The sequence below is a fragment of the Populus trichocarpa genome, chromosome 1, assembly GCF_000002775.5.
Source record: "Populus trichocarpa isolate Nisqually-1 chromosome 1, P.trichocarpa_v4.1, whole genome shotgun sequence".
NCBI classification, from domain to species: Eukaryota; Viridiplantae; Streptophyta; class Magnoliopsida; order Malpighiales; family Salicaceae; genus Populus; species Populus trichocarpa.
The window spans coordinates 14127823-14198335 of NC_037285.2; the positions used below are offsets into that span (position 1 = coordinate 14127823).

The 70513-nt window shown below is 32.1% G+C and overlaps 8 protein-coding genes across 11 annotated transcripts; 3 read left to right on the forward strand and 5 right to left on the reverse strand.

Annotated features, from left to right (window-relative positions):
- Window positions 1–2240: 2240 nt before the first annotated feature.
- LOC18094703 (protein FLUORESCENT IN BLUE LIGHT, chloroplastic) lies at window positions 2241–5379 on the forward strand. Of its 2 annotated transcripts, XM_006369056.3 has the most exons (5): window positions 2241–2425; window positions 2864–3063; window positions 3611–3773; window positions 4102–4422; window positions 4942–5379. In XM_006369056.3, exons 1-5 carry the CDS (start codon window positions 2338–2340, stop codon window positions 5142–5144), a joined length of 975 nt encoding a protein of 324 aa, XP_006369118.2. In that variant the 5' UTR covers window positions 2241–2337; the 3' UTR covers window positions 5145–5379. The 2 variants fall into 2 exon arrangements, with proteins under 2 accessions (XP_006369118.2, XP_024464143.2); XM_024608375.2 differs by lacking the exon at window positions 2241–2425 and having other exon boundaries at window positions 2862–3071.
- Window positions 5380–5582: 203 nt separating this feature from the next.
- On the reverse strand, window positions 5583–11099 carry LOC7475076 (oligouridylate-binding protein 1B). Of its 2 annotated transcripts, none has more exons than XM_052453970.1 (12): window positions 10719–11099; window positions 9228–9291; window positions 8807–8909; window positions 8598–8674; window positions 8434–8495; window positions 8244–8331; window positions 7977–8052; window positions 7869–7899; window positions 7137–7256; window positions 6758–6843; window positions 6393–6566; window positions 5583–6254 (listed from the first exon to the last, which is right to left on the reverse strand). In XM_052453970.1, the coding sequence occupies exons 1-12, from the start codon at window positions 10831–10833 to the stop codon at window positions 5970–5972; spliced, it is 1281 nt and encodes a 426-aa protein (XP_052309930.1). In that variant the 5' UTR covers window positions 10834–11099; the 3' UTR covers window positions 5583–5969. The 2 variants fall into 2 exon arrangements, with proteins under 2 accessions (XP_052309930.1, XP_002298224.3); XM_002298188.4 differs by having other exon boundaries at window positions 9228–9289; window positions 10714–11099.
- A 7480-nt stretch (window positions 11100–18579) lies between these two features.
- On the reverse strand, window positions 18580–20414 carry LOC18094704 (protein TIFY 10A). Its single transcript, XM_006369057.3, has 5 exons — window positions 20120–20414; window positions 19806–20007; window positions 19447–19706; window positions 19268–19325; window positions 18580–19113 (listed from the first exon to the last, which is right to left on the reverse strand). Exons 1-5 carry the CDS (start codon window positions 20268–20270, stop codon window positions 18975–18977), a joined length of 810 nt encoding a protein of 269 aa, XP_006369119.3. The 5' UTR covers window positions 20271–20414; the 3' UTR covers window positions 18580–18974.
- A 15080-nt stretch (window positions 20415–35494) lies between these two features.
- Window positions 35495–38155, forward strand: LOC18094705 (pollen receptor-like kinase 3). Its single transcript, XM_024594796.1, has 2 exons — window positions 35495–36942; window positions 37042–38155. Exons 1-2 carry the CDS (start codon window positions 35586–35588, stop codon window positions 37803–37805), a joined length of 2121 nt encoding a protein of 706 aa, XP_024450564.1. The 5' UTR covers window positions 35495–35585; the 3' UTR covers window positions 37806–38155.
- Window positions 38156–42336: 4181 nt separating this feature from the next.
- LOC18094706 (exocyst complex component EXO70A1) lies at window positions 42337–45798 on the forward strand. The gene is made up of 2 exons (XM_024600462.2): window positions 42337–44993; window positions 45536–45798. Exon 1 carries the CDS (start codon window positions 42850–42852, stop codon window positions 44761–44763), a length of 1914 nt encoding a protein of 637 aa, XP_024456230.1. The 5' UTR covers window positions 42337–42849; the 3' UTR covers window positions 44764–44993; window positions 45536–45798.
- Window positions 45799–47119: 1321 nt separating this feature from the next.
- Window positions 47120–51825, reverse strand: LOC18094707 (uncharacterized). Its single transcript, XM_024600466.2, has 5 exons — window positions 51216–51825; window positions 49649–50567; window positions 49161–49256; window positions 48518–48654; window positions 47120–47772 (listed from the first exon to the last, which is right to left on the reverse strand). Exons 1-5 carry the CDS (start codon window positions 51416–51418, stop codon window positions 47598–47600), a joined length of 1530 nt encoding a protein of 509 aa, XP_024456234.1. The 5' UTR covers window positions 51419–51825; the 3' UTR covers window positions 47120–47597.
- A 3547-nt stretch (window positions 51826–55372) lies between these two features.
- LOC18094708 (sm-like protein LSM1B) lies at window positions 55373–58935 on the reverse strand. 2 transcript variants are annotated; one of them, XM_006369061.3, is made up of 5 exons: window positions 58150–58934; window positions 56909–56977; window positions 56704–56819; window positions 56548–56610; window positions 55373–55727 (listed from the first exon to the last, which is right to left on the reverse strand). In XM_006369061.3, the coding sequence occupies exons 1-5, from the start codon at window positions 58208–58210 to the stop codon at window positions 55650–55652; spliced, it is 387 nt and encodes a 128-aa protein (XP_006369123.1). In that variant the 5' UTR covers window positions 58211–58934; the 3' UTR covers window positions 55373–55649. The 2 variants fall into 2 exon arrangements, with proteins under 2 accessions (XP_006369123.1, XP_024452691.1); XM_024596923.2 differs by lacking the exon at window positions 56909–56977 and having other exon boundaries at window positions 58150–58935.
- Window positions 58936–62245: 3310 nt separating this feature from the next.
- On the reverse strand, window positions 62246–65280 carry LOC18094709 (protein DEEPER ROOTING 1). Its single transcript, XM_006369062.3, has 6 exons — window positions 64955–65280; window positions 64706–64784; window positions 63482–64023; window positions 63047–63215; window positions 62890–62946; window positions 62246–62675 (listed from the first exon to the last, which is right to left on the reverse strand). Exons 1-5 carry the CDS (start codon window positions 64958–64960, stop codon window positions 62927–62929), a joined length of 816 nt encoding a protein of 271 aa, XP_006369124.2. The 5' UTR covers window positions 64961–65280; the 3' UTR covers window positions 62246–62675; window positions 62890–62926.
- Window positions 65281–70513: the final 5233 nt, after the last annotated feature.

Consider the following 70513-nt stretch of genomic DNA (forward strand, 5'->3'; position numbering starts at 1 on the left):
CCACTTTCCAAACTTTCCTGTGTTTGTTTGTCATTAGAAAAGTTGGTCAACGAAAAACACTTTCCGGTCAACATAAAACACTTTCCTGTCAAAGGAAAATTTGGCTTGATTTCCATGAAAGTGTTTTCCTTTTATTTTGGGCGGAAAACACTTTCCAGAAGTTGTGAAAAATTTTGAAATATCATATTATTTTCTGATTATGTCAAATTTGGTCCTTAAACTTTTGATTGCTTTATATTTTGTTTGAATTTTTTTTTCAATTTCATCTCTTAAAATTTGATTTAATTTGATTTTTATATTAACTTTGGTTCTTATTTTTATGATTGTTATTTACCTTTTATCATTTTTTTAATTGAAATTTTTTATCTATCAAATTTGATTCTCATTCTTTTGATTGTTACTTATTTTATTTAAAATAATTTATGAAATTGTAATTATTATTATTTTAATTTCATCATCTTTTAATTTTTTTATCTGTTAGATTTGATCTTTATTATTTTGATTATTATTTATTTTATTTGAGATAATTTATGAAATTAGATTTTTTTTCAATTCCATTCTCATTCAACTTTTTAATTTGTAAAATTTGTTCTTTATTATTTTAATAAACTTGAAAAAAAATAAAATATTAATAAGCTATTTTCCATAACATAACCAAATACTGGAAAATATTTTCCAACTTATTTTTCATGACACTGTCAAACATCGAAAAATAATTTACTTTCCTAGAATTCACTTTTCAAGGAAACCACTTTTCAAAATGAAACTACTTTCCTGTAAACAAACGGGGTCTTAGACATGTCCCATTGATCCATAAAAATATCTACTAGGTCATCCACATTGTGTGTATGGGTCAAATTATCATCTGGTTCTGTCAGATCCTCACCCGAATAATCAGAATATTTAGTTTCCACAAGCCTAATTGTATCAAAAACTCAAATTTAAACCAAGTAAAAAAAAAATATTCCCTAGCCATGAACTCTTTTTCTTGACAAGATAAAATCTTAAAAACACTTCAATGATACTCCTCTAGTTAAAAAGAAATAAAATAACACCAAGATCAATTTTTTATGCCATAATGTAGCCAATCAATAACTCTCTTTCATTCTTTATTTTCTAGCAATTTTTCTCTTATTTCTGAAAACTCAAGATTAAAACATCAAATAAATAAAGTTTAAGGCTTAAATTTAAAATTTTAAAATTGAAGAGATCAAAAAAGAGTAAATGAAAAGTATTTGGAGGAAAGCGAACTTATTTGAGCAAGTCTAAAAAACCCTCATTAATATTTTTTTTTTATTTTGGTCCATTTACTTTGAAGTTTTTTAACATTATATATTTAAATTTTATTTTATGAAATTGGCTCCTAATTCAATTATGAAATTTACTAATACATTGAATTGTCGAGAAAACGCAAGGATAAGAAAACATCAACACATCAAATATAACAAACATCACATAAAAAAAGATAAAATTGAAAAACAAATTAGTAATCAAAATAAAAAATAAAAAATAGCATTATTTATTAAAAAATATATTGTCTATAATAAAATGAGAAACTATGCGCAATAAAATGTTGAAATCTTTCAATTTATCCATAAAATAAGATTATGTGATTGGTATTTTATATTGGATTTAATTAAAAAAATACAAATTGGTTAATAACAATATTAAGAATTTTCAAAAAAAGAGAAAAATATACACACAATTTTTTTATTTACTGAAAAAATTTCAATATTTTTTTATATTTATAAGATAAAATCTAAAAATAAATAAATGAAATATTCCATTGATCGATTAAAAATAATCAACCATGAATTTATCAATGCAAATTCCATTAAAAACTTTGTCATAAAATATACATATAATACATTATAGATGTCATACCACCACTTGTAATTGCAAAGAAAAAAAGAAAATAAATACTTGCCATAAATTTAAATTATTGAAGGCTTTTTTAATTGTTAATTTTAAAATATTAAAGAATTAATTGAAATATGTATAAGATGATTTAAACATTTATAATTATTAAAAAAACAAAAATAAAAACAATTATTTTCAATATTATTATATTATTGAGTTTGAAAATAAGAATTTTTTTTTCTGACCTTGAAAGAAAAATCAACTGAGTCTCAACTGAGGCAGCATTTATTGTTGGTTTAAAAAATGAAAAAAAAAGAAAAAGAAAGAAAACAATGGCGATTCGGCAGAAGCACCAACGACGTTTTATCTCATGCTGCCAACTCCCAAGGGATTGAGTGAGACATAAAAAGCCAACAGAAACATCAGAAGCCAACGTTTTATCCTCTTTGAAACCACCAAAGCGATAATAAAAATAAAATGGCAGTGATAATCCGCTGCAGCTCTTGCTTCTCTTCTCCACCCTCCTCCGATCACATCATCTCCCCCAAACCCCATCTTCCAGCTGGTCAGTGCTCTCTCTCTCTCTTGAGTTTTTTGTTTTGCTTGAGCGTGAATTATGTGAGTAATGCACTAGTTGCGCGCCTTTTATGTTTGGTTTTCGAGAAATAATGAAAATGGAAATGGATTTCAGGTATTATTATGTCATTGTTGCTGGGTTGGATTTATTTTAACTTATTTTTCCGGGGACGTGATTTTTATGCTATATCTAGTTAAGGGCTACTACCAAATTTCAAAATTTTGATGCCTAACTATCAAGCATACAAATATAGCTTCAATGTTTTGCATTTATTCTATGTCCGTGTTCATAAAGCTTTGCAGATTTTTGACTGATCAGAAATACAGAATTGTGGTGGATAGATTTTTATTTCGTTTCTCGAAGAATAGTGGAAATCTTATGTATTTATGTATAAATCTGAAGTAATTTCTTGATCCTTTGAACCAGGAAAATTGGCCTCTCTTCTGTTTAGAGCACGGAAGTTTACACCATCATCTGGAGATGCTTCAAGTATACTATCTGCTTCTCGCCATAAGTTGCCAGGCAGCGAAAGTGTGCACATAAGGCCTGCATCAGAAGGGCATCTGAACACTGTTCAAGTACCGCCTGTTTGTGACAAATTTCTTGAACTATTGTCTGCTCATCAGGTATGATGGTGAGTTTGTCCTGTTATTTTCCCCCAATAAATATTGTTTTCTTTCTTGGCTGGCTTTACTTGATTTAAAAGAATGTAAAACTACCCACCATGTATTGTAGAGAGTCACAGCTTTTCTGATGCATGAATATGGGGGGTTGCCACAGGGGACACCCCTTTGTGGTTTTGTGCATCCATCAAAACATTACTGCGTAATCTTTATTGCTAAGCCAAATGAACCTGCCATGCTGCTTTCTATGTTCAGCAAAAAGTCATGGATTTGATAATGAGTTGGTTTGGTTAGGTTTTGTGTCAATTCTCTGTGTGGACTTGAAAAGCAATTTATAATTAGGAGATGTAGGTTACCACAGTCATCATTTGGTCGATGATGTCATAATGGAACATGATAAAAATCACATCCATTGATTTGTTTAACATTTGAAATTCAAGACAGATTGAGGTGCTCTTTATGTTTTGGTTTCTCTGCAGCAAGGATTAGTTTGGTTTCCTTTTCAGGCTACTCAATTTCCATCTGATTGGTAATACTCTTGTCTTTTCAGGGAAACATGCAATTGAGATCCTCGGCAATGGCTTTTCTTGTTACTAATGCCTTGATGTGGACTACCCCTTTTGAAGCTCTAGCTGAAACATGTGAGGCAGATAGCTCTATCTTCAACATGCCTTTGCTGTTATTTGTGGCCCTTGTAGGGGCCACTGTTGGAGGTATGATTCTATTTCACTTCTTCTCTAATTTCTTTGTTCCCCGGTTTTATGCTCAACAGTGAAAGCTTTGCATATATATTAGATAATGTTTTAAGTTCGTTTGAAGCGAGAGCAAGTAAATGCTTGAAATTCAAGGCTCAAGGATCTTGGAATTTGGACCAGGACCACCAAGTTGAAGATTGGTGCAAGAATCCTCTTATGTTCTTCCGCGCTTGTTTGATAGCTTTTCCTTGCTCTTGAAAAAATTCCACTGCATTCTTGAAGTGTTCACTTAAATCAATATGATGCATGCTATTCTTCCTCTAGTAATTCAGTGCTTATGTGACAGGGTTGCTTGCACGGCAGAGGAAAGGGGAATTGCAGCGGCTGAATGAGCAATTACGCCAGATCAATGCAGCTCTAAGAAGGCAAGCCAAGATCGAGTCCTATGCCCCCACCTTGAGCTATGCTCCTGTTGGTAGTAGAATACTAGAGAGTGAAGTGATTGTTGATCCAAGGAAGGAGGAGTTGATTTCTCGATTGAAAGTTGGAAAGAATTTTTTGCGGAATCAAGATCCAGAGAAGGCATTTGTGGAGTTTAAGTCAGCTCTTGAGCTTGCTCAGAACCTGAAGGATCCAACAGAGGAGAAGAAGGCTGTAAGAGGTTTAGGTTTGTTTCACTTTCATTCCTTTGCCCATTTCTCTTTTCAATAAATGTACATTTTACCTGCAATTCTTCTCCTATACCTACATGATCAATGATTTAAAACCAAGCAATAAAGCAAAAGGCTGGTTGTTCTGCTAGGCCGTGCACGTCTTGCCCTAGTGACTGGATGATGGATCTATTGAATCTTTGTCTCCCTCACTATTGCACTTCTTTCGATGGCCTCATGTCAAGATGGATACAAGTTCCTGTCCTTTTATACAATAAATAGACTTCAATTCATGTGTTCAATCGATGAATGCTCTTAATGATGACTACATTCAACTTCTAATGAGTTTCTCATCTTTGTTTCTCTAAGCTTTAGAAATCAAATCCTCTTTTATTAGCTATGGTGTTATCATTATCCACTATTTTAGTTCTTTTCTTCATTTATGATGATAGATGAACTTGACATTGCTTGTCCCGCTTTTCTTCACAAATGCATGTTTGATTGAAGTTCATTTGAAACAAACCTGCTTGATTCAGGAGCCTCACTGCAAAGGCAGGGTAAACTTCAAGAAGCTATTAAATATCACTCAATGGTTCTTGCAATCTCCAAGAGAGAAGGAGAGGAATCCGGAAACACGGAGGCATATGGAGCAATAGCGGATTGCTACACTGAACTTGGTGATCTCGAGCAAGCTGCCAAATTTTATGACAAATATATTGCAAGGTTGGAAACAGACTGATCGGTTTCATCTTAATAACATTAGACACCATCATAGGTTGTGGATTAGTTCATTAATTTTTGCTACTGGCGTAGTCTCCATATCTTTTGCTTTGTATCGTTCTGTTGTCTTTCAGCTAGCTATGATTTGTGATTGTTGAATTTTTTTTTTCCTCATCACATTACAACTCCTCCCAAGGGGAACACCGAATTGCGTTTTTGAAGTTTCTCTTTAATAAGCAGGTGTTGCAAGGCTATCTTTAAAACGTCTCAGAGCATCATGGATTCGCAGGAGATTTCTAGTTAAAAGGAGTGAAACCACCATCATTCAAAAGCCGAAACCCTTCATTGCTATATTGTTAAAAAGTATATCGTCTCGCAAACAGCATCTTGCAAAAACACTATATTCTCACAGAGGCAAAGCATTTGTGGCGAAAGTTCAAACAAAGACCTTCAAAAATTTTAAAAAATTAAAAATAAAAATAAATTCCAGGCCTGAAAATCCACATGCCTCGAAAATAATTAAATTCTCATACAACAGACAATGGTCAAGATGCTCAAAGGGTTTTAAGGCATACTGCTGTCATATTGAATTGCCCATTCCCTCTGTCAACCAATTCGCTCATGCTCATCCCTACATGATAGATAGCTCATCCCTACATGGTCGAAAACAGAAAAACATACATGTATAATACATCAACACAAATGGCAAGCATATGATATAAATATGCGGTTAGGTAACCACCTCACGGCTGGATAAAGAGAAAACAGATGGCTTCCTAATTGCTTGGAACTTAAATAACACCCACAAAGGCAGGAAATAAAGGTGTGGCGTCAACTCTTATTGTTACTGATAGTACATCAGTTGCTGGGCAGCAGCAACATTCTGGAAACCACCATCATATATTGCCTGGCTTGCTCCGGCAGCACCCATTCCCATTGTTGCTTGTTTTAGAGGATGCTGCCCCTGAGGATGCATCAAGGCATGGATACCACCCATCTTGCTTATCGCTAGCTGCCTCTCATATGCCAAGATATCAGTAGCTGTGAGACCAGGCAAAGGGGCAGCAGCAGGTGGGGGGAGTGGGTTTGAGCTTGTCCCCGGCGGAGTAGGCTTGCTACCCCATGAGCACTACAAGAATGGTGAAAAAATTTAGAAGTCAATTTCCAAGTTGAAAAAAAATGTTGTTATTGTTCCATCCTTATAACATGACCTCTAACACAAAGGTTTTACGTAGATAGTAAATGAGGTCAACATAATCCAACATACCTTCATCTGTTTTCCAAAAAGTGATTGGGTGTTTCCCATCTGAATAGCTAAAGCTGCCTCTGCATGAGTACTGAACCTCACAAAACCAAAACCTTTGTCTCTCTGGACACGAACCTCCTCAATAACTCCAGCACCAAGAGCATGGAAGTGGCGATGGAGATCAGGCTGTGCTACCTGGAGATTGATTGAAGATAAGTAGTTCTTGTAAATAAGACAAATCAGATATTTCTAAGACATTCCAAATTCTACCATTCTTCTAGACATTAGATACAGCAAGCATTTTGGAAAAGAATCACATATGGAGATGTATGCACAAATAATGTACAAATAGCAAGAACAGGCAGATGGGAAGAAAAGTTTCTTGCCTCTGGAGCAAGATTGCCAACATAAACAGTAGTATATTGAGGATTGTTTTCAGGAGCCTCATTATTTGTTGCCTCCTTGCAATCCTCTGCACAAGATAATTATAAATATAAGTTTTTCCATCTTAGTTGTTTCCCACAGACACAGAAGAATAACAAAACACATTGCAACCCGTGGACAAACATGAAAACAGGATAACAAATCAAAATGGGTTATTTTTGTTACAAGGGCATGAGATGTTGCGACGATCCACAAGCTAATTGCCAATTCACCACATTCTATTAGAAAATAATGGTGATCCAAACCCATCTTTGAAAATAAAGCATTGCATTATTCACATCTAATCCTGATTCTCATCATTTCAAAACATGTACAACTGACCTGACGTGCCATTTGTTAGTTCCACCACACTTTTTGAATCAGAGCTTTGCTTGTCGTCATTGGAACTGGCACCTTTAGCTGCCCAGTTGCACCGAATCTGTCTACTACCAAGCCACTTTCCTGAAAGGCATGTGAATTTACATTATTGTAACATGAATAAGACGTGAGCAAGCAAATCTAACAAAATTGTAATGATCCAGGTCGACGAACTCCACCACTTTACAAAATCAATCTTGCATCACTAGATTGTACACCCTAATGATGAATACTAATCAACTTTTGCTTATGCTTATGGCTATGCTAAAAAGCCCAAGAATCACAAGTGTATCAATCCATGTCTTAAGTGCACAATTTCATGCTAATGCCATAGGACTATTACCAAATTCTCCTTCCTAATCCTAGGACCTCAAATTTAGTGGGACAATATCAGCAAAGGACATTTCTAAGAAGGGATGGCAACTAGTGCAAAAACCAGCATTGTGATCTCAAAATGCTAAACTTTCCCAGCAGCCCCCAAACTCATAAGTATACACAGACGTGAAAAAAAAAAAAAGAAGGTGTATATAACACAGCTTCTTTCCATTTGTCAGTCATTCACTATTTGATTAAGTAGAAATGCACGTTAAGAATAGAGGGAGTGTAAATAACACATTGCTTTTTCCAATGAACCTTAATTAAGAAACAATCACCCCAAAACCATTAAACAATCCTTGTGAATCCCATCATCCATACCTGTTAGGTCATTTATTGCACTCTGGGCATCCTGAGAGGAAAACAATGTCAGAATCATGATGAATAAAAAGATTACAGAAAAAGAAAGGCACTAAATGAATTCAATACCTGTTGATTTCGAAAGGAAACAAATCCAAACCCTCTTGAACGCCCAGTCTTCTGATCCCACATAACCCTTGCATCTCTGAAACCAGAACATGCTTAGATACAGTGCTCAGCTTAATAACACCAACCTAATAAGATAATAAACCACCAAGATAGCATTTCCAACTTTTTAACTCTATGTTTTCCACAACTTCAGACATTGAAAACACACTGAATTCAACCAAGGTGGACACATGCAGAGAGAGAGAGGGTGAGGGAGGAGAAACTTACGAACAACTGGGATAAACAGAAAAGCAGGCATACAATGTTGCATCAGTAACCTCAGGACTAAGATCTCCAACAAAAATGTTGAAGTGACCTGCGCATTAAAATGGTGTCCATGCTTATACATGCCAGTACATCTGAGTTAGGGATAAAATTTAAAACATAAAAAAAACAGAGAGAGAGAGAGAGAACCAACCTGATGTATCTTCTCTCTGACCACTAGCATATGCCCAGTTAACTTTAATAGGCTGCCCAAATCTGCCAAGAGTGCAGTAATAAGGTGCTGACACAAATTTAAGGTAGAGCTTGGAGGATCAGTACAAGAGTAAAACAATTCACAATCAAAAGCAAGCTACTCACAGATGCCTTCCATTAAGAGATAATATTGCAAGAGCAGCTGCTCGACGATCAAAGTAGTGAATAAATCCATAGGACGACTGCAGAAGTGGAGACAACAGAGATGTCAAAAATAGCTTACAAGCTAACAAACTGACTAAGTGAACTGGTAAAAAGTAGCAACATACAACAATTAGATCCTTTCCATATAGCATACGATCTCTCAGATTTACCTTTTCTTTTCTGATAAGCTTGCATCCTTCAACAGGACCAGTACTCGCAAAAACCTCTTGGAGAAGGGGTTCAGTTACCTGAGTGTGGATGTTTCCCACATACCTGCATTTTTCACAAAAAATAAAGAAAGAAGTTTTAAAAAAAGAAGAAAATAGAGGGAAATAAATAAACCTGTAAGTAACCTTCCTCAATTAGCAAAAATAAAATATAGCAGACAATTGGTCATCAAATTATTGGTGCATTTTAAGTGAAAATTGAAGGAAAGCATGAATAAGTAGTACTATTATCAATTAAGAAGAAATTCAGTCAGGAAAATAGAAGCGGGGGGCAGTTGCATGAGCATGCATGTGAAACAGAAAACAAGTAAGAAAAACAAAAGAAATAGAATTAAAAAGGAAAAATGTCTAGACAAACACTCACACACTGCGGCAAGTACTTGGATCAAAACCAGGAGGCAGATTTCCACTTGGAATTGGCTCAATCTGCAAAATAAAAAAGTGAAAACGAAAAGAAAAGGGAAGAAAACAAAATTTAATATAAAAAAAGGCCTCTTCTCAATCTACCCGAATCTAAAATATTTCAATCCAGAACAGCACAGCTTGCAAAAGGTCTGTACAGAACAAGCCTATAAAACAGGAAGATAAAATAGTTCTTAAAGTAGACCTAAAGGATTGGCTGGATGACTAATGCAGATACAAACAAGACACCAAAAAACAAAAATATACTATAGTTAAAGCTTTCACATTCTAATTATTATTATTTCTTTTTATCTTCTTAAATGTACTGGTCATGTTAAGAGAACAAAACTATATAAAGATATCGCCCATGTCTTGATTCTTAATCTCAATATTTGTTGAATCCTCAGTACAAAGTTAATTCCCAGATGGAAGCTTCGGTTCAAAACCCATCACTCCTTCCTGTGCCAATCTTTTCTAGCTTCCTATAACAGAGAGTATAAAAATGGAAATTTTGTCCTATTTTTCCTTTAATTAAAGCAAGAACCATCAGTTGAGGGGGTTTTGTGATGACAATGGTAAAGAAATAATCACACCAAGTGAAACAACTGCTATCTAGATTATAACGTGGTAAAGAAAATGGACCCAAACTCTGCTGCATTTCACTGAAAATGACATGAAACCCTGCGCTATTCAAGAACACTGAAATTGCATTTTACAAAAGTTTGGAGCATTCCCAGGCTAACAAATAAACAGGGCATAAAAACCCACTGTGAAACTTAACATGGACATTTGTAATTCACTCCCGCACGAGTTGAACACATATGCATAAACACGGATAAACACAGAGAGGAAGACCGTGATTTAGAAATGACCAGACACACAAAAATAAGTTGTCAAGTTGGCGAAGACGCATCAACTAAAACCGTGTGAAGAAGACCCATAATCAAGGTGATGTTCTTTTGATAAGATAGATAAGGCACGACTAAGTGAAGCTTCCTAACACAGAAAACAACTGCCCAAATTTTTCCTCGGATTTCTAACTTTAACATTACAAACAGTAGCAGAATAAAAGAAACCAAAACAAAAAAGAAATTTATCAAATTCACTAAATGCCCTCAAATAATCTAGAGAACAACACATTTCAAAAAATTAATTGATTTTTCATTCATTTCTAACAAAACCCCAAAAACCAAAAAAAAAAGAGAGAGAGAGGCAAAGCTCGTAACAATAATAGGAAATAGAAAACCCTAAAATTTCAATAACAAGGCCAACACACTAACACTAAACCATAATTTTTTGTCAAAAAAGGAAAAGAAAACCTAAAACCTCCTCCCGAGCTCCTAGAACCTTAGCCTAGATAGCTCTAGAAATCCAATAACGAAAATTGCAATCGGCAGAATAAGAACCAATAAAAAAAAAAGGGAAAAGCTTCCAAAAATTGGAAGTACCTGAGGAGGAGCGAGGAGGCCAGGATGGTAAAGAGACTGTTGTTGAAGAAGAGACTGTTGTTGAAGAAGAGCCTGTTGCATCAGTGCTTGTTGTTGCTGTTTAAGCCTCTGTTGTTGCATTTTTTCTTTCGTTTTCCTTTAAGAAAGAGAAAAAATCAGGCCTTATTGTTAGTTTGTCGAGAAAATAAAAATTCGGTCTTGCTTGCTTCTTTCAAAAGTATTTTCTCTCAGATTTTGGTGTGGTTTAGGGTTCGAAGAGAAGAAAGGAAAGGGGAGGTCTCGATCGATCGATCGATCGATCAATCAGTCGGAGAAAAGAGAAAAAAAAAATAAAAAGAAAAAAAAAAGAAAGAAAGAGAAAATGAAACTATGAAAGAGAGAGGGAGTGATAACAAAAAGTGGTTCAAGATAGAGAGAGTATTTATACTTGAATTTTAATTTTAATTTTAATTTTTTTGGTGGGGACTTAGAGGTGATTGGTAAAGTTACGACGCTTGTGATTTAATATGTTAGGACTGGCAGTAGAGAAATGACAGGTGCTATAATGGCGATGGATGATTGGGTTGTGATGGGGGTGGTTGAAAGCTAAGTTTGTGGGATTTTTCTTTCAGGAGTGTGATAGGATATCCATCCAGCACACGGTCTGTTGCTCTATTCTTACAGGTTTGTTTGGAGTCTGGGAGTGTGTTTTGTTCTATATTTCATTTTTTATGCACCAAATTTTATGTAAATTAGACTGATTACAAAATATTTTAAATTAATTAATTTTCATGTAAAACATTTTATTCAAAACAATTATTGAAAACATTTGTGTATAAAATAACTTGCCTATAACATTCCTGTTAACCTATCTGTGTTTGATATATATATATATATATATATATATATATATATATATATATATATAATATTTGGTATTATATTGATATCATGGAAGTTGTTTTTTATTTTTTAAAGTTTTTTCTGTATATAAATATATTAAAATAATTTTTTTTATTTTTAAAATTTTATTTTTAATATTAGCAAATTAAATCGATCCAAAAATATTAAAAATATATTTTGAAAAAAAAATTAAAATTTTTTTTGAACAAATATGCATAAACACTATCTTACTACTGCATTTTAAGAATTTGTTGTCTTCAATTCTCATTCGTGTAGCTCAACTGGTTAGATTCTAGGTTTGTTTCTTAAAAGTAACCAATTCGAGTCTCACAAATCTCAAGACCACTGAAAACTTACATGGTCGTTAATTTCATGGCATGCGAGATTAGTCGAGGTACATGCAAGCTAACCCAAACAACCATATTAATAATAATAAAAAAAAAAATGTGCTGCCATCTAGCAAGATATATATCAAACCCTATAATTATTTCCAACAACCCGTATTTATCACATGTTCTTAGAGCATGTTCTTAAGATATTACATATGGTCTAAGAGATTAAAATTATAAACCATTTACTTCCGTTAATTTTGTTAAGTTATATGTCACATTGTAATAAAATAATTTACTAAAGAATAAACAGATAATTAAAAGTATAATATATATATGATTAAATAAATAAAAATATGTCATTATTAAAAAAAATCTAAAAACACAAACACACATATATGTGGAGATAGCAAGAATGTGTTTAGTAATAGAAAGTATTTTGTCCCTTTTTCTTTTTTATTTTCTTTTCATTTTTCTCTAATAAAAATATTAAAAAACATGTTAAAAACAAAGTATAGAGTCACTTTCTTTGCTCCTAGGAATCGAAGTAGAGAACTCTTTCCCCGGTCTATAGAAAAGAGTCAAGTTCATGAAAAATGGGTCATTTACAACCACTAATAAAGGGTTTACTGAAAAGTCCAAATTAATAATTCATTGAATGAATGAATTTTTTTTAAAAAAAAGAAATAAATCAAGATTACAATTATTTTTTATTAAAATAAAAATCATAATTTATAATATTTATCTAAATATTTTGTATTTGTGATAATCTAACGGTAGAATATTAATTTTATTTCATTCAAATTAAAATTTATCATGAGAATAACTAAAAAAATATTTATATTAAATTTATATTCATGTTTTTTTTTTAATTTGAAAAACAGTGAAAAAATTATATTGAAAAACTATGAGGATGTTTTTCAAAGTCAATATAAATTAAAAAATTCATCATTTCCAATTGAACAAATCATATTTCTTTCATTTGTGATGACCATTTATTCTAGAGATTATGATATATTAAAAAAAAATATACGAAAAGAAGCCTAAATAAGCTATTTGGAATGGAAACTATAATCTATTGGATATAACTTTCATTCCCTTTCCTTTGCATGAGAGTCGTAATGGGTTTTCTCTACTTTTGAATATTGATTAAATTAATTTTTTCAAAAAAAAATAATGAAAAAAAAAACAGCTTCATGCTTTGGTTATTAAAAATTGAGCGTGGGCTTGAAAGAGCCCAATGGGCCCCATTCTCACATAATGACGTGATCCATTTTGTATGAAGTTTTAGTTTCTGTGTTTTTCTTGTTCTTAAATTTATAAACATTACCTTATGCTTGTATCTTTTATTCCATGATATAGATGTTTTATAATTAGTTTACAAGTTAATTAAGACTAAATCTTCCTTAAAATAGTTTAAGGGATACACCCCTTATATCACTTTGATATATTAAAATTTTTAATAATTTCTTCCCCGTATTAACCCTATAATTCAAACTAGAAAATTAAAAAAAGTAAGTAAACTTTTTTGAATATTAAACTAACTCTTTGAAATTTTTTATATACTTATCTAAAGTTATAAACCATGAGTCTATCGTATCGTATTGAGTGTTTCATGCTTAGGTATTTTTATGCTTACATATATTTTATTAAGATAAAAAAAATTGATTTTTCACTGATGATGATAAAGTTTCTCTAAAAAAAAGAAGGGTTGAACATGAATCTTATGAGATTTGTTTTTCATTAGTTATCTTTTTATCTACAAAAATACATTGATTTTTTTGTTTATCCTTCTATTTTGTATCAGGTGGTAATATTGAGTTAACCTTCATAAAAATTAAACAATTCAAGAAAGTTATATTTTCATAGCTTATTTAGTCTACTAATTTCATTTACTATTGCATACTATAACCAACTCGATTTGTTTTCGATAAAGCTAGAAAAACTTCACTGGATCTAGGTTTTTTTCATGGACATTAATGGGCTGAATGGTGGGTGTGACATGCAAAATAACACTCTGATGTATAGGCTAGTTTAGAGTTTTTCAAATGAATATTACGTAAGAAAAATATACATATATTTTATTTTTTTTGCTGAGATGGAAAAAATTCTCCTTTCTCTCCTTTCAAGCTGTGAATATATAGCTTACATTGGAAAAAATCTGGAGCTACATATCATGAAAGGCGGTAGTTCTATTGCATAACTTAGGTGACTATTATAGCTAAAGTTTGCAATCGAAGTTATAGCTTGTACAATTCGACATGGTAGCTTAGATTAAATAGAAAAGCCGACACGAGCGAGAAAAAGAACTAAAGAAAAGAGAGGAGAGAGGGAGGAGAGAGAAAAAGTGGTGAGCTCGTTGTTATAGGCTAGGAAAACTAACCTATGGACCGAGCCTTGTGAGGCAACCTTAAATGCCTTGGTTCAGCCCAACCAAACTTGGGGAGGCTCGGTTAAGCTTATGCCTAACTAAGCCAACTTTTTTTTAATATACTATTATTTGCCCCCAAATAATTTTTTAACAACACCATTGTTAAGAAATTACTTTATCAAAAATCCAAATACGGAGAGGAATGACAACAAACAATGTATGACATATTTAAATATATCCATGCAATCTAGTTTGAGAATTGTGAACTTACTGTTAGCATGTGAATGTTGATGTTGGTGACATGTATAGTACTAGGCATGATTGATATCATAGAACTGAGACCTAACAATTATAAGAGTAAAAGCTTGTAGCTATATCAAGAATCTTAGCACACCCTTGCACATGGTTGTGCACTTGGTTGTGATAGAGAATCTTGATCCATTACGATAATAACAATTGTGTTTGGAATATTGGTCTAGCATTGCACTACTCCACATGGTTGTGCTAGAATCATTCTATTATGATAATGATTGTCGGCATGATCACTACTATAAATAGCTAATGATTCTTTTCTTTTTTAACATCACATATTTATTTTTTTAAAATTATCTATGGGTGAACCTTTAGTATGCAAAGACAGGTGAAGAACTTTACTCTTCTTTTCCACTTGGTTTTAAATGTCTGGCTAGATTAAAAAAAAACTTTTGGCAGAGAAGACTCTAGAGCTGATACTTCTGCCAATGAAAGTGGTGGAGCTAAACCTTCTCATGTTGCTGGTTGGAGTAGAGGAGCTGGATCTTCTTATCGAGGTGATGAAGGGCATATGTCATATAAACACCAAAGTAGCCAACCTCAACCCCAAAACCCATATAGAAGCATTATAACCATTGATGCTATTACTCAACTAACCATAAACATTAAAGTAAGGTATAAGCCTAGGATTCTAATTCCCATGAAAGAATAAGCAGGACACCTAAGACAACAACTAGAGATTTTGAGATCACAACCTCTATGTGTAAGTTTAAGTTTGGATATTTCCTACCCTTGTTTAATTTTGTTAGAGATGTATAATTAAAACTCGTGTGTGAGCCAGTTGCACCCTAATAGGTGGATGACTCTGATGACTTTTGATAAGTATATAAGTCTTAAAGTTCAAGTCCTAATTGTTGATTTGTTTAAGTATTGTTATAGTTTATCTAGTTTTCATGAGGGTAAAAAGTGGTGACATGGTTTTATACTTTTTCTCAAAGAATGATATGAAATCTCTTTAATGATATTTTTTAAGGTAAATCATTGTCAGTAAAAAATTAGAGAAATGATTGGTTAACAATAGGTTATAGTGGTTCAATAACCTCTGCTAAAAAGATATGAGGTTGTTTTTTGGTTTGGAGGATGTCCATCACAAATAATGCTACTCCTCTTTTAAGCCTAAATGAAGAAAGTGTAATAAAAAAAAACTTACTGATAACTGTCAATACTACCTTTTTTGGTTGGCTAAAGGGTATTCTCTAGATAACAATGTTTATGGTACAAGATATATTTACTATTTTCCTTGCTTTTTGGCATTATAACCATTATACTAATATTTATATATATTGTTTATAGGTGGCTCCCACTCTAAGACTATTAAAAAAGAAAACCAAATTCCTCCTCGTCATCATAATAAGAAAATACATAAAAGGAGAAAGAGAAGTCTCAGAAGGAGAAAAAGATTTGAACAAATGATCTTGAAGTAGAGGTAATAGAAGAATCTTAGCAAATGAGTGGTGAGATAAAGACCAATATTGACATGATAACTATTAGGAGTAGTTATGCTTTAAGCTAGAGGAGTGAGAAGAGATATAGTCCATAGCTTGTCATTCCTAGTTATCCTATGAAGATGACACCCATTCCAAGTCTTATATCAAGCCCTGCACATGTAGTTACCCTAAGTCTTATTGCACCAAGTCCTATACATGCTATAACAAGTCCTATTAACATTCTTGATGATGTAAATTTGAATGGTAACACTATTTTTAATATTTCTTCTTCTTATTCTCTTTGGTTTCACTTCTCATAACCTTAACTTTTATAAGCTAATAACTTCTAGTGGTTATGGTGCCCAACCCGAGAAACCTTCTTTGGTGGAATTTCGACCTCTTATAGAGGTCATTTATACTAATAGAGATAGAGAATTTATGACTTTCATATTGAGATATAATCCTTTATCTATAGATAATCATGACTAAAATATAGATATTTTTGCCATAATGTCTAAATTTTCATGGGATATATAATAATAAAGAGGAGGTAGTCTGTCTCATTAGTTGACCAATATGTCAATAACTTTTCATGTGAGTATGGAGCTCTTGATCTTATTATTATTATTATTTACCATTACTAATGTAATTTTTTTTAAGAATTTTCAAAATATGTACTAACTCTTAGAAGATGGGAAGGAGAACAAGAGCACATAACAAATCATTGATGCTAACTCATCAAAAAATCGTAACCTGTAAGAAAAAAACAAGCTCATATAGAGGAGAGTCTTTGTGAACTATAGTCTACCTATCACTCCTTACATACAGAAAGAGATACTTTCTAGACAAAGCTCACATCTCTTCATGCTGCCATTGTAGAGTCCAAACGAGAAGTGGCTAGTTGTAAGAAAAGACATGAGGAGCTTGAAAAAAAAATACTTTTTGATGCTTATAGTGCACTAGCTAGTCTGCAGTATGAACCAACTGAGGAATAGGGTGAGCTAGCTCAGTTACAGGTAAAATGTTCATGTTTACAAGGCCCAATAGAGAATCCATCTGACTTTAGGGCCTGTTTGAGAGTGTGATTGACGTTACTTTTCAAAGTGCTTTTCGTGCTGAAATGCATCAAAATGATGTTTTTTTTTGTTTTTTTAAATTATTTTTGAGATCAGCGCATCAAAACGATCCAAAACATAAAAAAAAATTTTAATTTTTAGCAAAACAGAAATTCAATTTTTTGAAAACGCGGGTTAGCCCGCATTTCTAAATGGGCTCTAATACTTCTTATAACAACAGTTTTGCACTAAAAACAATAGTGGAGGAGAAATTGGTTGATATGATGGGAGAGCTTCATTTCTACAATAGCCTCAAAACATTGATGTATACTTCTCCAATTTATTTCATGGAAATGTGCCTTGTTTTAATGAGAGATCGTGTGACCTCTAAAGGTCAATACTTGTCTGATGAGCTAAACCAAAAATACAAGACTACAAGTAGTATCTGTATTTTATTTGATGTATTTAGAGTTGTATTTCTATTATGTAATGTTGTTGTATTTATTGTGTAGTATTGTGGGGTGATTGTTTCAGTGATCAATAAAAGGAAGTGGAATTTATTATTTGACTATCTATTTTTATAGTATAAACTAAATGTAAATTGGAGACTAGTAATTTCAAGAGAAAACAACTATAGGATCCAAATTGATGAAAAAAAGGTCTAACTTGAAGAAAATTTAAAGTTGGGGTTAAAATGGCCAAGATTAGGTATAACTTGATTTGTACCAAACTACAAATGTAGCTCAGTCTGACCGAACTGAGCAATAAATGTAGTATGATTTGACCGAGCTATTGTTTATCTTGGTCTGACCTAGGCTACTTAGAGGAATTTTTTAACTTGTAGAAAAATTAATCTTGTGGAAAAATAATCGATTTTCCAACATTGCTCTTTTGGTTTTAAAGCTTTGTTTACTCTGTAAATTTCCTCCTAATCTAGAGTTTAGGATCATTCCTTGTAGAAGAATAATTAAGTACAATTTCCTTGATTCATTAGACCTTGTTTAGAAGTGCCCTTAAACAAGATAGTTTTGTTGGAATCCTATGAGACTTGTTGAAGAAAGCCATGTTCCACTAAGTGAGAAGCAATAAAACTTTAAGAGTAAATAATTGATTATTAACAACAACATAACTTAATTAATTTCAAAGTGCTCTAACAAGTAAATTAATTTATTTGATTTTGTTTTAATTTATATAAAGATATATTATATGATTAGCATGTATATCATAACCTTGTTTTGATATCAATTGGAAGTTTGATATATGCTTAATGTGCATTGTTAGAATCTTTATATATAATTTTTTTTTGTTACTATTCCAAATTGTTATATTCTAATTATATTATATTTTTATAAACTAAATATATTTTCCTCACTTGTATAATTTTATTTGTGAATATTGGACAACATTTCCCTCCAAACCTAATAGGATGCACCGGATCCCAAGCAAAAATCAATAGAGTACGTTAAAAAGAAAGAAAGAAAGAACAGAAATGTTCCAATTAGCTTGAAAGCCTTCAGCATTATTCACATTATGAATATATATAATTATAAATTATAAATATATACAAGAGATTAATTTCAAAATTTTGTGCGTGAATGGGCACAAGGCACAAATTAAACAGACCTAGCTACAACAACATGTAAGCAAATATATATAATTATAAATGTTCCAATTAGCTTGAAAGCCTTTAGCATTATTCACATTATGAATATATACAAGAGATTAATTTCAAAATTTTGTGCGTGAATGGGCACAAGGCACAAATTAAACAGACCTAGCTACAACAACATGTAAGCAAATATAATATAACGATTTTAATTAAACTGAACTAATCATGAAAAGCTACACCGAATGGTGAGCTAATTTCTCACCAGCTAGCTAGAAGTTACAACTTAAGCTCTAGCTGCTTTGATGATTGGCCTTCGTTTAGGGCAAGCAACGAGTTACTGTCTTCTTTGGGTCTTGACGAACTAGGAAGATCATGAGTTGGGTTGTGTGTTTGATACGGTGCTCTTGCTGTAACCCTGAAAAATAACCAAATAAGATTTAGATTCGATAACTAGCATTTAATCATTTATAAAGTAATTGATGTTGTAGTAACGATTGTTTTTCAAAATGTTTTTACTTGAAAATATATTAAAATAATTTTTTTTATTTTTAATTTTAACATTTTAGTACCTTTCTTTCCTCTTGGAGAAGAACCGATGAAGTGATGCTCTTGTAGCATGTGGCACATCTGTAAGAAAAAAATGAAAAGGAGGGTTATTGCAAGGATATAAATTCACTAATTAAAGCTTAAAAACTATTAACAACTTAATCTATTAGAACGATATTTACATTAGAAAACAATTGTTTACCTGAACCGTTAGGCGCTTCAGATTGTAAATGCAGTCTTTGTTGGGCATTATTGGAATCAAGAGCAGCAACAGAATTGGCGGAGTTAACTTTTATTATTGAAGGATCAGAGGGAAACCCATTAGGACTGATAGAGCTTCCCTTGGTGGCCAAAGCCATGATCTCCTCGGCCTTACCAGCCGGAATGTCATTAAACACAGTCAGTTTTCCAGCGTAAAATATAGTCATTTGGGTAGGTCCAGGATCCATTGTAGATGATTTCCTAATGTCATAAAAACAGCATAAAAATCTAGCACATGAAAAGAATAATAAAATCGGGAACCAGAGTTTTCTATACATATGAATGCATGCATGTTGATACCTCAAGTGATTATCAGCCTTGTTGATGGCGTCTTCTGTGTAATTTGAAGGACTGAAACCCACAAACTGAGGAAAGAAATCCATGGATTTCATCATGTTTGAAGATGCCACAGGCTTTTGTCTGAAAGTGATATGTTCAGATGAATTTTCCATGTTGGTGAGTAGATTCAATGTTGTTGCTGGCAAATCAGATGTCTCAGGACCTAAAAACAACATCAAACAGAAAAAAGATAAGAAACATACACACACACACACGTCTCTGTATAAATCTGCGTTTGAAAGAAAAAGAAAAAAAAGAAAGAATTTTAAGGGTACCTTTAACTTCAGGAGCCTTTCCATTGATTCCAAGGCTGATGTCTCCAAAGCTCCCTTTCTCCTTCAAGTACTGGCTCAAAAGATTGCATTTTTTAGCAAAGCTCGATATCTGGTCAGGTGACTTGCAGGAATTCTGTGCTAAATTCGCCATGGATGATGAGAATATCCAACAGATGGGATGTTGTTAAGGGAAACAATTCCTGTATCTGGTGGAGGGGGTCGAGCAGGAGGAATATAAGGAGGGCGTTAGGTTCACGAGCATGTTCTTTGAACCTGATTAGCCATGAGTTGTCATTGTTCTACTATCTTTGAATTTTAAACGGGTCCATTGTTCTTTTGTTTTTCAAGCACGTTTTTCAGCACGAGAAAAAGAAGGTTGAGGATAAGAACGGGTCAAGAAAACGAAAGCAGACGCCAGGAGTACTTCCCCGAGTTACTCGTGGTTTTACAGAATTTACGATAATGGCCTCCCATGTTATTAGATGTACGTGTCCAGTTACCCCGTGCTGCATCAAAAGTTTTTTAATTACATGATTGAGAAGGGAGGTTGTATTTTAAAATATTTTTCATGTTAAAATATATTAAAATAATATTTTTTTTATTTTTTAAAATTAATTTTAAAATTAGAGCATCAAAACAATTCAAAACATATAAAAAAAGTAATTTTTAACAAAAAAAATTTTGAAACTTTTTAAAAATACGGATTGACCCGTATTTCCAAACGTTTTTTAACTTAAAAATAGAAGATGCAGATGTTATCAATATTTTTTTTTTTCATCTGTAAAAATTTTAATTATAAATTAAAAAGTTAACATGTATATTTAATAAAATAAATTATGAATCATATCATCAATAAAATTTTAAACACACTAAAAAATAAGTCATAAAACTAAAAGACAAATGCATATTAAAATATATAATCTGGAGCTTTTCAAATTTTTTTATTTAATAATATGGTTATATAATAAAATCTTGTTTGGTAAGAAAAATAATTCAAATTCCATACACACAAAATAATTTTATATTTTCTTAACAAAAAAAAATATAGTTTTTTGAGCTTTGTTGTTTATTCAATAAAAATAAAAGCAGTTAGAATAAATATAAAAAATAAATAAATAATTTTAAATAAAGATTAAAAGGTATCTCATTAATTAAAACTCATTTATCATATTAATGCAACCTTTTTCTATGTATTTTTATTGGGATAATTGATTTTTAAATAATACCTCATCAAAGCCATAATTTAAAACAATTATGTTTTGATATTTTTGATGCAAGTACATTAAAAAAAAAGAATAATAAATTGTCTCCGTTGCCATAGAAAATGTTTTGGAATATTTTTTTAACTGATTATGCAATAATAAAACAAACTCACAAAAACAAAAAAAACTTATGAAGGAAAATATATTTTTTTTGAAAAAAAACCATATTTTTCGGTTCATGTAATTTTTTATTTTGTAAAAAAAAGTTGTTTTTTATAAGCTACATGGTTCATTGAATTAAATATAAAAAAATCTTAAAAAATTATTTATAAAAACTATAATGATTTGAACTTTATTTTCTAAGAAAATTCAAGACCACGAACTTAAAAAAAGTCTGCATGGTAGTTTCACATATAATAATTAATGAAATGATTGCTAACATTATAAAATAATACAACAATATTATTTGAAAATAAATCCTACGCTAAGTGATATTTAATTAAATAATGTCTTGAGTATAATTTTAATTATTTTATTATAACAAATTTCAACTGTATCATTTTATTTCAAACAAATTAATTTGCTGGTGTAATTATTATTTTTATTAATCTATTTTTTAAATATATATATATACACACACACACACACACACATACATAGTTTTTTAGTACTAGGTGTTTTATTTGATAAAAACCAAAAGAAATGAACATAAATATAAAAGAAAATTGGATGCTTTGAAATAAGAAAAAAAAAAGCATATGTTTAATTAAAACCCTTTTCATCTTATTAAAGTGCTTGAGTTTTTTTTTTTGGAATCTTTGTCACTAGAATATATATTTTTATAAACAAAGCTTATCAAAATTATAAAATCAAGTTTTAATGAAATAAAGTTTTGATAATTTTAACGTAAATGTATTTTAAAATATAAGAATACGAAATTGCTTGCGTGATGTCTACTTTTTTAATTTAATCTAATACATGATAAGAAAAATACATATGGAGAAAAGCCAACAAAAACAATTAAGAGAAAAACAAAAAACAAATCTTGAAGGAATGTACAAAAACAACATTAGCTAATATTATAAAAAAAATGCAACAATTTAATTTAGAAACCAAATAAGAATAGAAAGATATTTAATAAAATATTTTTAATTTTTTTAATTTAATAAATTTTATTAAAATAAGAGAAATTAAACAATAAAAACTTAACACAAAAATACAAGTGTTCGGATGGGTGACTTAGCACACACAACACATAACAAAAGAGGTCAGATACATGTGGGCTTGCAAAGTTAGGTCTACGTATTTGATCATTTTTTTTAAGTGGACAGGCTATGCATCATCCATTTAAAAAAAAAAAAAAAACAGATAACACATTATATGCATTGACAAATGATTCGTCGTCTGTTAATGTAGATTTTGCCCACCATATAGGTGATTAGAAAGTCAGGTCCCATGTTTCTAGAATCCAAAATCTAATTTTCAACACATTTTTATTTAAAACCACTTAATAAATACTTTAAGAATCTCAATATATCAATTTCTGACCTCAAGAAATAATAAGAAAAAAAAATTATAACAAAAAATAATTTTTTAACTTTGATCTTTTTTTAGTGATATGAAAATTTAAAAACATCGCAATGATATTATTCTCGTAAAGAGAAACTTATTAACACTAAATTTGACTTTCTTACTCCTAAAATTTGACTAATTAACATCTTTTTCTCCCATCCACTATTTTTTATCAACTCTCTCTCTCCTAACAACATAGAAGAACTGAACAAAAAAAAAAAGTGTAGGATCTAAAAGTCAAAACCTCAACAAATAGAGATAAAAAAAAAGAAAAAAAAATTTAAAGACCAAAATTTTAAATTTTTTGACTCATAAATAGTAAAAAGGGCTATGTTTTTGTTTTAGTATCAAATTTGATCCCCATGATTTTTATATTTTTAATAAATAAAATTGAATTCTATTTTACTAAATTGAGTATTAAGTTAATGTCAAATCATTTTATTGACACCATGAAAACCTTATAACAAGCTAATCAAAGAAATTACTATGCAAACGGAAGCATAACAAGGATAGCAACAAGTATAGAAAGATAGGTAACTAGCTGAAATATGGTTAAAATACAAAAAAAACCCTAAATTTTATTATATTTTTGAAATAATAATTTAATAAGTTGTGCCTTTTTAAGAGGTTTATCAGTTTTTATAAAGGTCTAAAACCAACTTTAAATAGATGGGAAAATCAGAATATTAAAACAAAAAGATAAGATAGCTAAAAAACTAAAAACGAACTTTAAATAGGTTTATAAGTTTTTATTTATTTATCTATAATGAATATGAAATCATATTAAAATTAAAGTTGGTATAACTTTTATAAACTGATTTAAGTTATTTTTAATTTTTTTTATTAAAAAAACATAAGTATGTTGGATAGAAATAACTTTTGACTTAAATAAGAATTTTGTTATGAAATTGAGTAAAAATTCCGATTCAATGAAAGTTAGAAATTTGAACTTTTAACTTATGAATTATAATTATAATTCATGCTATATTTTTTAAATAAAAAATTGCTTCCAGTAATTTTAATTTAAAGTTATTTTATAGTAATTTAGTCATGAGTTATTTATAAGATGTAAATTTTGGATTTTAACTTAAAAGAATATATAATTTAAAAATCATGTCAAAACGTACTCTAAATTCTAACAATTTATGTAGTGCAAATAACACTACTCCAAAACATTATTTCAAGAACTAAACCACAGGGCAGAGACGGTATTTTTTAAGTAATTTCGGAAACTCGGTTGTCCTTTTGAGTAACTTCATCACAGACGCAGGTACCTGTCTTCAATGTTAGGTTGGGTAGGGACGGTATTTTCTTCTGTACCGGCACGCGTGTAGGACCCACGTTGCCTTAAAAATTAATTAAAAGCGAAACCGCTGCTTATTATTCACGTTTCTTTTTTTTTTATATATATATATAATAATAATACTAATACTAATACTAATAATAATAATAATAATAATAATCGGTTGACCTCGTTTATTGTTTTTCTGGTTTTCATAATCATGAGCACGTGATAAACATTTAGGCTAAGTCCTTCCAGTTTCCGGGTCAATTTGGTCATTTTATCAATGTAGGATCCACTTGTACATGACATGTGTCAACATCTTATAAGGGCTCTTTAGCTGTTTAACGTACTTCGATGGCGGAAGATGCTAACGTGCGCTGGTGAATACAGTTCACGTTCCCGCCCTTTTCACGTGGCAACTGTCAATTTCTAGAGTTCGAAAATATAGGTTTAAAAACAATTATAATTTATAATTTTTTTATAATTTATTATTATTAACTAGTGTGCAGCAACGTGAAACTCAATTATTAAATTAAGTTCATAGTTTTTATTTTTACAATAATAATAATAATAATAATTGTAATAATAATTATGATAACATTAATAATAATTATGATGCTAATAAAAATAATAATAATTTTAATGTTAGTTATAATAAAACAAATGGTGGCGATAATAATAATAATAATAGTTGTTGTGGTGGTAACAATATTGCTACTGCTACCACTACTACAAATAACAACAATAACAACAACAACAATAATAATAATATAAAAAAGAAAAAGAAGAAGGAGAAGAGAAAGAAGAAGAAGAACGATGATGGTGATAAAAATAATAATAATAGTTGTTGTGATGATAGTGATAATCACAATATAAATAGCAATAAAACAATAATAATGATGATGATTGGAGTAATGGTTGTTAAAATAATAATAATATTATTAATAAAAATATTACTATTATTACCAATAATGATAATATTAGTAGTTATTATGTTGGTGGTGGTGATAATAATAATAATAATAATAATAATAATAATAATTGTGGCATAATGATAATAGTAATAGTGATGGTATTGCTTATTAATAATAGTAGTGATAATGATTTTGATTTTTATTTTCTGAATTGTTATTTTTTAAAATCATTTTGTATGATTAGAATTTTTTTCAATTTTATCCTTTAATATTTAATTTTTTGAAATTTTTTTCTAGATTGGTGTTTTAAGTTTAATAACTCGGGTTACAAATTCAAAAAGTTAACACAAATTTTTTTAAAAATTTATAATTCTTTTTATTTTTACTCTGGTCATTCCAGTCGCATAATTTGAATCACAGGTTTGATAAAATATCTCATGTTATCTTAGCCTTAATTAATGTTTTTACATAGTCATAAACAATTTTTTATATCCTTCTTTATCCATTTTTAATACTAATTTTGTTTTTTTCAATAGTTCAGTTCCTCGACAAAGCACGAGCACAAAGACTAATTGTTTATCTATATCGCATTCAATTAATGTCATAATCGGATGATAGTTAACTATCAGTACTGATTTAAACTATTTTACAAGCTTTGAATATCATTTTAAATACTAATTTTGAATAATTGAGACAAAAAGTAAAATGATAAATTAAGCCTTAATTTTCTACAAGTGAAATACGAAACCTTTAAATTTCTTGAGTTTAGAAACAAATTGTTATAAAAAATTAAATTAAAACAAAATTCCTATTATTTAAAGATATGGGGAAAAAATGTCATTTGATAGACAAATTATTGTTCTTGTGTCATCCGTTTTTCGTTTTCGTTTTATATATTTTTGCTAATATTGTTTAGGACAAATTAAAGAGGAAAAAGTGTTAATAATTATTTTAAGATTTTAATTTAAAAATAACATTTAAAGATACCTAACTTATGCAAAGAATTCTAAGATATTAACATATTAAAAAAATTTGAATACTCGATTTTTCTAACTGTATATGGTGAAGTGCTAATATATTAGAAAAGATGAATACCTGATTTTGATAATTAGATATATTTTGTAATAACCAATTTATATTATAGAAGGATTATTTTGATATTAAAAGCTTTATCTATCAATAATACCTGTGCAACTAATATAATTTTTAGTCAAATTGTACTATTAATTTGTTTAATTTTGATATTCTCAATCCAAATAAAAAATAAATTAAAAATCAAATATCCTACATAACATTACCATAATCAAGAAAAATGCTTAAAAACTCTAAAAAAGGAAAAATATCTAAAGCTTATAAAAAAAAAAAACTTGAGATTATACACACACACACAAACAAACATATCATATTTCGATTAAAAAAATCCATATATATTGATTGAAAATTAGAATAAAACAACTTTAATTGCATGTATAGAATTCTATATCACTAGCACGTATATTTTTCTTATTGACCCATAAAAATCGATGGTTTGGTTCAACATTCCAACTATAATTAGTGATTTTATAATTATATAGATGGCTGGAATTGTCAGAAACTTTACAAATATAATCATCTGAGAGGCTCTGCTTGAATACATTTTGGTAGTGTTTGGGAACACAGTTAAAACCATGTTTTCTAAAAATTTAAGTTTTTTTTGCTTAAAATTAACGAATATATATATATCATTTTGATATGCTGATGTCAAAAATAATTTTTTAAAAATAAAAAAACATTATTTTGATGCATTTTTGAGTAAAAAATACTTTGAAAAGCAACCGCTACCACACTTTCAAACACCATCTTTATTTTCATGACTTTTAAAAGCCATAAAAGCACTTCTTTTAACTGCTAAAAAGTTTCAATTTCTTTTTAATTAGTCTTGCCAAATAAAAAAAACGTGGTCTAGCCTTGAATTTTTTTAACACAATAAAAAAGGTAAAATAACATAATCCATAAAATATTTAAAGAAATAATACAATTTAATGAGTCGTAAGTCTTATCTCCAACTCACATATCGTATAAGAGACATCTGATTCCAAACGAATTATAACCTCATCTAATTTCTTCTCATCTCTCTCTCTCTCTCTCTCTCTCTCTTTACGGTCACCACCTATCCCCATGAACTCGTTATTGCCCAAAGTCACACCTCTCTCTCCTCACCGTAAAACACCTAATAAGGCATCACGAACCCAACCCCCCACTATCCACTACAACATGCCTCTCTCTACTTAAAGGTCTCACACTAAGTTTCAATAACCACCCATCACTATCACCATTCTCTTTCAACACTTAGAGGTTTATTACACACTTTTCCTCTATCAATTTAGTATAATTTGTTCTAATTTATGTTATTTGTTGATTTTGAAAATGTTAAGGTGTAGAAATAAGAATTTTTAGAAAACATTTGCATGCTTCCTGACCACATATTGATTACAACTTTGGTTGAGCGATGAAAGCGTAAAACTCATACGTTCCACCTATATGTTGGTGAGATGACACCTACCCACAAGATGTCGCCATGTTAATTGGCCTCCCGATAGACAGTTTTCCAGTGATAGGACGTGGAAGGTTGATTGACGAAGATGATACATGTGGTTGTCTATTAGGACGAGTGTCTGTGACCAGTGCTTATAGCGGCTACAATATCAAACTGATATGGCTAGAAACTAATTTCAAGACCTCCCAATGGACGTGTCATAAGATCAATTGGCTATGTATGTTGGAGCATATATAATGCATGTATTTGGAGGCTTTATTTTACAAGTATTGTAGGTAATGCATTTCCAGTTTTTTTTCTTACATAGCTTAAGAACTTTTGGTCCGTTTCTAACTACAACTGGGGGGCATACTTGCACATCTATACTAGTAGCTATATAAAGCATGCTTCAAGAAGAGAAGACAAATAGTCGAGTGTCTACTATTTCTCCAGGTATAATTATTTTAAATATTTCCCATCAAATAATTTACTTTATTTATGAATTAATTTCATTTTAAATACTAACTTAGAACTTTAAATGTAAATTAATCTAGCTTTGGTCGTGGGAGTATCTCTATATCGAATATCCAGAGAATTGGGGTAATAATATGTTCAACCCTGACACCTAGAGGCAATTATCTATAAGATTTAGGTAATAATAAAATTTAATAAATTTTAAAACAACACATTATTTATATAAATTAAATGTAAAAAATATACTAATTTTATGACTTGTCATATCAGATGGTGTGAGGCTAGACATTTCATTTTGAATCTAACTCACGTTCATAGGTTTTAGTTGGACGAGTTGGACACATAACAACCTCACTGATATGGTTTTTAATAATGTATTTTTTTTATTTAGGCATCAATTTTTTAGTTTTGACTTGTTTTATAATATATGTCTTTTATGTCTTAATATGCTATTATTAGTATTACCTATATATCACGAGGGGGATGATTTATGGTTGGCACTGGTCCTGCTACATTGCTTTGATATAATTACGATACATTGCTCTAATAGGGTAATGTGATATTTTGGCCTATCTTAGTGCATCTTAGATTATGTTGATACATGTGATGAATTGAATAATATCATTCATCAGGGTAAGTGAGAAGGGAATTAATTGGCGATTCGATTATCATACCCAAGTCTTTGGAATGCCGCTACATTGCTTTGACATAGTTACGATACATTGCCTTGATCGGGTAATGCAATAGTTTATCCTATCTCAGTATATCCTAGATTATGTTGAAACAAGTGATGAATTGAATACTATCATTCATAAGGGTAAGTGGGAAGGGAATTGGTTGGTGATTCATGCATCGTACCTATATCTTTAGGATACTAGAAGATATTGACTATTTATGGAGCAGAAGACGATAATTGATTTAAATACCTATATGAGATGTTGATTGTCCATAATGTGCTAGTTTATTGCATCTATATGGTTGCATTTCTCGAGGCATCCATGAAATTCAATGCATTACGAGCTCAAATATCCGAGACATAATCAATTGGCATGCAATATTTTTATATAAAACATTTAGTAAATGATGATTATATTTTTATAAATGATGAGTGCTAATTAGTTTTCTTATTAATTAGATTCATTTCTTATTACGGGACACTCAGAGAGCAACATTCGTTATCCGTGAAGGCGTTAATGAGATGGAACATGCCCTAAATAACAATCCACTAAATTCATGTCGTGTTGGACTTAAGGAGGTTAAGGAGATTGATTGTCTTGAAGGAGCCTTGGCAGAATATTGATTGCTTATCGTGAACGAGGACATACTGTTAGGGAGATAGTTCTGTCCACGAGCGATCCAGGCTCACCTATGAGTTAGAGTGATTTTGGTGTTGACCCCTACACTGGCGCTACAAGCTCATCCTCGAGTTGGACAAGTTAGGGTGGTCTAGGCCCGTCAACGAGCCTTCTAGGCCTATCGATGAGATGGGTAATTTTTAGATGTAATTAGATTACGTGCTTTAATGTTTTTAAAATTATGAATTTAGTTTAAATTTGATAAAATTTTATGTTGATTTTTATTGAGTTTGATTATGAATTGTGAATTGTTATATTTGATGATATGTAATGTGTGTTATTTTTTTAATTGTTGTCACACTCGGACATCGCGGACCAATTAAAAAATATCTCGATATAGAAAAAGAACAGATATTTGACATCTTGTTCTTTTAGGGGAAAAGGTCTTGTTCAAGGAGTCGCCACCTAGTATTATGGTCACTGGGAACCCTAACTGGTCAACAGAGATTCTATGGTACGGGACTGGTTACGCAAAAGAAAAGATGCTATCACCCCTTAAGCGTCCTACCTAAGGCAGGTTGCATTGCTGGTTTTGTCTAAAATTGCTAAGAATTTGTTCTCCTTTTTTCCTTTTTTTATTCTTCCTTTTATGTTCCTGACTCTGGCGTCAGTGAACAATTCCTACGAATATTTCCAACTCTGGCGTTGGTAAATATCACACAAATCCAAAAAATACGATACTCCTGACTCTGGCGTCAATGAATATTTTTGTAAAAAATGAATTTGAAGAAGAAATTTTCTATGTTATTTTTTCTTGTTTATCCTTTATTATTATTTGCCCTTTTTAGATGGAAGTAAAAAAAAAAACATTACACGACATATTTGCATTTAACAGTAATAGTCTACAGATTGAGCACATCTACAAAAAATACAAACACAAAGAAAAAAAATAAAACAAAGTGCGAGGGGCTCACAAATAAATCAACGAAAGCCCCAAATATTTTTGGAATTTTCTATTATCGAAAAGGGGTTCGTTTGGTCAAATATCAAATTAGAATTGACATAAAAATTATGGCCAAGGCATAAGGGTGTGTTTTGCCAAGCACACCTTTAGCAAACACAATTTGGGTCGGTTAGGCCTAAAACCCAGACCCGGCCCACTCTCTTTCTTTTTCTTTTTTCTTTTTGGGCTGGATCCAGCCCAGCCATGCGTGAAAGGTTCACGCATGCATGTAACAGTAACCACTTAATTATTTTAGCAAGGAAGGAAGGAAACTTACCTAGGTGTGCGGCTGCTGGAGGCGAAGTCGAGGGAGACTGGGCTAAAAAAAAATGGTTGAGGGGGGCGGCGGCTAGTATAGGGTTCACCGCCCCCTTCCTTTTTTATGTTTCTCTCTTTTAGGGTTTCTGGTAATGGCCTCCTCTTGGGGTCTCTTCTTTTAAGGTTTCTCTCTCATATCCTTTTTTTCATACCTTGAGATCTGTATTTATAGTGCTAGAGTCCATTCGCGTGTGAGAAACCAAGTTTCAATCAAACTCATTCTCTTTTTTAAAGTTTGAATTTGATTAAGAATCAAATTTGAAAGCGGATAACTATCATTATCTTGAAGACAATGATTATCTTGAAGATAGAGATTATCTTGAATATAAAGATAGAATGACAAAAGCACATTGTAGTCCTTAATACGCAAGTTCACAAATCACACTTTTCATCGAAATAAATCTCTGATATTTTAATTTTACATTTTAAACCCTGTAAAAATTAAATTAAAAGCCAATGGGCCAAAATTGGGTTACAACAATTGTGTTGGGGAGATGAATTGAGGTTTGTGTTGATCCATATGTTATGTTATGTTGGTTTTTTTTTTTTTAATGATAAAGAGTAGAGAGTCTTGGGAAAAATACCCTTACCATTTATTTTAGAGAGTCATATAACTCGCACATGACACGCGAGTTGTAGATAAGACTTACAACACGTGAGTCATAAATGAGGTTTGCAACTTACAAAATTATTTTATTTCCTTAAATATTTTCTAGAATATGATATTTTGCCAAGAAAAAATTAATTGTGCTAATGTAAAAAAAAAAAAAAAAAACTCCTAACCTTGAATACCTTTTCTTTCCTTCTTTCCAAATGGAGAAAAACTTGTAATTTGACGAAGACGACAGGAAATAAAAAAATTTTACGCATGCTCTTGGCCATTAAATGGAAGGGTCAAGAGTCATGACTACACACACATATTATTGACAACTCTAAAAGAATTGAGGTTAAGGTATTGCTCATATAAATACTACACTAATTTTTTTAATTAATTTAATGAGTTATTTTTTTCTACTACAACACTATAAGGAACTGGGGTTGAGGTACTACACATACAAGCACTACCTTAATTTTTTTATTTTTTTAGTTCTTTAGCTTTTTTTTTTCAATTGCATCATTTTGTTGTTAATTTAATAAGTTATGGACAGTAATAGAAAAATTAAATTCATGGAGAGATGACCAAAATATAAAACACGGGAAAATCATATGGCCAATTTAAAATTCACATGAAAAGTTCTTTTCACCCAAAAGTTTATTTCGATTATTTTTTAGTTATTGAGATTTTTCAGCTACATCCCTTTTGGTTAATTTAATAAGTTATGGTTTAAATTTGTGATGGAAAAATTAAATTCAAAGAGAGATGACCAAAATATAAAACACGAGGGAATCACATGGCCAATGTAAAATTCACATGAAAAGTTCTTTTGGTTCAAAAGTTTATTTTATTCATTTTTAATTCTTGTATTTGAGAGATGAGAGATAAACTTGCTAAAAATAGCAAATGAAAGATAGTTTTTGGTTAGCTATATTCTGACCACAAAAAAAAGTGATTTTTGTGTTAATATGTTCCTCTTCTCAAGAGAAATTTGATGGGGATGATGCTTTCCCTATAAATATTTTGGGAATTGTAAATCAAAATCAGTTTGGTTTTTTCTTCAGTTGATTTTTATTTTTAAAAGTGATTATTTTTATGTTTTGAGATAAGTAACTGCTTATTTGAGGTTTATATTGTGTGTTTGAAAGTGTTTCAAGTAAAAAAAAAGATAAAAATTGAGTTCTAAGGTTCAAAAAAATAGACCTTGATATTTCAGTCATTGGAGTTAACTGAAAAATAGCTCAACTTGTTTTTTTTTTTAAAAAACTACTCGTCATCCGCTCTTGAAGGGGAAAAAAACATGGTATAAGCATATGCTTTTTAATTAAATCCAAACACGCGGGCTTGACCCAGTAGAGCATGACCTCATTTTTATTTTGATTAATAAAATAAACTAATTAATACCCTTCCTGTTTTTTTACTTTATATTATTTTTTATTTAAATCTAAATTAATGCCCTCTCTCTGTTTTTTTAATTTTAGTTCATTTTTTAAAATATTATTTCATTTTTATTTTTTTATATATATTTTTATAATATTTAAAATAGATTATTATAATATATCTTTTATTTATTTTTTTGTATTTGATATAAATAAATTATATTTTCTTGATGTATTTATAAAAATAAAAATAATTTTTTCTTGATAAAAAAAATAAACTCTAAAATAAATAAATAGGTAAATTAAAACACATAAATTAAAAAGAAAAATCAAGGTTAAATATTTGCATACTTAGTTGTCTTTTGTTTTTAGAAGAAAGATTAACTTTCCATTTAAATATTTAATTAGCATAAAAAATTCTTTCGCAACTTATCGATTCATATATTTTTATAATTTATTTCATTAAGTATATATAGTATTTTTTTAGTTTCTCAATTAAAACAATTATGATACAATAAAATATATCTATAATATTAATATATTTTTCTACTATGTTAAAAATTAACTTGGAGTTCTAACTACATCATAGCGTGTATTTTAAAGCTAGTATATATATGATTGAGGTAACTATAATTTAGTTTTTAAAGTTTATCAAAATTAATTAATTTATCATATTAGCAATAATTAAATAGTTTCTTAATTGATGTTCAACGTCCTCAATTTAGGAGGTGTTCGAGAGTGTGGTAGTGATTGCTTTTCAAAATACTTTTTGCTCAGAAATGCTTCAAAATAATATATTTTTTAAAAAGTTATTTTTGACATCAGCACATCAAAACAATAAAAAAAAACATGAAAAATATTTATTTTAAACAAAAAAAATTAATTTTTTAAGAATCACAGTTTCAACCACTTACTTTCTCCTAGTCATATTTCCTTACGTTACCTAATTCTCTATTATTTTTTCTCAATAAAAAAAATATATTATTAATTTCTAAATCAACAGATCAATCCATTTTTTTTTGTTATTTTTGTTTCTATACACCATACAAAATCATAGTTCTTAAAACCAGCTCGGTGATCGATTCGACTCAAGACCAAGGTCACAAGTTTTGATTGATTTATCAGGTCGTCCCAGATCAACCCTATTTTTTTATAAAACAAAACGACACTGTTTTTGTTAAAACAATAAATAGTCAACGAGTTGCAAACAGGTTTTTGATCAAGTTTTTCTGGGTCTACCTGGGTTTTTGCATGCTTTTATTTTTTCTTAAACCTGGTTCAATTCCAGCTCCGGGTTAGCCGAGTCTTAGTCGACCTGTTGGGCTAGACCGAGTTTTAAAACTATTTACAAAACACTAAAAAACTTAAAACAAGCTTCCATATCACTCTTAACCTATACAATATTTTGTTGAGATTTTATTTTTACTATCACCCTCTGAAAATATTTAAAAACAAGCCAATAAAAGCCAATGACGTTAAAATCCAAAAATAATATTATTACATCACAATTATATATTATTTCCTAATTCATCAAATTATTAATTTTTTTACAAGAGATCTTGTGTAATATCTCACATCGGCGGGTGAGGGTTTGGTAGTTGGTCTTATTAGTAGTGCTAGTTGCTAACATGTTGTACGTGTTTTGGGGTGTCAGGCTCAGAAGTGGGCTCGCGTCATCAGGAACAAAACGTGAGGGTGGTAAGGCCCAAAGCGGACAATATACAACATGTTGGGCCGGGCTGTTACATTTGGTATCAGAGCCGACCTCACTGGCTGTCTGGTTGTGCCGACGGGGTCGTCGGGCTCCTTAAGGGGGTGGATTGTAATATCCCACATCGACGGGTGAGAGTTTGGTAGCTGACCTTATTAGTAGTGCTGGTTGCTAACATGTTGTACGCGTTTTGGGGCGTTAGGCTTAGAAGTGGGCTCGCGTCACCAGGAACAAAACCGTGAGGGTGGTAAGGCCCAAAGCGGACAATATACAGCATGTTGGGCCGGGCTGTTACATCTTGTGTCATTTGTCATGAATGACTTTTAATTCAAAAATTCAAGATATTTACAATATTCCTTTCAAAAACTTTTGTTGATATTACAAAAAATAATGTAAAGGATTCATATGCAATATAAATAAATTTTATCTAAATTAATAACTAATTTTAGAAAATATTTTTGAATTGTTATAACAATGGTAATGATTGTGGTAGAAAAAACCATTACAATTTCGTAATATTAAAGTCTAGATATTATTGTTTGGCATCTAATGATGTAGTTAATATTTGTAGCATATTCATCATATAATCGAACAAACACTTAAATTTCAAAATTAAATTGCAAAATTAAACTTTTTATGATAAAAACAAAAACTTCTTTCTATTTTAATGTTCTCTTATTTTTGTAAGACGGAGATGGGATTTCTTACAGCAATGACAAAAAAATTATTTCAATTTCTAATCATACTTATAAATATATGAGAAAACCTAAAAATATGAATGGAAAGATTTAATTAAGAATTTCTTAAATCTTGTGGACAAATTTGATATAAAAAATAAAGATTTTAAGATATTTTTTCCTTATTTTCAATTTAATATAGTTCTTAATAATTAAAACATATATTTCATTTTTTAAATTAAATTTAAGAATTTTTTATTTATAATATTTAAGAATTTATTTGTTTTAAAAAAATTAAGATTTATTTTTTCTATAGAATTAGTATACGAGATTCTAGTCTTCAATAATTCCATGCCTCCCTCCCAATTCTAAGCCTCACAAAAAGAAAAAAAATGGGGGGTGAAAATGAAGAGACCACAAGAAAAGAAGGCAAATGACCGAAAAACATGGAAATTCAACAAATCCCCACAAAAAATCACACGGGAAATTGCAGTGCAAAAACTTGTCAAGCTCTTTTGCCAAAGTAATGGGATTAGATTGGCATTTCCATCCATTTCTTTTTCTCTTCATCATTTTTACCCTCCATTTTTCGTTAACATCTTCTGTTTCTGATTCTGAAGCTTTGCTTAGGCTTAAAAAATCATTTACTAACGCTGGTGCTCTTAGCTCTTGGATCTCAGGCTCTGTCCCTTGCAATAGACAAACTCACTGGAACGGACTTCTTTGTTTCAATGGCATTGTCACGGGTCTTCAGCTCGAAAACATGGGCTTATCAGGAACCATTGACGTTGATGCATTGGCTACTATACAGGGACTCAGGAGCCTAAGCTTTGCTCGTAATTCTTTTACAGGTGCAATTCCTGAACTCAATCGTTTAGGCAATTTAAAGGCTATATACTTGAGAGGGAACCAGTTTTCTGGTGAGATTCCCTCGGATTTCTTCTCGAAGATGAAGTCTCTGAAGAAAGTTTGGCTCTCCGATAACAAGTTTACTGGAGGAATTCCACCATCACTGGCTGAGTTGCCTCGGCTTAGCGAATTACATCTCGAGAACAATCAGTTTAGTGGGACTATTCCATCTATTGATCAACCAACATTGATGTCATTTAATGTGTCAAACAATATGCTGGAAGGGGAAATCCCACCGAATTTAGCAATATTCAATTATAGTTCCTTTGATGGAAATGATCATCTCTGTGGAGACAGATTTGGCAGAGGGTGTGAAAACACAATGCAGACATCATCAGAATCACCAACCGGTGTTGGTTTGGATGCTGATATGATGGTTAGCAAAGACAGAGGTCATAACAGCAATAATGTTATAAAGACAGTCGCGGGGGCCGTAACTCTGGCTGTGTTGCTTCTTTCTATAACAGCATTGATAATCTTTAGAATGAGGCGAAGGGACAAAGATTTTGATGTGATTGAAAATAGTAGTAATGGTAATGCAGCAGCAGCAGCACTTGAGGTGCAAGTTTCGTTGTCGAATAGACCAAAGGGAGTGGATGCTACCAAAAAGATGGGATCAAGCCGTAAAGGGTCTAATAATGGAAGGGGTGGTGTAGGGGAATTAGTTATTGTGAACAACGAAAAAGGTGTATTTGGGTTGCCAGATTTGATGAAAGCTTCGGCAGAAGTGCTTGGAAATGGAGGAATGGGGTCTTTGTATAAGGCGCAGATGGCTAACGGTGCTATGGTGGTGGTCAAGAGAACGAGAGAAATGAATACATTGTCCAAAGATCAATTTGATGCAGAAATCAGAAAGCTAGGAAGACTGCATCATACTAATATTTTGACACCATTGGCTTTTCTTTATCGGCCGGATGAGAAGCTGTTGGTATATGAATACATGCCTAAAGGCAGTCTGCTTTATTTGTTGCATGGTAAGATATCATTTTCCAATGTTTTCTTTTACAAAGGTTCGTCTCATGTTTGGTTTTTCTCAACATTCATGTATCTTGCTTAACATAATATTTCTTCAGGTGATCGAGGAACATCACATGCTGAACTCAATTGGTTTGTTCGTCTCAAGATTGTTCAAGGAATTGCCAAGGGATTGGGCTATCTTCATACAAAACTTGCTTCCTCTCCCTTGCCTCATGGCAATCTAAAATCAAGCAATGTCTTTCTTAGCAATGATAACGAGCCGTTGCTTTCAGAATTTGGACTTAGTCCCCTGATCAGCCCTCCAATGTTGGCTCAAGCATTGTTTGGGTATAAAGCCCCAGAAGCAGCGCAATATGGTGTATCACCTATGTGCGACGTGTACTGTCTAGGGATCATCGTACTTGAAATCCTTACAGGAAAATTTCCTTCTCAGTATCTCAACAAGGCCAAGGGAGGGACTGATGTAGTCCAATGGGTGGAATCAGCAGTTTCCGATGGCAGAGAAACTGATTTGCTTGATCCTGAAATTGCAAGCTCAACAAATTCACTTGGTCAGATGAGGCAGCTCTTGGGTATTGGGGCTGCTTGTGTTAAAAGAAATCCTCAGCAACGGTTAGACATCACAGATGCTATTCAAATGATACAGGGCATAAAATTGGAAGACAGTAACCATGAGGGCAGGACAATGCAAGTTTTACCATCACTTCGAGATGGTTATGCAGATGCACCACAGACCAGCGTGTCTGATATTCAAGAAGTTGATGGGGAGAGCCCTTGGAGGAGACATGGATCAGGTAGCTTTATGGATGGAACTAAACACCCGAGTCGTGATCATTTTTCTTTTCCGGCTCCTATTTAGATACTCTTCAGCAATGACACATCAAATTCTACTTTAAGGAACTCTTCAAAAGAAGGGAAATTAGGTCCAATCCAACTTAGGACAGTGAGTTTCAGTAGCATCTGCAGTGATGACTGGACAACATTTTCGAGGTTTCGGCACAACAAGAAAATGTGAATGTGGAGTTACAATGCACATGCACTAGACTTGTAACTTAATCACATAGTGTTAGAACCTTTTCCCTTTTCCTTACTTTATTTTTCTGGACAGAGAGTTTTTCTTTGAACTTTCAAACTTGCTGCTAGATTTTTGTGATCATGCTGTGCATTTTTCTTGTAGTGCTTCACTTCAAGAAACTAGTTTTAATAGCATGTAGACCAAGCATGATCATTTCAGTTTCTAAGAATTCTGCAACATACAAGTTTCAATTACAAGCCCCTACTCTGTGCAACCTGTGCATCAGGATTAATTTTGCATCAGAAACATCACAGAAGCGGAAAGGGGAAGCTTTCATCACCTAAAATAGGTTAACAATTTGTTCAACTTCTATGTACACAATGAGGTGGAGCTTCCATTAAGTTAATGCTTCCAGACTTCTGCATCGACAGCATATTAACCGATCTTAGTTTCCTTTGTAAATCTGAGTGTTCATTTCAGCTTCGACAAAACATTTCTCGAAGCTTATACTCTCCCCTTTTCTTCTTGTTCCTTGGTAGATGGAGCTGAAGCAAGTGTCTTCACCTCGATGTTGCTGAAATGATTAACCAAATCAGCTGGCTCCTCAGATCAAGGTGAAGTCATATAAAAGCCAAAACATTGTTAATTTCTGAGGGAATTAAGCAATAAAGACCCCATCGGGACTCCCCAGCCAGAAATATTTTTTTGTTAAATCATTGATTAAGGCCGAATTAATCATGCATTTTGAGATGCACCTCGAGAATCCCATTGAGACTCCCAAGTTACAACTCATATACAGATTAAAAACACATGTTAGTCAACCCTTCTGTACCTCACAGATAGCTCACCACAGCTGGAGAAATCAGCAGCATGAACATTAAAAAATGATTCAAATTGATAGGGTTCTAATCTGTCACACAGCAGTAGCGAGCCCACCTTTTGCACTGAAAAAACAATGACGGCATGCAAAATCCCGTAGCTTTCCATGCCATAACATCACATCTTTACTTATCCACAGCCTCATGCATTACACATTGAGCCTGGACAGCATGGTATAGGCAAATGCGATTTCAGGGGGGCCTGTGCTTGAGCTCCTGGAATTGGCTGGCCAGCAGCAGCAACTTTACCATGCCATACCAGATATAATTAGCAGAACCAAGACCTCGAGTTCCTCCTTTTTTACAAGTGACCCTGCAGCAGTGCCACTCGTGCACCAAATTATTTAGTAATAATTAATAATAATTTATTAACGTCGTTGATTAATAATAATTTATTAGCAAGCACTTGAAACCATATTTGCAGAATCAGAAAATTCATTAAAAAAGAGAGAGAGAGAGAATGTACTGTTATTACTGCCTGTCATCTGCACTTAGTTCTATACATCTTCTATTGTTTTGATTTAATTTGTTTTAGTTAAATCATAAACGTAAGTGCGAGCATGAATGCACGTGAATGTCGGCCTATTTTGGCAGTAGATTAATTGACTTAATTAATTCTTTATCATTTAATTTCATAAATTAATTATTCTAAGTCTGTTCTGTGGCTGAAAGCATATGCTAATTATTTGCCTTTCATAGTACTTGAGCGAGTAAGCCAGAGCCAGCACAGTAAGCTCTTGTTTCTCTGCAAAACAGCTGTGCTCACAATTTCTCATTCATGTTGATTTAGTTTTTGTCTTTTATGATATGATTATTGATTAGCCAATTAATCACAATAATATCATATAAAAAACTAAAAGATAACGGACGGTTGCATTGCAGTTATGAACAGTGCTCAAAACGACGTCTTATATGAGTTATTTTGGCTCAAAATGCTGTATTTTTTTTAAGTGATGTTTTTGAAATTTTGAATTTGGTTTGGCAATTGGTGTTTCATGCAAAGTTATTAAATCTAGATATTTCTATGACCCAATGCCTTAGTTATCTGTTATTCATGGTAAATTTAAAACAACACCGTTATAATTATTTTTTAAAGTCAACTCAGGTTTTAACTATGTTATGTTGATTTGATCAAAACAATTCTCACATAAATTTTTTAAATCTAGTATAGGTTGATTGAGTTTTGAATTAACTCATCGGGCCGAGCAAGATTTTAGATGTCAATGATATGTTCATTTGTATTAAAATGGGGTTAGAAAGAGGAGAGATAATCCGATTTTCTTTTAGTTTTCAAAGTTGATTAAAACATGTTTTGAGGTTTTAATTTTTTTTTTTATGTTGTTAGGATGATTCTAAAATATTAGAGGTAAAAACAATATACAAATTAAGATTTAAAATCACCCCTCTATTTATCAAAAGTTGCATACAACAATATGTTTTTTAAGCGGTAAACAACATGTCATTCAATTTTATTTTTTTTAATGTTTGGATTCCATGCGTGTTGCCCAAGCACTTGAGCTTGTTGCCTCGGGCCCAGGCACACAAGCTCGATACCCAACTTGATCGAATTTCTTTATATATATAATTTTTTTATGCATGTATATTTTTTCATTGTTTATTATTTTATTAAAATACTTTCCTCTCATAATTAATGATTATTTCATGAGTTTTTTTTTATAAATTCATTAATTAAATTAAATGCCCTATCTTCTTTCGAGTATTGACATTTTTTAAATAAATAATTAATTGATGGTTTATTTTTATTGGTCAAAATCAAATATATTCATATAAATCATATGATATATTTAAACTCGAATACAAAATATATACATGATGTTGAATACATAATAAATTAAAAAATATTCACAATTAATATGGATTGATTTTAATCTCATTTACTTAAATTTATTTAGTAATTAAAATATTTAAATAAATCTTATAGACTAAGGATGTATCTGAGATTGTAGTAGCAGCAGCGATTCAAAGTACTTTTCGTTTATAAATATATTAAAATAATTTTTTTATTTTTTAAAAATTATTTTTAATATCAGTTCATTAACAAAATTTAAAAACATAAAAAATTATTTTAAATAAAAAAATTAAATTTTAAAAAATATAATTTACATCACCTCTCCAAAAATACCCTATCCATAATGAGCACGCCGGCATTGCAGAGTACAGATCCCGATCAATGCGTTGCCGAGGAGAAATAAATGAGGGCCCGTCTAGGCTATTATGAGATTGAGATCATGGAATTCCACCCAAAACGGATGATGTCCAAGGAGCCCACTCAAATCATTTCGTGAGAGCATGGGCTTTGACTTCCCATTTAACTTTCCAGACATGTGATATATAAATACATGAAAAAAAAAAGTTTGGAAGTGTGGTTTAACCATTTTTTTAATTTAATAATTTTCGTATGATAATATCATAAATATTTTTTTAAAAAATATTATCTTGATATTTTTTTAAAAAATATACTTTTTTAAAAAATAATTTCTACTACTATCATAAGCCACGCCTAACCAGCTAAGTCACGTCTAAGCAGCTAAGTAAATCACTTCTTTCATATTAAAACTTTAGAATTATTTCGTTTAAATTTGTAATTGTGGTAGAGATTATTTTTTAAAATATTTTTTGATTGGAAATATATCAAAATAATATTTTTTTTAAAAAAAATTATTTTTAACATTAACACATCAAAACGATCTAAAAATAAAAAAAAATCATAATTTAAAGCTAAAAATAATAAAATTAAAAAAAAACCATTGTTAAACTGCAGTATCAAACACCACATTAATATAAATGTCCTAAAATAAAAAAAATTATATAATAAAATATTACTGTTATTTTTTAATCTTGGAGGATTTTTGCTACTCAAACAGAGGAAATGTATCGAACTCAAGATTGAATGAATAAATATGATTATTTTTAATTTTTTGAGTTTAAATCTTAAAATTAATAGTCAAGGAAATTTATTCTCTTGAACATGCTAGATTGATTGATATAGGAATGAGTTATTAAAATTCTCGAGGAGGAAAACTCAATTTCTATTTTCTATTAATAATTACATAGTCGCTTTTTTATTTTATTTTTCTAAAATCACCATTATATAAAATTATTAAATAGAAAAATTACTCACCCGGAACAAAAACTAGAAATTATGTAAAGCAGCACTAGCAATAGTGTGGCTAAAATGATTTTACTAGAAAAAAAATCAAATCATAATTCACGGTACACCATGATGTATCAATATTTTATAAGTATTTGTATAATTATGAGGTGGATATTGTTTTTTAAAATTTTTTTTATTTAAAAATATATTTAAATATTTTTTTATTTTAAAAATTAGTATATTAAATTGATCTAAAAAATAAAAAATAAAAATTTAAAATAAAAAAATAAAAAATATTTTGGTTGTCTGGTTGAGATCTTGTAATTTAAAAAGAAAGAGAGAGAGAGATTGGCCGGGCTGGGCGAGATCGCCGGTATATTCTAAAAGAGATTCCGGCAGGCCAGGATGAATAGAGAAGGTTTTTTAAAGAAAGAATTATACTACGTCGTTGGATTTTCTTTTCTTTGAATTCAACACTCAATCAAACGTTTCAGTTTCAGACAAAAATCCCCACAGTTGCCCTTACTTAAACTAGTCCTCACCACTCCCAAAGGCCAAAACTATACTCTACTCCACACATACACATACACATACACGCTAACACTTAACACCAATAACCATCCGTCTATAATCTACAGTTCCTCCTGCAAATATACCCCCACCACCATCTCTTTTTCAAGATTCCAAAGCCAATTCCTCCTCCTTTCAAGATTTTAGGTTAAAAGGAAAGCATTTTTCTGCTATATACAAAAGCGAAAACCCAAGAAAAGAAAAGAAAAGAAAAGAAAAGAGAACACATTTCTTTTAACTTCGTATATTTTTTGAGATAAATATAATACCCTTTGCCTCTTCAAGATTAACATTTTGGTTCTTGGTTTCTTATAGCTAGTCAATCATGGAACCACCAGAAAATTACAGCACAAGTACTTCTTTTGCAGAGCCTTTCGAAGATGCCCAGAAGATAATTCTGAGGTGGGACTCAACAGCATCGGAAGAAGCAAGAGAAAGAATGATCTTTGGTGGAGATCGTCAAGAAGTGGATCTATACTTACAAGCTGTTGATGAAATCCAAAAGTCTATGTCATCGACTTCAATATCACCTCCTTCATCCCATCATCATGATCAAGATAGTAATAGTAACAAAGTCAACTCTGCTATACAGATCGCCATGGCTAGACTTGAAGATGAGTTCCGCAATATCCTTATTAACCATACAAGCCCTGTTGAAGTAGACTCTCTTTTCATTCCTGATCATGCTCCTGCTCCTGCTTCTTCTTTGAACCACAATACTAGTTCGGTAGGAAGCAGCAATGAATTTGACCAGGAGGAAGTTGGTGGTGGTGGTGGTGATCATGTTGATGCTTTAGATCCTATACAGCGTGCAGATTCGAGTAATAGTAGTGCTAGTTATCGATCTACGAGTAGTATTCGTGAGATCGATTTGATTCCTCAAGAAGCTGTAGCAGACCTTCAGTCCATTGCTAAACGGATGATCTCTGCAGGGTACTTGAGGGAGTGTATTCAGGTTTATGGGAGCGTGAGGAAATCAGCTGTGGATGCGAGTTTTCGGAGACTTGGGATTGAGAAGTTGAGTATTGGGGATATTCAGAGACTAGAATGGGAGGCTTTGGAGACCAAGATCAGGAGGTGGATTAGGGCCGCCAAGGTTTGTGTTAGGATATTGTTTGCTAGTGAGAAGAAGCTTTGTGAGGAGATTTTTTATGGGATTGGTACTGCTATCGACGATGCTTGTTTTATGGAGACTGTCAAGGGTCCAGCCATTCAATTGTTTAATTTTGCTGAGGCAATTAGTATTGGCAGGAGATCTCCTGAGAAAATGTTCAAGATTTTGGACTTACACGATGCTTTGATGGACTTGTTGCCTGATATTGAGGTTGTTTTTGAATCAAAATCTGCTGATTCCATTCGAGTCCAGGCTGCTGAGATTTTGTCAAGATTGGCTGAGGCTGCTAGGGGGATTTTATCTGAGTTTGAGAGTGCTGTTTTGCGTGAGCCTTCGAGGGTTCCGGTGCCTGGAGGGACAATTCATCCATTGACAAGGTATGTGATGAATTACATCAGTTTGATTTCGGATTATAAGCAGACCTTGATTGAGCTTATTATGTCAAAACCATCAACTGGGTCAAGATATTCGGGTGATCCAACTACACCTGATATGGAATTTGCTGAACTAGAGGGGAAAACCCCTTTAGCCCTTCATTTGATTTGGATTATTGTGATTTTGCAATTCAATTTGGAGGGCAAGTCCAAGCACTACAAGGATGCATCGTTGGCCCATCTGTTTATAATGAACAATGTTCACTATATTGTTCAGAAGATTAAAGGGTCACCAGAATTGAGAGAAATGATTGGAGATGATTACTTGAGAAAGCTAACAGGAAAATTCAGGCAGGCGGCAACTAGTTACCAGAGAGCAACCTGGGTGAGTGTTTTGTATTGCTTGAGGGATGAGGGGTTACATGTAAGTGGGAGTTTCTCTTCTGGTGTCTCAAAGAGTGCTTTGAGAGAGAGGTTTAAGACCTTCAATGCTATGTTTGAGGAGGTTCACAGGACTCAAGCAACATGGTTGATTCCGGATTCTCAGCTTCGGGAGGAGCTTCGAATTTCTATGTCTGAGAAGTTGATCCCAGCTTATAGGTCATTTCTTGGACGGTTCAGGAGTCACATAGAGAGTGGAAAGCATCCGGAAAATTATATCAAGTATTCAGTGGAGGATTTAGAGAGTGCTGTCTTGGATTTCTTCGAGGGTTATCCTGTATCTCAGCACCTGAGGAGGAGATCTCAGTGAAGGAATGGATAAGTTTTGCCGATTTAGAAACTAGGACACATTCTTTGAATTTTTTGTGAAGTGTTTGGGTGATGTGGTGCTGGTTAATAGGGGGCTGCCCTGTGCACTCTAGTTCTTTTATGTATCATCAGTTAATTTTCCGTGGATCAGAACAAGTAGAGTTCTTTGGGAAGATTTGGTGTAGCTCTCTCTTGAATAGCCAGGTCTCTCAACCTGAATGCTTCCACACTGTAAGCATGTTGTTTGTTTGGGCACCACATTCTAGATTTTGTTCCACTTGTTCATATGGGAATTGTTGTATGTGTGATTTTCTTACTATATATTATATGAAGAATCAGTTTTCTTTTCCTAGCATTAAAATTCTCCCGGACTAATCTATTTGTGACCCGAGTTAAATGCATTTGGAAATGGAACTGAACAAGCTTTGATGATACGGGAAAGGTAGTAAAGGTTGGTTTAAATATGTGTAGGTAGTTGGTGTTTTTTCCATTGATCAAAGGAAATATGAATGTTAGTTATTGGAAATGACAACTGAAGTAACTAAACCTGCATTTATTGAGGATGAATCTGCATAAGGTTTCTTTTCTAACTCCTATTGAAAATCTACAGAAATGACGCATGGCTATGGTGCTTGTGACCATCACTCAACTAAGCTGTTGCATTAGAACTTTTACAATTAGATAACGCAGCTAATTCTTGCCCACTGAAACCAATTTTGTCACTTGATGATTGTCCCTTTGTTTAATTTCTGTTTACCATTGATTTCATGAAGGTTGATGCCAGATACATTTCAAGGTTGAGATCCGTCACAGACAGAAAGTCCTGCAAGATATGACAAAAACTGGGACCTTTTTGTGCTTGAATAAATTTGGAAGCTTTTCATGTCATTTTTTTTCTTCAACAACGTAATCTCCAGCTGGCATTAGTGTAACTTTGACAATTTGTGGATTCTACTTTCGATTTGGTTTGGATACATAAAGAATTCCTACTAGATACGTTTTTCTAATTCATTCGATCTCGGCTAATAGTTTTGTCTCTGCTTGTTTTGCTTGAATTTAGTGACCCAGTACATCAGATATACAGTGTGTTTTTTACACTTTTAGATTGCTGGATGTTTCATGGTAACTGATTTCAAATTGAAGCTCATAGCAGCTTGCAAATGAGGTTTACCACCAAGGCTAGACTATCTCCTTCTGGAAAGAGGTTTGGCTACCCGATTTTTGAATGGTTTCCATTAGTTTTATCATGTTTGCAAAGAAACTCGTCACCCTTCAATCTGGGACAAATCCATCATCAACGCAGATTGATGGCTTCTTGTTTGATAATGAAATGAACTGGAAACTGAATTCTCCTAATTGTCTTTACTCTTTACCTCCCTTCATTAGATCACCAAAAGTGTACGGATTAGAGACAAACAGAAAAAACAGGATAGGGAACAGGTCTTATCTGGTGCCGTCATTTGTATGAATCTAGACCCAAACTAAACTAGCAGGGCTATTATTGCCTTTGTTCAGTAATCAGTACCCGTGTCCTCTAGGGTAGTGGACTACAGGCCAACTCTTTCTTTAAGCAGGCAGAACAGTCGAACCATCTGGGGTATCCCTATGATGTTGTGCTGTAAATTTGAGGCATAGATGACTTAACAATGAGTGATTTAGACCAGAACAGTCTTGAATTGAAGTGACAGAGACTCGGTTGTATCACAACAGATTTTTTTTTATTTTTTTCCTAAAACAGAATTGAATGGAGAGACGATATATGTAGTTAATGAAACTATTTTGGAACTGAAATTATGTCTTGTTACAATTATAAAAAGAAATAGTTTTCCATTTTATGCAAAGATGGAATAGTTTTTGCCTGTAAATGCTGTTCTGGGAGCATTTCTTGTTGTTCCATTAGCTGATAATCAAAAGAGATTGGAAAGTTCTGGTAGAGATTGGAAAGTTCTGGTAGAGAAGTTTTTGTCATTTTCTCTCTTCTAAGAATGCCGAATTCTTCTTCTTGTTCATGTCCTCTCTTAATGCTAATAGATTTACTTACATCTACGAAAGAGACAGAAAAAACATAAGACATTTCCGAAAATAGTCAAATGAAACTAATCACAAGAGGATATTTGCGACAACCGAATAGCTAAAAGTTAGAAAATTAAGGCAAGTAGAAGGGGAGAATCAATCAACTGCTAAAATAGTAAAGATTATAAAGCAACATGCAAGCAAGTCAACAGTCATTTTCTTTCTGGTCTAAATTTGCATCAGCCAAATCCCCCACTCTAGCAACATCCTTTGGATGCTTACTAGCTAAGCAATTTGTCGGTCAAATCCACTTCTTCAAGCATTTGTAGGGGACCCAAAACAAATTAAGCAGAAATTTTCCCTTGGCATTCTTATTAATAAGTGACAACTCCGACATGGTCCTTGAAGTAAAAATACAGAAGTTCTCATAGCACTTTTTTTCATATAGTTACCATTCCCCGCATGCGTAAACATGGCTAGAGAACTACAATCCAATAAGGTATCAAAACTTAACAAAAATATGCTCCATCGTTTCCTCTATAACCAATAGTGCACATTCAAGGATTACTGTAACAAGTACATAGAAATCTTATCTAAAAAAACGTACATAGAAATACCACGAGCAAAAATGATAAACAAGAACTGAAGAAAAAGCCATCCTATTGCAATCCCAAAGTAGACTTTTGCCTTGTATAATTTTGCTCCTGCAGTAATTCTCGATGCATATTTAGGGAGTGATGGATACAACAATAACAGATGATTGCACCTGCTTTAGAGCGATGATTGCACACCTGCTTTAGAGCTTCGTAATTGAGATTTGCATTACTCTCTCTTATCTTCTTCCGAATCACTATTTGATGCTCCATTGCTGGCTTGCACTGGTCTAGGTTCCAGTGCACTTCGAACATCCTTAGAAGGTATTGTGGATGGTTTAATGAGTGTTAAAGTACCATCATCCCTATCGAACTCATCACTTGCATCATCTGAGTAAGCGTATCTGTCAAGAAATCAAGAAATGATCAAGGAGAAGACAGTAACAAAATTAAGGTAAAGTCGATGCCCCAACCCAAGAAGATGATCTTTCTGTCAAGAAATCAGAAACGATCAAGAAGACAGTAACAAAATTAAGGGAGTGCTTAATAACTGAAAGACAGAACAAGATGAATACAAGTGCACAAGCATGTTGGATGGGTATTCTGTTTACATCTTTAGGTGAAAATAATGGTACGACAGTATTAAGCTATGTATTTATAAAGTAAATATCTTTAGTGCCGATCCAAGCAAACTGTAAATTCATCATTAAGCTCCTGTTGTCCCTAAAATGGTGACAGTTCATAAAGTTGATTGAAAGCACTTTTCATACCCTGTCGTCGCTTAACCACATCTTACTTAAGGTGTGTTCCCAAAAATTTTGATTTTGATTTTTTTTTTGCTTAAAATGAATTTTTTTTTAATGTTTTTAGATCATTTTAGTATGCTGATGTTAAAAATGATTTTTAAAAAATGAAAAAACTTCATTTTGATGCATTTCTAAGCGAAAAACACTTTGAACCACCACCACCACCACCACAATCCCAAACAAGCCCTTAACACACCGGGTTAATACGTAAGCGAAGCACCAACCTCTTATAGACCATTGCTGGGGCCTATTAAACATTGACATTTCTTGGAGGTTGAAAGAGATTTAACAATGACATTATGGTATAAAAAGGGGAAGGTCTAGCAAACAAACTATGCCTTACCGCATTGAGTTCTGAGAGGGAGCCCAAAGAGCACAGATGACACATAGGAGAGAGAAGGAAAGGACTCGCCAGAAAGCTGGGATGACCCACGCATTCTGCCAGCGCTCATTGTAAACATCATTTGCTTTGAAATACAACTGCAAGTAGAAAACTACAGAATTTAGTGACAATGGAATTCCATGAATGAAGTTGGATCAGTAAAACATTGCACAAACAGTTCTCTTTTTTTCATCAGTTTTGATAAAAGTACCAAATTTGTACAATACAGTTAATTTGAAACTGTCTGTCTTATTCACAATTTAAGCCATACCATCCTAGATTTTATCTGTTATAACCTGTCCCAGAGCTTTGTAAAACTCAAATACCTTACAAAATCATTGAAGTCAGAATGCAAGAAACATAGTTTTATATTTAATAAGAAATTTCTATTTTATATATATAAGAAAGAAAATGGAATTTTCTTTTAGTTCTATTCCAAATTCTGTAGTCCTAGAAGCTAAGCAATTAGCTTACAGTAAAACATTGCAAGTAGTTAGAAAAACGTCCGTGAATTATTTATGTTTTTACAGTAAATTTTTGTTAAATCATTGTCCAGTGACGAGGAAACTTAATGCTAATATAGTCTGAAATTATTGTATATTACCTCATAGCATATCCAACCCACTGACACAATAACTGCAACAGCAAGAGCATTAGTGAATTTCCGGTATATATCCAGCTTGACCATCATCCTTTTAGCCTGTGACATCAAATGAGGAAGGAAATGTTATTATTCAAGTTCACTTCTATTGCATTCGAACACGTACACTTGTAGTATCAGAAACTCTGATGTAATGCATGTTACGTGATTGATAATCCAGATACTCTGCTTCTGATTGATTTTATAGATTACCAAATCGTCTGATACAAAGGGTATCAAGAGTAGTTCTAATCAACATGTAAAACAATTAACTAACACCATATGAAGTCCATAAGTTAAAAGAATGGAATTCTATGTTTTCTGCATCAAATAGTAGCTTTAATAGTCATGCGTAAAATAGTAATCCATCCTATCCAGTATCCATTACAAGCTAAGAAGAAAAAAAAGGCATTGCTGTGAATAAACATTATCCAGAATGTCAAACCAAGTACCTGAAGCTTATTTAAAGTTGCAGAAAGAGACTTAAATATCCAAATAATGATGAAAGCATCCAACATTGACACAGGAAGCACCAAAAAAAGTCTGGCCCTCCCAGAAAGGTCACTGACAGTGCCAACATTTTCTACCAATTCAAGCACTTCAGATGCCACAAAAAAGGTCACTCCAACCAGTATCACCTTTGATGTAAGACCACCTAAGGTAGGTCTCACAACACCATAGCCCATTGAAACCATCAGAATGACAAGGCGTGCTACTGTAAGTTTAATAGTACCAAAAGTAACTGCCCATAAAGTGATACCAGTTGGCCTAATTCCAGTCTCGTTGAATTCAGCGTAGTCAAAATACCAGAAAGCCATCTCAAACATGCCCAGCGTTATCACCAATGTTATGCAATTTTGCAATGGAAAAACTTCTCGCCAGAATCTTGCATACTGAGAGAACCAGAATAATCCGAGTATAACAAAAGCAAGGGACATGAACCCATAAAATCTCATTAAAGGTGCCATTCTACCAGGTAAATAGCCACTGGGATTTTTCCATATAGTTTTCCCCTCTACAACTACCTCTTTAAGATTAGGATCACAATGCATGAAATACAAATTATACATCCCAGTACTGGATATCTGTATTGATTTTGATGGGAATGTCGCAACTAGCTCGTCTACGTTGAATGAGACACCAAAGACTTGAGGCCAGCTGGGATCTTTTGTTGAAGGACGATGAATGATTTCTCCTTCTAAACACACACCCAACTTTGCAAGATCAGCTGTGCAGCAGACAGCTCTTTGACCACCATAGGCTGAACCACCAACTAACTCTCGATCCTCTACCTCAAAAACAATAGCTTGTACCAACCCCGAACTAAAGTTAGAAAATTCCCGAGTTCTCCGGAATGTAATCTTTTCAAAACTGGTGACAAATGACCACATAAAATTAGTCATAGGGAAAAAATGATACTGAGAATATAAAGCACGATGCTGTATTTGATACAATATAACAACCCAGGCTATACATTTAAAGTTGTATGATAATGAGACGAATTTTGATGATGAATTCCAAAAATAACATAGAAATACAAGGTCCTGAACAAGCCCTAATTCAACCACGTACCAGATGCCCAGGTTAGGAATTTAAACTACTAAGCTCAAAAAGTAGCAAACCCATTTTAACCCTTTGCGACCCCGTGTGTAATAGAATCTCAATATTTAGCTTCGGAGGATAATTCTCTATGCTATGTTAGAATTGATAAAGTTTACAATCTGTTCTCACTATATGCTTACATGATTTAAGACCACATTGAACCCTAATTCATCTTGAAAACCAATTAGTTCTTGTGAAGTGCATTATCTACTCCAATTCTAAAACTTGACCCACAATGGCGCACATTTAGTAGATTACTGATGACAAAAATAAACTTTGGCATCTTCTCAGCAAAAACCTATCTTTGTTCTCATTTCTACATCACAAGAAGCAAGAGACCTTATCATAATTACACTTAACACACACTTAGATATACAAGGTAAGCATGCAGATTGTGGAGAAATGAATAAGAATTACCGTATATAAGAGTCCCCATTAGCAGGAAGGACACTATTCTCATTGTGATTTCCAGAGTAAATCCCCTCACTGCCACCATGAACAACAAAGGCATTACCTTTGCCCACAAATCTCTCTCCTTTATATTCATGAACTGAACCTTCAACAATCAAGCTCATAAACAACCAAACACACAACAATATTGATCTATGAACCCTAAACATTCTTCCAGAGAAAGACAGAAAATGGGATTGCGAGTGTGTCTTGGTGTTTCTGGATCTGCAAGTTAAGATCTTGCTGTTTAGTTGCTAAAAAAGACAAGGTGTTGATGTAGTAAAGTGAAGTGTAGGCTTTAACAGTGAGAGATGATGCTTGCTTTGATTAGTAACTCTTGGGATTGGAGAAATGATACTCTATTAGTATTACACATGTACCAGTTTCTTTGATTATTACTAATAAATAATGAGAGTCTTGGAGCCATCGGATGTTTAGGCTCCTGGTGGTTGAGATTATGTGTATGGTTGTGATCTTGTTTGGCACCATTCGTTCTGTATATATTGTTGTATGGGAAAGAGACAAGGTGTCGGTTTCTGGCTTTATGTTACCGTCTTTTTCTTGAGGAAAACGAATAGAAGTGATAGAAATCTTTTTCAGACAAATGGTTTGAGGCAACATATGTTTCCTAACATTAGATTATGTATATTTATTGGTACGCTGTCAGACGCCATTGATTCATGTGAAGAGATCTTTCACTTTCAGTCCATGCAATGTAAAGGAATCTGGGCACCGCACAAGTCGTCGTAAGTTGAGTGAGTTTTCCTTTGCCAATAGATCTTTCATGTAAAGTTGTTGTTACCACTACCACCCTACTTTTGGATCAGCCAAAAAGGCTTTCCATCATTTACTTTTGATTATCTTTTGTTTCGGTGTGATTATTTTTGAATGCTTAAGTTAGTTCCTTGCTTTTTTCAGTTTTTGATCTCGTGGTGGTTGTTGTAATTTTCACTACAGTGGAGTAACTAGGATGACAGCATATTTTTCATACTTTTTCGTAGCGACTTTAGACTATAAAAAGAAAATTATAAAAATTACAATGTTCAATCTTCAAAAATTTATAAATATAATGATGAAATAAAAAAAATCAAAAATAAAATAATGAGTTGACCTATGATATAAGTGATCCAAAACTCAAAACAAGTCGAGTTTCAAAAGAAATTTAAAGAGAATTGATCCATTGTAAATTGATAAAAAATACGAGTTGCCTCATGATCTAGTCAACCCGTGACAACCCTAGTTAAGATTGGGTAAGAAATCATTGACTATTTTACTCTCTTTTTTCAACATGATTTCATCATTTTTTTTTTCATTTGACTTGAGTTAACTCAAGTTAAATCATCTGACACATGATTGGTACTTGTCCTAGATCGACTTTCGGAAAATAAGATGACAACCTAAAATTTTGAATTAAATGGCAAGATCGAAAAGAGAAACAAAATTAAAAATAAATCCAAAAAAAAAAAAAGAGAATGGAGATCAAACTTGATGAAATTAAAAAATCAAGATTATGAGCCCAATGATGAAATTAAAAACAAATTAAAATTTGATAAAAGAGTTGGGAATCAAACTTAAAAATCAAAACATTAAGGGTCAAATATGAAATGTTATAAAATAACAGTACAAATTATTTTTTTAATGGCCAACACAAAGTTCAATGTTAAGGGGAGAGAGAAGAGGAAAAGAAAAGGAAGGGGCGGTCGGAGCCAAACTATCCTTCAAAACACCAAGTGCGTGCACCCCTCATGGAAGGAGGAGCCGTGTTACTTCAAACATCGTGGCAGAAGTTGGTGTTCTTCCACTAGACGGTGGCTCATGCGCCGCTCAAAAAGCTTGGAGCCATCCCACACGCTAGCACGTGATATCAATATTTTCTTTAAATATTTTAAAAAAATATAGAAAGATTGAAACGCCCCTAACCTAACTTAATAATAGCAACAAAAAAAAAACTATAGACAATGACAAAAAAAACCCCTTAATGCAAAGCTTAGAAAATTTGATTTTAGGATTACTCAGTATTTTAAAAATGTAAAGAAATGAGAAAACCCCTTAAAATAATTAAATGGAAATAACTTTCAAGGGCACTTAAGTAATTTAATTGTACAATTAAAATATGATATTACGATAATGACCATCATGAATTTGACAATAACATTTGAACCCTTATGAAATTACTAAATTATCCTCATAGCAGCTATGTTGTCCAGGGGTAAAATAATAATTTCATTGTGAAAAACACACAATGAAACACTAAGCTCTTTTAGCTTTATACTAGCATATTCACTTGTGCTCCGCTACAGGTTGGACTATTCTTTTCTAAAAGTAAAAAATAAATGTTAAGAGTGGAGAATTTTTTTGCAGTATCATTTAATCGAATGATCTTGAAACTTGCCAACTCGGTTCCTTGCCTAGCTCGAGTCTTAAATTAAACCATATGGGAGCTGATCCAAAGTGAATTATTCAATTTAATAAGCCCAAAGACAACTTAAATGACCGATAAAAATATGACATAACTTTTAAAAAACCTTAAGATGACATTTTTTTTTAATATGAGACAATACCAGATTGAATCGACCTCGGTCACCCTACGACCTGAGTCATAAACTTCAATAAGTTTAATAACTTTTTTGTTTTTGTAAATTAATTTTATTTAATTTTATGATAAAATTAGATACTTGCAAAATCGAGCACTAACCTTAAAAAATGTGTTTATTTGAGATCGTTATAACCCTATATAAAGTAGAAAAAAAATAAACCATGAATTTCATTTCTCAACCAATTCAATATTGAAGAAGAGTGAAATAAGGAGAAAAAAATAATTAGAAAAATTAAAGGAACAAAAACTAAAAAAAAAAAAACATGAGATTTAATGGGTAAACATGCTAAACCTGTGAATCGAATAACTCAGGTTAATATGTCAAACTCGCAAAACAGGTAATGAATTCTATTGGGATTAATGACTTGTTTTTATTCTTCTAAAATATTGTTTATTTAACTAATATGATAACAAAAATAAATGATTGCAAAATCTAGTGTCAAACCAATATTAAGATTTTTTTTTTTAAGATTATGATAATTTCATAAAAAGCAAAACGAAACAAATTATGTAACCCAATTCTCAGTTAGCCCAATATCAAAGGATGAAATTAAAAAAAATAATTTTTTTTAAAAAAATTAAACCCGTCAATAGGCCTATGGACTTTTAAAAATTTAATAACACTTTTTTTTTTCTAAAACTATATTTTTAAACTATATGATAAAAAAAAGACAATCACATAATCAAGTTCAATTAGAAAAAAAAAAAATACCCCAATAAACCCGTGAATCAGGGTTACCTCATCAAACTCGCAAACCGGGTCATTGACTCCACAAAATTTAATAACCTAGTTTTTTTAAAAAAATATTTTTTATTTAACTAATTTTTTTAATAAATTATACTGTGATATTAGAATATTTTTCTGATATCAACCCGATACCTCTAAATCTCTATGAACACATCATATAAAAACTAAATTAAAATAAAATATTAATAACCAAAAGGGAAAAAAAGGGTCAAAATACAAAAAAAAAAAAAAAAAAATTATTATTGTAACTGACAGTTCTAATTACACAAGGAAACATTGTTTTTATTTTTTTTATTTAACTATATATCTTTTTAAAAATAGATCATTTCATAAAGTTAAAATATTTTTCTAATACCAACCTGACCTAATATTAGAATATTTTTTTTGATACCACATTAATTAAATAAAAAAATTAAAATAAATTATCAATTCTAAACCCCCATAAACACATAGACTAAATTAAAAGAATTAATAACAAAAAAAAAAGGATTAAAATGCTATAATAATAATAATAATAATAATAGTAAAATCAAAAAAGACCTCTACCTGCATAGGAATTCCATTACCTTAGGTACGATTTTGGGCCATAATTCCAACTTGTACTTTAATTTTGGCAGATAAACTTATTAGCACTCAATCTTTCTAAAGAAGAAGAAAGCAGTCCCGAAACCACCCCCCCCCTCTCCCAACAAGCGAATTGTACATAAGACCTCCTCCTGCATAGGTGCAGGTCCATACAGTCCATCCAAACAAGAAAAGACGCAACGAAGGTGAGAGATATGACTTCAAAGATGTATTTTAGAGGTGCTCTTGTAATTTTTCTGGATGCAGGGTTATAACTGAAAAATCCAGTTACAATTTTGGTTGCCTATCAGTGAACTGCTAACCTTAACCTGAGCATAAAATAACCTTAATAACAAGCACTGAATAAATTTCTCACACATTCTTTGCAAAATGTTACAGAAACTACGAGAAAATAACATCCAACCTAATCATATCTCCTAAACCTCTGCCCGCTAAAATATGCGCAGATCACAGCCTGGATGTAAGAGATGCACTAGTCCAAATCAAGGAACTCCATTCTTTTCCTCATTGTACCTTTTAGATCTGTTGCCTCCCTTTCTGCTTTCTGCGCCTGCAAAAATTAAAAGTTCAAAATTATTACAGTAAAGATGAAAGGCAGCTGATATATACGCATCTTTCCTGTGCAGAATGAGAGACTCCTAAGAAAAAACATTCGTGAGAACAACTGAAGGAAGTTCTGACATCTCTTTGTTAGTTTAGCAACAGCAGCAGGTTCTTTGACACACAAATAGTGGCTACCTTCCCATGTAACTGCTTATGTGCTTACATGGTAATTTTACCCTAAAAAATATTACCATTAGGCTTCAAAGGAAAATGCGGTGTGTTATTTAGTGCAGCAGCAAGAAGTTTAACTCCTTATAGTAAATAATGAATGAAGTTCCATTGGCAGGGTGTAACCCTAACTGGAGAATGAACAGCAGAGCTAAAATTGTGTTCAATTAGGAAGGGAACCATAAACACAATTTATGTCATACCTCATTTCTCAGGAACTTGACTAAAATGATGGTGGCAGAAAAAAGTCAGAAAGTTCAGTCAATGATAAGAAAATAACACTATCAAGCCATTTAAAATGACAAAATGCTTATTATTAGCTTATTCAAGGTCAAAACCACGCGTGCACACATTCGTGCACATACAAAGCCATCTTCTTATGTCCACCTTCAGTGAAATGCCATGTCAAAAAACCTTGCCTAAAATGTCAAAACTCACCACAAAACTGGCATCCAAATTTACCAATTATATGATGAACAGTTTTTTGTAGACTTTATACTAGGAAACAATGCAAGGGTGGGAGTTACTTGGACCTCGGGTGATCTTTCAGTCTTTGGAATTAACTTCTTAACAAAAACACATTATTGAGGAAAACTTACCCTTCTAATCTCTGCTTCTGAAACACGAGTCATATGTGGTGGAAGCTCCTCCCTCTCCAAATCCTAGCAAAGCAAAAGGAAAATGTTAGAAGAATACAACAAAGTATGCACCAAACAATATATTGTCAGCAATCAAAGAAATCAATCACATCATACCAGCTCTCCAATTAAGACAACATTCTCCCCACGAATCACATATAGACCCAAGTGGATGTCGCAATAAAGGTCACCAACAATAACTCTTTCGCATGCACCTTCAAGGACAGCATTGGCTGCACATGACCAAAAATTTTGTTTTCAGATATCACAAATCATACAGTAGCAACTAGAACTACAAACAATGAGAAGGAAGAAAATTTACCAAATTGATCAAAAGAACGAAGTAATCCCATGAGCTTTCGGCCATCTCGTAGGAGCACAAGAAGCTTCTCTGAAGCATGAACAAAGCATGGGACACCAATCAAATAAGAACAAAGGAAAAGTAATCCACAGTCCAAAACACATCAATTAATCCATTTGTATCTGAATTCCATGCAGACTTTCAGCACTGAATATTTAGAGTTATATGTCTCAATTTCATTCATATATCTAACATGACTACCAGAAAGAAATATTTTGGAGAATAGGAAATCATCAAGACAACTCTACAAAAGAAAATTGGGTAATATAAGACCATGAAGCCATTTTAGTTCATTGGCATCCGCGCATAACCCATTGTTTTCTGTTTTAAAATAAGCCATAACCCATTATCTTAACACTTTCTTTTAAATCAATATCAATTGAATGAAAAAAAATTCTTAAATTCCAAAGTTGGGTTTCATAAACAACAACCTTCTGTATTGCAAAACCTAAAACAAGAATGGATGTATGCGGGTTCGGCAATGTATAGCAGGAAAGCTCAATAATCACCAAAGCAAATAAACAAAGCTCCTACTTTTATTCAGAACGAAAGAATTTTATCCCATTCATTAACAGTTAATTTCCAAAATCTCGAGCAAGGAGAACAGAAGCACAAGGGAAAATAGAACCCAAAATTTAGGAAATAGCTAAACAGTGCCACTGGCTGACACAATAAGGCCATGCTGAGACATGCCCATCAAATTCCAATTGGGAAAAGGATGGCCCTAATCATTTTCCCTAACTGCATGTTAAAGAGTACAAATCCATGTACTAAAATAGCTCTCAAGATACCGAAAGCATATGCTCCCAAAAAACTGCACTAAAGAAACAGAATCACACTATAAGCAATAATCAAGACTACTGAAAATACATTTTCACAACTCTGCTCAACCGAACCAAGACCACAAGCCAATTAAAGTATTAAACGCTGTCAGCTATAAATTTCAATATGGAATTAAAAAAAAAAAAAAACCAAAGTAGCATAATATTGCTAGATAAACAACATACTTAGACGAAATCCAGACAATTCCAAGAACAAAATACCAAAACTGCAAGAACCCACTCCTTTCCCAATCTTTAGGCATGCCTACACACTAAAAAAAAGTCTTATTTCTTAGCAATTATTGCAAAGTTCCAACTTTAAGCACAGTAACAGTCCAAAGAAAACTGCAAGCGGGAGAGAGGGAAAGAGAAAGAACTTACTATCAAGATAGTTGGCAAGAGAAGTAGAGAGGTAAATATCTTCTGGGCCTGCCCAAGACATTGATTGATAATACTTTCAAGGTATTTACTCTTAAGTTGTAAACTTTTCGGTACTCCAAAAATAACCGAAAAATTCTTCAAATACCAATCAACAAAATATGGCATTGGCTGCCTCCAAATTCCTCCCTCTTACCTTTAACCACACACACAGACACAACAACAACTCTCTCTCTCTCTCCCCCCCCCCCCCCCCGAAACAAAATGAATTACAATCAACCCACCAACAAAAAGAAAAACCCTAACTGATTCAATGAACAAGAACCCCTTTAATTTCCCAAGAATTCAGATTCCAAATTCTAACTGTACTATTTGAGAAAAAAAGAAAGAAAACCCTTCAATAGAATATTTTTGTCCGGATCCAAGAAAAGAAAAAAATCAAAGAGAAGGGGAAGTTTCAGAGAATTAATTCTGTCCTCCGGGTTGAAAGAGCAAATTGGTGGGTTTTGTAAAAAGAAAGGCACTCAGATCCAATCGCACCGCCACCAAAAGAGATCAACAAGAGACAGAGGGAATTTTTAAGAGAAGGTAAGAGAAAAATAAATGTGGGAAATTGTTCATTAAAGGGGATGCTTATGTTTTTATTTTAGTTGAGCAGGCATGGTGGGAGGAGTGGGATTTGAAGATCCATGCGAGGACTGAGGAGATGTTATTGTTTAGTGTGTTAGGTTCTTCCTCTCCCATATGGTTTCCTTTGGCTTTCTCTGTTTTGATTGATTGACAAATATTTTTCTTTTTTTACACTCTTATTACCGAGAAAAATATATTTTGACAAAGGTTCTTCCTCTCCCATATTTTACTAATAAATTATGAAGCGCAAAATATATTTTGACTAGTAATATTAAATATTAAATATAATCGTAATATTAAATATTAAGAAAATTAAAAGGAGTTATAGCATCGTTTAATTATAATCTTAATATTAAATATTAAGAAAATTAAAAAGAGTTATAGGCTTATAGCATCGTTAAATTATAATCTTAATGTTAGTCGTCAGACTTAGCAACTGTTTATGTATTTTATCTATAATAAAGAAAAGATTATTTATTCAGGTAAATGATTGAATTTGTGATAGTTTTTATTCTTTTAATATTTTTAAAAAACATATTTGTTTTTTAAAAAATTAAATTGATATTTTTTAATAATTTTTATATGTTGAAAGTGTGATAACTTTCATTTTTAATACTTTTAAAATATGCATTTGCCTTAAAAAATTAAATCAATATTTTTTAGTGTGTGTTTTTTTTTATATAATTTTGATGTGCTGATTTCAAATTAAAAAAAATATAAAACAAATTATTTTGATGTATTTTCAAGAAAAAAATACTTTTAAAAAACACAATTTACCACAATACCAAACACGTATTTAATCAAATAATTTCTGCCTTTTACACTAGACTTCATGTATAATTCTATTTCAAACCTTGATTTTATAGAAGTAAGAATAACTTGTTTTTCATTAATGAAAACCTCAAATTTTTATTTATTTTGCATGTAAAAATTCATCTTATAATAATTTTAACCAAACATATATTTTTGAAAACCTATTAATAAAACAATTAAAATAACTTTTTTTTTTAAAATCATAACTGCAAATATAAAAACTATCGCAATATCAACTACATACTTATTTTTTTCTTAATGTTTACCATTATTTTACATTAATATATAATACTAATTGTTGCAAGCTTCACTTAACTCCAACACAATCAGAAGTCATGTGTATACTATTAAGCTCGTTAGGTTGAACATTAATAACAACAAAATAATAAAATGTGTGGCCATTTCACTTGCATTTTATTTTACATCATTTTATATTTTAGTGTTGATTGAAGCAGTGTTGTTTTTATTTTCATTTTAGTTATCAAACTTTCTTTTCCTTTAATTTGAATTTTTATAGCCAAATTAATCTTCAATTACTTCTAATTTGTTAAGGAAAAGATTCAAGGAGACAAGATAACAAAGTAAAAAATAGACAACAACTTCAAAGCTAGTGAGAAAAATTAATTTTAATCCTTTCACTTTTTAATAAATATATTTTCATTTTTTTTAATTTTTAAAATTTTTATTTTTTTTATTTTTCAGTTTTTGTATTAAAGAGGAGAGATAGATTTGTCGGATTCTAATATAAAAAAGAAAAAATCATTGATTGACATCAATTCTGATAACAAAAAAACTTAATCTTAGTGTCAACGAATTCCATTCAATGACAAGAGTTCTATTGGGGTATTCAATAACAAAAAGGAGTTTGACAAGAGAAATATTTTTTTTTCTCAAAATTTAAATCATTATAATTTTTATAAATATTTATTTTAATTATCATAAAAAATTTAAAAAATATTTACCTTTTATTAAATAGAAGAGTTATATTTGCATAATATATTTTAAAAAAAATTATATGTACTTAGAAAGCAAATACAATGAGAAAGATAACTAAGATAAAAGATATCTTTTATTTCTTATAAGATAAATCAATTTTTTTACTTTAGTTTTTAGTTACCATTAATAACTTTCTTTATCATTAAAAACTTTACTTTTTAAATAAGATTTTAGCTTTTAATAGTAATATTATCAATTAATTTATGAAAAATTTTGTATAAATATAATTTTCTTTTTAAATTGCTCATGAATATGTAATATATATTTTTTACTTTTTTATGTTAATGTTTTTATATAATTTCTTGAAATCAAATTATTCTTTTATTTTCTTATATTGTTGCATCAAAATTATCATGAATTATATTTTTTGTTTTTTATTTTCTTTTATATATATATATATTTTTTTTTTAAATGGTTGAAATTCTTTAAAATATTCATTATCATAAATTTAAATAAAAATAGATTTTAGAAATTGCTCGCATACGATCATATATAATTTCTTTCAACGATGATTTTGATGACTATGGGTTATATACATTTTTACTGGTGCCGTTAGATCTTTCAATGGCAACATGTTTTAAATGGCATTGAAACAAAGCATCTCAAAATGTGCTAACTCACGAGGTAACAGAGTTTCCAAGTAATTTAGAAATAAGGATTATATCGACTAATAGGTTTATTTATTAGTTTAAGCAATCTAATTTATTTTTTATAGCTAAAATGTTTGGTGATTTAATATAAAAAGTCTAAGTAGTTGGTAGCTGGTGGTGCCTAACAAGTTAAGGTGGTTGGTAGCTATTATCTGTAAAAAATTCTTTTTTATAGATTTAGAGACTCTAAGAAAAAATACAATGATAATTTAGATATATAGACTCTGAAAATATACATGCTAAAGATGTTAAGAATGAAAAGATTGTGAATCGTTAGTTTAAAGGGTTCATGGTATATTTATAGTCTACATGTCTTGTTTTTTTATAGAGAAGATGAGGAGCTAAAATGTAATTTCATCATTGTGGTATTTTAAGTTATATTTTACTTAAAATAATACATATTAAATTAATATAAAATACTGAGGGATCTGCGTGAGATCCTAAATTTTTTTTCAAGGAAGTATTGGGTTCGGGTAAGGTGCGCTTATTAGAAGTAAAAAATAAATCCAGGTATGCTATCTGAATCCAAACACATTAGACTCGAGCATAATAGCTCGAGTTAATGTGAGCACTAAGATGCATGCCCAACACATTAGGCTCAAACATGATAACTTGAGTTCATATGAATGTGGTGCTGGAGTGCATACCTACATGAACTGAGTTATCATGCTCGAGCTCATGTCCTTGGTAATATGCTGGGCTGTGGCATGGTTGGCAACAAACCATGGAGATTTTGTTTTGTGCCTTTTAGGATGTTTTGGCCTTTTAGTTTTTATTTTTCAATAGATTTGAATTTATCACTAAGTGCTCAGCCTCTGAATGTGTTCCTGCCTACATAAGACTTTGCATGTTTTCTTTCAATGGCAGAGGCAAATTGAAACGCAGAGTAATTGATCCCGATCATCTGAAACTCTTTTCAAAGAAAAAAGACCCTTGAAACTATGTGCCTTGGCAGAGATATTAGGAGGATGTATATCATGTCAATTATTATTTGAAACAAGACAAATAATAATAATAATAATATCCTGTCAGTTTTTATATTATTTACGTCAAAATTATATATATTACAAGAGCAAACATAGCTAAGAAAAAAGGGTGTGGTAAAATAGGACTGAAAAAAAGGGAGAGAATGTCCAGCTCTATCTTGTTTTTCGGGTGCATAAAGGCTACTAATGAAATCCTTGGACTGTTAACATGTGTTGCCCTGACCTGAATCAACAGATGCAAACATGAAAAAAACAAACTTCCGGGGAAGCTAGCACCGTCAACAAAATATATAGCAAGTGACATTCTTGATCAAAAAATGTTTTTCTTGTCCTCATGAATCCACCCTCGATGTAGCTTTGATATATGTTTATTGATGGCCTTTTATGGTCTTGAATTCCTTGAGCTCTTTACTGCATAATTCCAGCACTCACTTGCTTCAATCCACGTTTGAACCTGGAATTAAAGCTATTTAGCATCCACGACAGAAATCAAATTGCCTTGATAGTGAATATATATGCTTAAAGATAAAATCATACATATCTATATGTATTTTTAGAGTATAATATATCTGGCCAGTTTTTATTTGATGCTAGCTCTCCATAATCACTACTAAATGCTTCAACAAAGCTGGAAAAATGAACAGAGAAAAGGGTCGTCTTATAAATACCTTGTGATATTAATGCTTAAAAGGGATGAAGATTTAATTAAATCTCTAAAACAATATCTGCAATAAACGAACAAGACCGCGTTAATATGTCAATTGGATCTTGATTTTATATATATATATATGTTTGGACACCCAAGCAACGAAAAGATGAACTTACATTCTGAATCTGTCTTCACCCATTTAGATCCATCACTTGTCTTGTATTGTTTTTCATCATCTTCCTTTTCCTTCTTTGAAATCTTTTTGTCCTCGATATATTTCTTCATTGATGATGGCCGGGAAGTACTTTGTGGGTTAATCTTCTTGTGAAGCAATGTTCTCAAAAGCTGTTCGCAAGTATAACATTAATAAATCGTATAAATTAATTTATGGCAACAAGGATATGAATTGCACTCTTCTAGGCTTTGATTTTAGCGGGCCTTGTCTCAACTTTGCATTCTTAATGTGGCAAGCTTTGGCACCCTAGAGTAGGAGTTACGTAGTCTAAAAACTATGGTGGAATTGATAGTTTTGGCATGGAGAAACGTTTATGATCATGACAAAACGCAAAATGTTCGTTGGACATGCAGGCAAACGAACAAAGTAGGCATACCTTCTCCATTCTTGATTCTTGAAGTGTATCTCTCAAACTTGGCTGTGGAGCAAACCCACTCCTGCAAACAAAAATCTTCTTGAGGAGGAAAGAGATTGATTTCTTCCCAATAGCTTTCTTCTTATTATTTTCACAAATGTCCTTGCATCTACCAAGTATAACACTGATTGTCCTCTCAATGTCATCTTCTTTGTCATCCACATCACCGATTGCTGTATTACTGACCCTTCTGTCTACCTCCAAGCTCGATGGACAATTAAGAAATCTATCCAATGGAAGATTTGCAGTTTCCTTTTCTTTATCTTGAGAAGTTGGCTTTCTTGTTAAAAGCTTTGTCAACTCTTTTTGCAATTTCCCAATTTCCTCGGGAGTGAAATCTTGTAAATCATGGGATGAAGACGGGTCCTCTTCAACAAGTTGGTCCTCTTCAGCATCTTGGATTTCATTACTTTCTCCGAGCTCTTTGTTGCCAAATGTTCCAATTGCTAGCAGCCCATGAGGCCAATCGCTAAATTCCTCCCGAGACTCTTGTTTCACATGGCCTGTCCAAAAGACAAAACAAAATTAATTGACCGCAAATAAAATATTTGCTGGGTTATATTGTAAAACAAATAAAAAAGTTATTGACTTATGTTATGTATTTTGATATGATTTATTGACTTATGTTTGTTTTGATTTTTATCATATTGAATATAGATAATTTTTGTCGACTTCAATCAATCTATCCATCTGATCTGATCCGATCCGATCCATTATATTATAGAATGTATTTATTTAGAAAATATTATATAGAAATACATTAACTATAGATAATTTAATTATAATTATTTTAATATAATCCATAACTTTTATCCTTGTATCTAAAATGAGAAAAATGTTATATTTATGAATATAATATATGTAGACTAAATAAATCACATTTCTTCTTCGGCATGTGACTAAATTGACTGTGCTGCTTACATATTAATGAAATGATAAATTTGGCGAAGTCTCCACTCTCCATTCCTTCAAGAGGTCCGACCCTTTTCTTTGTAATAAAACAAAAAAGGTGATCTCTTTTATACACACATTTTTAAAGTTGTTTTTACTCTTAATTTGACCTGTGATCTCTTTTTCTCGAACTCACTCAAAATACTGAAATAAACATAGAAAAAAAAAAAGAGTTCGAAGAAGAAGAAGAAGAAGGAGGAGGAGGAGGAGGAGGAGGGGGAGGAGGAGGCTTACGAGTAGCTGAATTCACTGCATTTGGTTTGGTGTTGTTCCCTTGTTTTCCATTAAGCTTATTTTGCATCCAACTGAATAGCTGCCAGCAACCAAATAAAATCTCTTATCAAAACACTCATCAAAACGTGTGTAGGTTTATAAATATATATCAAAATATATAGCCCGAGAAATCTAAACTTGACGAATTCAAATCATGGATTTTGAACCGAGAATGCCTCTCTATGATCTCTTCAATAACAAATGACTCACCTTCATTTTGAGCTAGCTAGAAATGGCTCCTTTTAAGTTTGATTTCTGCTCGTGAATCGGGATCTCTTTGATCGACAAATATTAGTGCAAAGGTGGTGTGGTGGGAGTTGGGACTTGGAGAGTAATGTCTGTAAGAAACTGAAGCCTTTAACTCAATGAGAATTCAGCTTTAAAAGGATCAAATTAAGCAAAGATGGGATTTTTGATGAATTTCATTGCCGAACCTTGAGCAGATTTTTCTCGGTTCAAGTTCCCAAAACCAGCCTTTTTGCCACTGTAGCTATATCCAGTCGTCGTTTTCTCTCCTAGTAGCAATCAGTTCATCACCTTTCTCTCTTATAATACAACTAATATACCCATACCCTACAAGCATACGAATGACATTCTCTTTGTTATTTCTTTAGCATTCTAGCATTAAACTTTGTCCTTTATTTTATTTTATTTCCAGTAGCGCATGTGAGAGGACGTCGTTCTTCTTGAAAGAACCTTTGAAATTTGCATCGTGGCATGAGTTCTGTCATAGGATTATTAGTTAACGGAGATATTGTAGTTTCAGCTTGGTTTATGAGCCACTTTAAGAATTGGTTCACAATTCGAGTAAGTTAATTTAGATAAATTTAAAATAATGATGTTTCAAGAATTTTTCTAAAAATAAGTTAAAAAAAAATTGTTTTAAGTTAAATTAGGTTTTCACTGAGTCGACTAGGTTGCAGATTGACTCTCTAGTTAATCGAGTCAAATCAAGCCAGCTCTAGATTATTTCTTTAAACCCGGTCCGGGTCAGGGGACAAGTTAGTTGAGTTCTGGATCGACTTACCAGGCCGGTCGGGTTTAATAATTATGGTGAAAACCCAATCGACCTGATATGATTTAATAATTGTGGTGAAAAGTACACTAAGAAATAGGAGTGTTAAAAAAACTGGTTCATTTATAATATTTGTATTATTTGACCCGACCCCACCAGTCAAAATTAGATAATATAGTTATTACAGATGATAGTGGGTCAAAAACCCTAAAAATAAATATGACAGGTCGGATGGTGGGTCGAGATTTTTAAAACCCAGCCAACCCATATACCTCATAACAACAAACTTAATTTGTTGTGAAATTTGATGTATTAAGCCTAAATTATTTGTTACAAATTAAAATAGGCTATGAGATAATTTATTAAGCCTAATTCTTATTTTTAATTAATCTCAACCCATAAAAATTAGCAATAATCCAACATGTGGATATCTGTAATATTTATACAAAAATGAGCATAATATAATATATGATTGGATCATGTTTATATAATTTATAAAATACTAAAAATTAAATTGAATATAAGTATCCAAATATACTTAATTATGAACACCCCTACTTACAATTCCTTTCCTCAAGTTAATTACTTGATATTTGCATGCAATAACACATTCCATATTAGTATTTGCTCCAAGAATCTGTGAAATTAATCGGCACTATTAGGCATTTATTAGTCCAATGATAGTATTTTATAAAATAGTAAAATAATTAGTAATAATTAGCTAACATCCAAAGGGCCGAAAGCAAGCACAATTAACATTAATTTTGCTAGCTAGCTAGCATACATGGATATTCTCGTTTAGTTTCAAGGGAACACCTTCTTGAACAAAATATGGCAAGATTTGTAAGAGACAAATGAAGTAAGCTATCAAGAACCGAAAGCATTGGCATCGTGGAGGCAAGATCAGTATAATAAGAAGGTGATGAAACTAGCAAGAGAAACAATTTGGGAGAGAAAACACTGTCAGCCTCGTGGTAATGTCTCCTCTCACTATATAACCAAATCGACACTTTGAATCTTACCTGCCCCCATTTGTAAAGCACCAAAAATCCCATTTAGATCATACATGCTTTGACTAATAGAGTTTGTTCGGCAACCCGATGACAATCGTATTTCAAAGTATTTTTCACTCGGAAATATATCTATATGTTTTTTATCTTTTAAATTTTATTTTTAATATCAGAACATCAAAACAATTTAAAAACAATAAAAATAAAATTTAATATCTTTAAAAACAATATTTCTGCCCGCAAAAATAAACAAGTTCTAACTATCTATTATACTTAAACTAAATCATTTCAAATCTTGTGCAATTCTACACGTATACTTTGGCTATCCTAAGAAACCTAGTGTCACTTTGCAACTTAATTATGGAATCCAATTACCATCTCTAATTTCCAATTTCAATCACGAGGACTTACATGCAAACATTTTATTTTAACTCTCCTTCCCCCATTTCGAGGAATACATGAATTAGTTTAGCTGCCTATGATTTGTCTCCTCACGGATCCTTGTAGAGGACACCAACCTCTCACGTGATTGGTCCAATGAAGTGGGTCTTTACCACTTCAGATTAGATTATTATTACAGTTGTGTTACGTTGTGACAGTTCGCTACGTGTCACGACAAAGAACACTCCATGATCTCTTGTCGGACCAACACGTGTCCCAAAGGGGTCGGGTTGACTTTTCTCTCTGCAAGAATCCATTTCCAATTTCAGAAAAAACTCCCCATTAATCCATGGTTAAGAATAAGATTAGAGAAAGAGAGAAAAGAAACCCATGAAAATATATAGGAAATCTACGAAGAACCCATCAATCTCTTCCATTCATAATTTCCAAGTGGCATCTTTTTTTAAAAAAATTATTTTTCCTTTTTTCATAGCACATTTTTTTGAATCTTATTATACCGTAAACTATTATGATATTTATCTTAACTATTTAATTATTTAATGAGTAAAGTAGTGAGATATTTACAAGCAAAAAGTTTTTTAAAAAAAAACAAAAGGAATTAATTTTCTATTGCATTCTAAAAGTACAGTTTAAAGGCATTGTTTATTTTTGCTAACTTCTTTTAAAAAGCATGATTTTTTTTAATATTTTTGAAACATTTTGATGAATTAATATTAAAAATAAAAAAAATATTATTTTAATATATCTATAAATAAAAATCACTTTCAAAATAAATATTTATCACAACTGAAAGTAAAAGTAGGTCTTACTCCATCTGAACCATGTGATTGGTTGACATGAATTATTTTTGACCATTTACCACCTACATTTGAGTCTGTGCAGCCCAGAAAGCTGGGGAAGTTTCGTCCTAGTATCCTGTGTGTGCATGTTCATATCATTCTTAAGTGTGTGGTTCGTGTGATTTTACGTCAATTATTCTAGGATTAAGAAATCTTAAGAACACAATGAGCTACGTGAAGGATGTTGTTTGGCTTTATATAGTACAAAATTAAGGTTTGAAATACAAGATTAAGATCAAGATATCCTGCTAATACAAGTTACATCTACCCCCCGGCAATCGTCACCCAGCTCGTCACTGCAACGCTTTGCTTTAAACCCAAAAGTTTTGATTTGCTATTTAAGTTTATTAATTATTAACCCCTCGAGATGCGAGCAACAATGGAAGAAGAATGAAAAGGTGAGTTAAGGATCGCATCAACCAAGATAGCTTAAAGAAATGAAAGCCATGTGGGTTATCGCATCTACGCTAGGTGTCTAGGGTATAGTAACCAAACTAGACCCTGCTAGGCTTACTAATTCTGGAAGGTTTACACAGTTCGGCTAACATAAACTAAGAACTTGTATGATGTGGAACCTCAATCACCCAGGAATTAAGGTGCATGGTGGCCATCATAGAGTTTGACTAGCTCGGATTTCATTGGATCTCCTGCTAATTAATAAACAAAAGTGTCTTGCATTAAGACTAAGCAAGTGTTTCGTCTTGCTCGAAGGTCACTGAAACCTCATGAAGCAAAATATATTATCCTATAATCATGGAAATAAAACTTTGCAGCCTCTGTCTCTCAAAGACAATGAGTGCACCCTTCATTCCTGGCCGCTAAATAGGACCTTGTTGGTGGCACTGAATTACACAACAAACACATATAATCTTTCATGTAGTACTGATAACCTAGCACTGCTGTAATGCAATAGCATGAAATGATGAGATTTGCACAATCTGCTAAGATGGCAAAGCAGTGGCATTGGGTATATGCTAGTTTGAATCTTGGACCATGAAGTATTTGGCAACGCAAAGAAATAGAAAGGAAACATTCAAGCACAAGATAGTTATGGACATTCAAGTTTTCTCAACTTCTTCATACAAGTGACAAACTAAACAAAGAACCATGTTATGCCTAACCTCGCATTGAGCACATGAGTTTCTGCAGATATCGGCAGTCTTCCGATTCAAGGTTATGCCTAACCTAGCAATCAAACAATTGAACTTGATTAAATTTTGTGGTCATAGTTATGTTAATCAGCCCAGTAGTTAGTTGAGTTGGCGACTCGGTGTATCTCTCGCCACAAATCATCGTCACAGAATCAAAGGGTGTGAGCCTGTAAGATGGGGGATGGTGAGACCAGGTAAACCAAACTGCATCGTGGAAATAATTCACGTGCCATCCAAAGAATATGATCAGTAATTAACACATCTTTGGTATAAGAGGTGAAGTTGACACTTGTGCTGTAGCATGATACATGCGATGCTCTAGCTATGATCATAGCTATAAAGCTGGTAAACAAACAGAAAGAATAAAGAATTTCAGATAAACAGGGGATATTTTATTCAAGATTAAACACCAAGCAACTGTCATCCCACAACTACCATCTCTCTTTCTTGTATAGCCTCCAATTTCAATTTAATAAAACTAACACTCTTTGCAAGTTGCCAAGTATATATTGATTTTGAATGTCAGCTAGATCAAGGTATGGAAAAGCTCAACAGCTGATCAATTTGTTGCAAATTATTTCTTTCTAATCCTACAAGATTGTGACCAATTGGCTTGTTCATTGACGTGACAAATAGTTGCTAAGGATTTGGCTAGTTCAGAAATCCAAGTTCATCGTCATGTATTTGTATCTCCCATTGGTGCATGCATTTGTTATTGCATCTAGCTATCAATTAGCGCCCACAGCAAGTGCGTACTGATGGTTTTTTCCACTTGCATGCAGCTCTCTATGCTGTTGCCAAAAACAAAATTTAGTCGCTCACATGCAATCCCTATGATTGGCAAAATTGACTCTTTATCCACTGACTATTCAAATTATGTTTCTAAACATGATCCCGATAATAAATTTAAATTATTTATGTTACTAACTACCATCCATTGAGCTCAAATATTATTCCCTTGCGTTTAAATCGACTCTTCAAAAAGGCTCCTTGCACCATGCTTTTGATCACAACCAATGAAAAGTAAATCTTTAGTTGTCCTCTAGATTTTTAAATGAACATGAAGTTACAGACGACCCATTTCATCCATGTCTGTTGATTTCTGCAGAGCCAATACTTAGAAACTATTAGCCTAAAAGCAGTGGCATCTTGCTTATCAGTTAGAGCGAGAATAGAATAGCCATCTGTACGAGTGTCTGGCGTGAAAAGCTTAAATCAACCCTATTAATGTTAACGTGTAGCTAGAAAATAATTATTCACCAACATAAAATAAGGTTATATCTAGATGTATTTGATGGGGCTAATGTCAATCTTTATGAACAGTCGGTAAACTCAAAGGGGAGTTTTTCTCA

What these genes read in the sequence shown, in the direction of transcription:
- LOC18094703 (XM_006369056.3), top strand. Translation starts at nt 2,338, where the DNA reads ATGGCAGTGATAATCCGCTGCAGCTCTTGCTTCTCTTCTCCACCCTCC. An exon ending in CAAACCCCATCTTCCAGCTG is followed by an intron (nt 2,426 to 2,863) that starts GTCAGTGCTCTC and finishes CCTTTGAACCAG; the next exon opens with GAAAATTGGCCTCTCTTCTG. An exon ending in TGTAGGGGCCACTGTTGGAG is followed by an intron (nt 3,774 to 4,101) that starts GTATGATTCTAT and finishes CTTATGTGACAG; the next exon opens with GGTTGCTTGCACGGCAGAGG.
- LOC7475076 (XM_002298188.4), bottom strand. Translation starts at nt 10,833, where the DNA reads ATGCAACAACAGAGGCTTAAACAGCAACAACAAGCACTGATGCAACAG. An exon ending in AGCTTATCAGAAAAGAAAAG is followed by an intron (nt 8,675 to 8,806) that starts GTAAATCTGAGA and finishes CCACTTCTGCAG; the next exon opens with TCGTCCTATGGATTTATTCA. An exon ending in TCTCTTAATGGAAGGCATCT is followed by an intron (nt 8,496 to 8,597) that starts GTGAGTAGCTTG and finishes CACTCTTGGCAG; the next exon opens with ATTTGGGCAGCCTATTAAAG.
- LOC18094704 (XM_006369057.3), bottom strand. Translation starts at nt 20,270, where the DNA reads ATGGCGAATTTAGCACAGAATTCCTGCAAGTCACCTGACCAGATATCG. An exon ending in TGAAGCGCCTAACGGTTCAG is followed by an intron (nt 19,326 to 19,446) that starts GTAAACAATTGT and finishes TTTTTCTTACAG; the next exon opens with ATGTGCCACATGCTACAAGA. An exon ending in TTCTCCAAGAGGAAAGAAAG is followed by an intron (nt 19,114 to 19,267) that starts GTACTAAAATGT and finishes GTTATTTTTCAG; the next exon opens with GGTTACAGCAAGAGCACCGT.
- LOC18094705 (XM_024594796.1), top strand. Translation starts at nt 35,586, where the DNA reads ATGGGATTAGATTGGCATTTCCATCCATTTCTTTTTCTCTTCATCATT. An exon ending in TCTGCTTTATTTGTTGCATG is followed by an intron (nt 36,943 to 37,041) that starts GTAAGATATCAT and finishes ATATTTCTTCAG; the next exon opens with GTGATCGAGGAACATCACAT.
- LOC18094706 (XM_024600462.2), top strand. Translation starts at nt 42,850, where the DNA reads ATGGAACCACCAGAAAATTACAGCACAAGTACTTCTTTTGCAGAGCCT.
- LOC18094707 (XM_024600466.2), bottom strand. Translation starts at nt 51,418, where the DNA reads ATGTTTAGGGTTCATAGATCAATATTGTTGTGTGTTTGGTTGTTTATG. An exon ending in AATGGGGACTCTTATATACG is followed by an intron (nt 50,568 to 51,215) that starts GTAATTCTTATT and finishes ATTTGTCACCAG; the next exon opens with TTTTGAAAAGATTACATTCC. An exon ending in CAACTTTAAATAAGCTTCAG is followed by an intron (nt 49,257 to 49,648) that starts GTACTTGGTTTG and finishes TTGATGTCACAG; the next exon opens with GCTAAAAGGATGATGGTCAA.
- LOC18094708 (XM_006369061.3), bottom strand. Translation starts at nt 58,210, where the DNA reads ATGTCTTGGGCAGGCCCAGAAGATATTTACCTCTCTACTTCTCTTGCC. An exon ending in TCTTGCCAACTATCTTGATA is followed by an intron (nt 56,978 to 58,149) that starts GTAAGTTCTTTC and finishes TTCATGCTTCAG; the next exon opens with AGAAGCTTCTTGTGCTCCTA. An exon ending in TCGTTCTTTTGATCAATTTG is followed by an intron (nt 56,820 to 56,908) that starts GTAAATTTTCTT and finishes GGTCATGTGCAG; the next exon opens with CCAATGCTGTCCTTGAAGGT.
- LOC18094709 (XM_006369062.3), bottom strand. An exon ending in TGCAGTGAATTCAGCTACTC is followed by an intron (nt 64,024 to 64,705) that starts GTAAGCCTCCTC and finishes TCTTTTGGACAG; the next exon opens with GCCATGTGAAACAAGAGTCT. An exon ending in GGTGAAGACAGATTCAGAAT is followed by an intron (nt 62,947 to 63,046) that starts GTAAGTTCATCT and finishes CGTTTATTGCAG; the next exon opens with ATATTGTTTTAGAGATTTAA.